The sequence below is a fragment of the Phoca vitulina genome, unplaced genomic scaffold, assembly GCF_004348235.1.
Source record: "Phoca vitulina isolate PV1807 unplaced genomic scaffold, GSC_HSeal_1.0 scaffold15, whole genome shotgun sequence".
NCBI lineage: Eukaryota > Metazoa > Chordata > Mammalia > Carnivora > Phocidae > Phoca > Phoca vitulina.
In genome coordinates this window covers 34,048,657-34,102,383 of record NW_022589718.1, presented here as the reverse complement: position 1 = coordinate 34,102,383, position 53,727 = coordinate 34,048,657, and the positions used below count along the sequence as shown (strand labels likewise).

At 50.6% G+C, this 53,727-nt stretch overlaps 1 protein-coding gene across 1 annotated transcript; it reads right to left on the bottom strand.

The window, feature by feature from the left end:
* Window positions 1–20,449: 20,449 nt before the first annotated feature.
* On the bottom strand, window positions 20,450–46,644 carry XKR5 (XK related 5). Its single transcript, XM_032413239.1, is given in 17 exon segments — window positions 20,450–20,608; window positions 27,183–27,247; window positions 27,250–27,367; window positions 27,369–27,436; window positions 27,439–27,638; window positions 27,640–27,934; window positions 27,937–28,059; window positions 30,115–30,226; window positions 35,931–35,998; window positions 36,001–36,099; window positions 37,602–37,675; window positions 37,677–37,731; window positions 37,734–37,808; window positions 38,794–38,978; window positions 44,711–44,742; window positions 44,744–44,898; window positions 46,587–46,644. Coding segments are annotated over 17 exon segments (1,941 nt in total).
* Between the last annotated feature and the right edge of the window lie 7,083 nt (window positions 46,645–53,727).

Genomic DNA, 53,727 nt, shown 5'->3' with positions numbered 1-53,727 from the left:
ACTTCTGGAAAAGTCTCAGAAACTTTAGATGCCTGTTGTTTTTTAAGAATTGTGATGGCAACATGTTTCCCCCAATAACCTGTTATGGATTGTACTGTGTGCATGGGGAGGAATGTAGAAAACGCCCCCCCCCCCACAGACCTAAAGAAGGGCAGTTGAGTTCCAGTGGACTTGGTGTGAGTTTCCATCTGATACTGGTCCACCATATTGGATGGTAGCAAACAACCCCATCGCATCCTCTTTCTGGAGTCATATAAAGTGAGGATGAAGCCTGAGGAGCAGGTGCACTTGAATGAGACTGTATTCTGTATTTTGGATTGTGGGGGAACTCTGCATTCCTTCTACCTGCCATCTGAAACCAAGAGACCTGCGTGTCCCACAGCTGACCTTCCAAGGGCCCATTCTGGATGGTGACATCTGCATGTCTGTTCCTTGCAGCCTTTAAGACTCAGATCGATACATTCTTGTTCTAACAACTTTAAGTCCCAGACAATACCAAACAGCTCTTATTTTAAAGCAATCAGATATCAGGGAGGCCAATTAAAAAATAGAAATTCAATATATTGCATAGGAAGGAGGTGGAGTTTTGAGGAATGAGAGAGCCGGATGGCAGGAAAGCCAGCATCTCACTTGTTAGAATGAGGCTGGTATAACCACCAGGACACTCCTGGGCCACCCTTTCGTTTGTCTTGTGTTCTACCTCGTGGCTGGGGAAGTCGCAAAGCAGAGTGGGATTCTGAGGAGTCTGACCTCTGTGAGCATCAAAGGCCATAGGACAACTGCTTATAAAGACTTTTGGTGAAAAACCCATAGAGGAGTCAGAAAAAGTCTCACTTTTGCAAGTTTGAGAGTGAGTTTGGAACTGTGTTCTGGTGGAGGCTGAAGGTGGAAGCCAGTCAGCAATGGTTGAGAGAAGATAGTAACTGGAGATTGTTAAGAAGGGTTTCTGATTGCACTGAAGAATTCATACCCACGCGGCGAGGGAGGAGGGCGCACGTGAACGGGGAGGACTGCAGATCGCATCCACAATCTAGGACTGCCAGACCTCTCCTGCCAACCACCAGGAGCTGGGAAGAGGCAAGAAAGGGCTGCCCAGGGGGTTTCACAGGGAGCACAGACCTGCTGACACCTTGAGCTTGGATTTCCGGTCTCCGGACCTGGGAGATGATGTTTCAGCCACACAGGCCATGGTACTTTGGTATGGCTGTCCTAGGAAGCCCATGTAGGCTCAGTAAGGAGGTTTAACTGATTTATTCAGGGATTCTAACTCCTTAGAGAATAAAATTAAGTGAAGAAGTTGAGGTTCTCTTAGGTCTGATGAATAATTCTTATGGGTAGCGAAATTGCTGGACCAAAGGAAAACCTACTGCTAAATGCAGTTAATCCCATTTTCAGGCAAAGTTTCTAAAAATAGATAAATACCAGCAAGTTGGCTGTGCAGAACAAAACCTATATAGGAACAGGATTCACACATCGTTTTCTAGATGATCGAAAACAGATAAATTAGAAAATCATCAACTCCTTTCAAAATACCAGCAGTTCACTTTAAAAATGTGTGGAATGCCTTTAAATAGTAAGTTCACTAAGGAATTCAAGATTACTTTGTCACAAATAGTATTTTGTTTATATAAATATTCTAGTTGCATATCTATTACATAAAGATGTATGAGTTACATGAACTATAGTATATGCATTACATGAATATCAGTAGTTTGGTTAGCATGGATTTGTCACAGACGTCAAATGTATCTGATGAGTGTTCTGCCTGCCCTCATAGGAAAAAACCAGTTCATTCAACACGTTCACTCTAAATTTTCCTGTGTCCATTAAGAACATCTCCCTAAGTGTTAATCTCAGGAAAAATTTAATTGCTCTGGGTCCAGTTATTATGGTAACAATCATCATAAAACTTCATTTTTAAGAGCATTCGGTACGGACCGAGAAGAAATTACGTAAGGACAGGCCCTACAACTCTGTAAACTTCCAGCTTGCATGTTGAATCCTTTCCTATAAAACGGAACACTCTATCACTCAGTTATGACTTTTCCTGTGAAAATAAAATCCTTGCCCTAGATCAGAATTTACCAACATGCAGCCGGACAATCCTCAGCGATGCTCCAGCACGAATCACAAATAGGCTCTGCACAGGCTCTGAAGTAGCCCCACACCTGGAAACCAAAGTGATGAGCTGCGCCAACTTCTATGTTACCCTCCAAAGCAAACTAAGAGATTCAACCTTGTGTGTTCTTTTCCTACCTGTGTCTGCACTGAGGGAAACGTTGAGATAGGAGATTATGAAGCCAGTCATCTGTTCTTTCTATCCCTGTCATGTGCTGGTAACAGCAATCACTTGGAGGGGTTACTGCGTGGACGCACATACTCTATCTGCTATGGGAAGTTGATGAGGATATGACTCTATTGATCTGTGCCCCTGACATTCATCCATTCATCCACTCACCTCTTCATTCATTCAACTGGCATTTCCTAAGCAACTTCTCTGTTGTGCCAGATACCACGTTACCATCAGATCATTTCTTTCTCTACCTCAGCACACCACCAAGCCTGAGGACATCCTTGCTGGGCACCTGCAGGCAAGAGTGGGCTGTGCTTTGGCCATTCAGTGGCCTAGGCTGGGCCAGCCAACTTCAGCAAGCATGACTTTCCCTCAACTTCTCAGCTCGCCACCTCGAAGAATCCTGCCTGGACAGAGAGAAATGGGACCCTTCTTGGGTCCCTCAAAGGTGCCTGACAAGGTCCTCTAACCTAAGTGTTGGACAGGACTTATCATGCTGCCTTCAGACTATTTGTTTCCCAGTGAGGGCAACAAAGACCACGACTTTGCTATAAAGCAGCTCAGGAGGAGGCATAGCTGTTACAGAAAAGATGGTCTAGACACGCATCAGAGACGTGATTCTGAGTGGGCAATGGGAATGCTGCTCCAGGGCATGGAACTTCCCAGAGAGAAGCTGATGGAAGCTGAGAAAAGCTAAAGGAAGGAGAAAGATGGACAAGTCCAGACCCTTGGCATCTTCCTAAGAGCTTGCTTCCTGCAGTCTTACAAGGCGGGGGGAATACTCTCCTGGAAGCTGGGGTCTCCTGCTGCCATGAGCATTTGACATGCCTGTTGATGCCACTGTTTTGACACAATGGAGGTAGTATTTTATGATGGTGTAACCCAGTGTGCACAGGATAGACTAGACCTTATGCAACAGAGACACTCTTAAGTGGCTAATTGATTTAGTGCTTCCAAAACAAGGGGCAGAGCTTATCTCGTTCAATTATCTTAATAATTGTTACTGCTTTCCCCATTGTTTTATTTTATTATTTTATTTTAACCACTTTATTGAGATATCTTTGACATATAAAAACTGTATGTATTAAGATGTACCATGTGATGTTTTGCATTGTGAAATGACCATCACAGTCAAACTAAGTAACTTCTGCATCACCTCTGCCCAGTTAGCACGGGGCATGTGTGTTGAGAACACTTAATTTAAGATCTATCCCCTTAGTGAATTTCAGGTACACAGTCCATATTGCTAACCATCACCAGCATGCTGTAGAATCTCCAGAACTTTTTCCTCCTGCATTACTGAAACTTTGTGCCCTTTGACCAACATCTCCCCGTCCCCCCACCCTATTTTTTTAAATAAATGATATCCGAGAAGCTACAAGATATCCAAGACCTGGCACAGTCACAGGGTTACTAAGTCTTGGAGCTGCCAAAGTCCTTCTTGTTTTAACACAGTGTAAGGGGAGGGAATAAGAAAATAATTTCCCAGTTTGTATCCCAACTTGCACCCTATCCAGCCATACATGTAAAAGCATTTGTGTGTAAAAAAAAAGCATTTGTAGTAGGAAGGACTAGGAAAAACCACACAGATCTCAGGCAGGGTTGGACTGGAGCTGGCTGGCATCCGCTGTGCAGAGCTGAAAGCTCCCCGTGCACGTTTCTTCCCAGCGCCTTGGTCGGTGACGCCATGTTGGAAGATGGCAGCCGGCCGAGGTGGGGGTATTAACACCACGCTAACGGCAGAAGCTACAAGTCAGGGCTCCCCACACCCGGGCCTGAGGGCCCCCAGCAGCACAGCCCGCGACCAAACCTGAATCATTGCCCGGCTACTTGGTAGCTCAGTGACCCTTAGTCAATCACTTAACCGTGTCCAACCTTGACGTCCTCTTCTGCATTCGTTGGCTGGGGCTGTCGTAACAAAGTACCAGACTGGGGTTTAAATGGCAGTTCTGGAGGCTGGAGGTGGGAAAGCAAGGTGTCGGTGCGGTTGGTCCCTCCTGAGGGCCGCGGGGAAGGACCTGTCGCAGGCCTCTGTCACTGGCTTGTCGAGGGTCATGTCCTCTCGGTAGCTCTTCCCTCTCTGTGTCAGTCTCTGTGCCCCAATTCCTGCTTTTCATCAGGACACCAGTGTTAGAGACTAAAGGTTTGGGGCCCTACAAAGTTCACGCCCAGGTCTACACTGTTGTGAAAATATGGATTTCATGTATTTACACAGTGTATGCAATGCCGCAGCTTTCTTATTCCAAAATGAAAATGAGGTTTTTGGAATGTGAGCAAACTCCATGAACGAAAACAAAGAAAGAAAATTTAATTCCATTCAACAAGTTTTAGCGGACTGCATATTGTAGGCAAAGCAGTCACCCCCAGTGTGACTGGGTGTGGAGATGGGTCCTCTAAGAAAGTAATTAAAGTGCAGTGGGGGCAGAGTGTGGGGCCCTGACCCGATAGGATTGGGGTCCCGCTGAGAAGGGACTGCAGGGAGCACACTTGCTCTCTGTGTCTCTCTGTGTCTCTCCGTGTCTCTCTGCACACACACGCACGCACGCACCCCGGGGGAAGGCCGTGTGAGCACACAGCAGGGAGGCAGCCTCTGCGAGCCAGGAAGACAGCCTGACGAGAAACCAAACCCACCAGAACCTTCGTCCTACGCTTGCAGCTTCCGGAACTGTGAGAAATGCACTTTTGCTCTTTAAGCCCCCAGCCTCGGTCATGGTATTTTGTTACAGCCGTCCTAGGAAACAATATAATAGGTCACATTGGATTCAGGGGTACTCCAATGACCCCATTTTAACTTGATCACCTCTGCAAAGACTCTTTCTCCAAATCAGGTCACATTCTGAGGGACTGGAGGTCAGGGGACTTCCACATATGAATTTTTGGGGAAACAGTTCCTCCTAGAACGTAACATGGGAGCTAAGCTTACCTCCCTCCAGGCTTGTTTTGAATATGAGACATGCACTAGAGCCCCTGACACACAGTAGGCCCTCAATGGCCCTGGCTTTTGTTACAGGAACTGCAGAGCAACATCTAGCTGATACTCTCCATAAAGCTTCTGGGGCCCTCGTCTTTGCTCCATTACCTGGGGGGGAGCGGAGGATCGGAGGGCTGCACCCCCCAGGGGAGGCCGGTACCGGGGCCACCAGAGAGTGGTGCGTGTGGCACCGAGTGGTGGGCACCATGTTGGGCCTGGTACAAGCTGCTGTGCCGGGAATGTTGGCCTCCCCAGAAGACCACTGAGAACAGCGTACCGCTCCTTCTTTTCTTATTTACTTTTTAAAATTATGGTAAAAAAAAATACATAACCTAAATTTACCATTTTCACTATTTTTAGTGTACAGTTCGGTGGCATTAAGCACATTCTCGTTGTTGGTCAGCCATCACCGCAGGCCACAGCCCGAACTTTTTCATCTTCCCGAACTGGAACTCTGTCCCCATTAACCACTAACGCCGCCCCGCCCCGTCCGCCAGCCCCTGCAAAGCTCCGCTCTGTTTTCTGTCCTTAAAATTTGGCTAGTCTAGGGACCTCATGTAAGTGCAATCACACAGCACTTATCCTGACCCGACTGGCTTCTTTCACCGAGCATCACGTCCTCGGGGTCCATCCACGCTGGGGCAGGGGCCGGCATCCCATTCCTTTCCAAGTGTCATTCATATTCCGTTGTATGGCGACCCCGCATCCTGTTTATCCTTCCATCCTGGACGCACACTTGGGTTTCTTGTTTCTACCTCTTGGCTGTTGTTACCTTTTTAAGACCTCACTCACCCCCAGGCCCGCGTGCCGTTGGGCATTTCCTCCTCATTAATCTTCATGTCTGGTCACTAGAGTTGTCCTTTGTAATCAATGTCTCTTCCCTAAAAATTGCTTCAGCTCACGGGACTGGAAAAAGACAAAAAACAAAAGGAGGAGAAGCATGCTGTTCGGAAGCAGAGGTATCTGGTGGGGGGCGGCAGGATGGGTGCAGGTGGGAGGTGGGGACCAGCTCTCGGGGGAGCAGCGCCTCCCTGGGATTCCTGTGATCTTTTTTTATATATCAAATACGAAAGCCACGATAGGGGAAAGTTTCCTCCAGCCTAGTAGTTTTCCATGTTGGCATTGAGGCAAACTGCAAGTGGTAGGAATTACTGACGGACTTGGCTGAGGTTTGCCTCGTTTTGTTTCAGGAAATGACCCTGGTTTTTTTTCAAGAGGCAAAGAGCCACCCATCCCAGGCTCGCTGGCAGGCGGGAGATGAGCCGGGCGGGCCATGGGGACTCCCCTTGCAGGCCGCTGTGATCCAGGCTCAGGGTGCGGCCCACAGGTGGGGACCCCAGGGTCATTGTCCGGTCCCCCAGCGCTGGCGAGGTGGCCCCGGGGCTCTTGAGTGACCTTCGCCCCGAGCACCTGCCGGGCCATGGCAGCCCTCGGTCCCGGCCCTCCCTTGGGTGGTCTTGGTCTCCCCGGGAGAAGTGCCACCTCCTGGCTCCTGGGCCACGCTGGCCGGCCCGAGGGGCTCCAGCCCTTCCCTCCTGGTGCTGACCTAGGTGGGCAGCTCTGGCGGCCAGAGACAGCACCCAAGTCCGTGGTGGGGTGCGACGGGGAAGTCTTCCGGACAGCGAGGCCGCATTTCCCCTTCCTTGATTACATCCCTTACTCCCACTTGCATCTCCGCGTGCCAGGCGAAATAACTCCCTTTCCTGCTGTTTAGACCTCTCGGATGTTTGTGGGCTGTGATCACATTCCCTTCCCTCTTGGTCCCGATTTAGTGAAATTCTGCTCATTTCGCTGGCCCTGTCTTTCCTCCTCAATCAGTCCTTCCCACTCCCTCACCACCGACAGTCCTTTGACCTGTCCCCATGCTGCACACTCACACGTGCACAGAGAACACACACTCAGACACACGCAACACACACACACACGAGCTCCATCTCACACTCACACTCCACAGGGGCCTGCCCATCCCTTCTCTCTCCGTCGATCACACACACTTCCCTCTGCGTTTCTGTCTGTTCGCCTGTCCCTGACTTCAGTGCAGGCCCGGAAGGCCAGGGAGACTGTGGGGCGGTCCACCCAGCTAGCGCTCATCCAGTCAGTTAAACAGATTGTTAAAACCAGCTTCATCCAGATGGCTTCACTCCTAGAGGCGAATAGAGGCTGTTGTCACCAGGATCAAATAACCGTTCTCACCACTGGTAACTGGGACGAGTGCTAGCCATGGGGACAGGATCACCAGGGGAAGCCAAGGCCTCCGCCCCATCTGGCTTTTAACTGAACTTCATTCATTCAGTCAACAACCACTTAGTCGACTCCTCTTGTGTCTCGGAAGCCATGCTAGTTTACTGCACGTCAGACAGGCAGGTCCCTGGAGCTAACACTCTCCTTAAAACCAAGTAGAGCCGTGCGTGCATGAATGCCTACATCGTTAGCCACTGTAATGAGTGCTCCTCGGGGAGAGCGGCTCCGGGCCGGCCCCTCACTTCTTCTCAATGGTGTCCGCCTTCCTACTCAGACATTCCTGCCGGTCACAACCTTGGCCTTATTACTGTAACTGGTGCCCACCTGCAGAATCCCAGGGTCCAATACTGCACATTTCCCTCCGGCTTGCTCCCTCCAGCGCCCCCACTCCAGCCATGCTCGTCCTCTGATCCTTTACTGCAGGGCCTTCCCACTGACCCTCAGCCCCTTGACTTCCTCCCTGCCACCCAGTGTAGATACCTCCAGGGCACCTCATTGCATGATGACCGTCCTCCTCAGGGTCTCGGTCATGCTCCTCAGGGCGCCGCAAAGGCTGCCCAGCACCGTTTTCTTCTGTGGTGTCCTCTGAAGGGGCTGTCAGTACATTCCAATGGCTGCCCTCCATCCCCACTCAGATGTGTACCAAACGCGTGACCATGAGACCAAAGGGAGATCTGATGCAGAGACAGGTGACATCAATGAATATGTAGGTGTTAGCCTTTCTTTAAATTTTAATCATGTGTTGTTCCTATCTGATTTATGTGAACTAGTGTGAAAGCACCACAGTTACCTTGATCAATTCTTTATTTTTATTTATCTATTTATTTATGTAACATCCTTTCCTTGTTGTTGCAAATGGCAGACTTTCTTCTTTTTTTTAATGACTGACTAATATTTGGACAAATACCCAGAGGTACGATTGCTGGAATATATAGTAGTTCTATTTATAATTTTTTGAGAAACCTCCACACTGTTTTCCAGAGTGGTTGCACCAATTTGCATTCCCACCAATGGGACACCAGGGTTCCTTTTCCTGCACATGCTCACCAACACTTGTTATTTCTTGTGTTTTTGATATGAGCCATTCTGACAGGTGTGAGGTGATAGCTCGTGTGGTTTTGATGTGTATTTCCCTGGTGATGAGTGACGTTGAGCATCTTTTCATGTACCTCTTGGCCAGCTATATGTCTTCTTTGGAAAAATGTCTATTCAGATCTTCTGCCCATTTTTTCTTTTTAAGATTTTATTTATTTATTTGAGAGAGAGAGAATGAGAGACAGAGAGCATGAGAGGGAGGAGGGTCAGAGGGAGAAGCAGACTCCCTGCTGAGCAGGGAGCCCGATGCGGGACTCGATCCTGGGACTCCAGGATCATGACCTGAGCTGAAGGCAGTCGCTTAACGAACTGAGCCACTCAGGCGCCCTTTCTGCCCATTTTTAAATCAGATTTTTTCTTTGCTGTTGAGTTGTAGGAGCTCCCTTTTAACCATGTTTAAGTGTAGTTCAGTGGCATTAAGTACTTTCACATTGTTCTGCATCAAAATCACTATCCATTTCCAGAACTTTTTCCCCTTTTAGAGCAGTTTTAGGTTCCCAGCAAAATTGAGCAGAGGGTAGTAAGAGTCCCATGTAACCCTTGCCCTCCTCCCACACGCACAGCCTCCCTCATTATCAGCAACCCCCCAGCAGAGTGGGACATTTGTTATGACTGAGAACCTACAGTGACACATCATCATCACCCAGAGTCCACAGGTTACATTAGGGTTCCCTCTTGCTATTGCACACTTCATGGGTTTGAACAAGTGTATAATGACATGGATCCTTCATTACAATATCGTACAGAGTGTTTTCCCTGGTCTAAAACTCCCCTGTGCTCTACCAGTTCATCCCTCCTCCTACCCCTGGCAACTTCTGATCTTTCTACTATCTCCAAAGTTTTGCTTTTTCCAGAAAGTTGAACAGTTGGAGTCATTCAGCATGTAGCCTTTCAGACCGGCTTCTTTCACCTGGTGATGTGCATTTAGGATACCTTGATAGCCCTCTCCAGAAGCTTTTCATCATCCTAAACTGAATTTCTGTACAGCTTATATTTCTCAATTGACATAACTTTGATCAAGAAATAGCCTCTGGAAAGCCTTGCCGGCTGGTGTTGCATTGAGATGTCATGAAGGACTAAATGGGCATGGATCCTTTATTTTAATACCTCAAGTAGCTGTCATGTTAACTGAATCATTTACAATAGAGAACGTGCCACTTGATGTCAGGAGCAACCTCCTCCCTCTCAAGGTGAACCTCTCCATCTCCTGTCACCCCTTCTTCCTTGTCCTCCCTGGCATCTCACCTCCGGGCTCGTTTACTTATTTATAGTCAAGTGTTGATATGATAGTACTAGGCAGGTCCGCTAGGTTACGTTAGGGTAATGGACGACAACAAAACACGAAAACTCTCAGGACTTATGACAAAGAGTGTTTTCCTTGCTCAGGCTACCTAAAACTCCCACCCAGAAGTGACACACATCCTCTGCTTTCACGTTTCACTGGCCAAAGCAAGCACACGGCCATGCCTTACCTCAGAAGGGGCGTAATTCCACGTGACTGGAAGGAGAGGAGAATCAGAACATTTGTACAAAGCCCTAATGACTATCACAATGAGGATGGATTCCATTAAAGCCACTTTGCATATAGACCTTTTATCCGGATGCAGATAATCAAATCTTTGTGTAAAATCTCAATTCTCCAATTTTCCAACTATTTCAACACCTAATACAGCCTTTGTTTGAAATGTCGCCTCGTCACATGCTGGGTCTATGGACACTCTTTCCGGGCGGGGCGGAGCCATGGTGGCGGCCACGGCTCGCAGGGGAGCTGGTGCATTTGTGGCCACCACATGGCCTCAACCCGGGCTGGGAGGATCCCTCAGAGGGTTTTTGAGAATCCGTACAGCATGGTAAATAAAGCCAAGAGGAGGTGCAGGTCACCTCGGGCAGAAGTGAACGTGCACACCCTCAGTGTTGTGGAGGACAGTGAGTGTGTCTGGAAAAAAATGGGGTGACAGTCGGGGGGCCATGAGGAGACGCTGGGGGTTGGTGAGGAAAGGGGAAAATGGTCAGGCAGAGCTAGGTTCTGTTTCTGATTCTGCCAACTGCCGGCTTGGGACATTGGATGAATCCCTTGGTTTCCTTAAACAGCAGTTTCATTATCTACAAAATGAGGATAGAATGACCAATTTGAGGATTAAATTGGGATGATGCATGTGTGTCCTGAGCACAGTGCCTGGGTCACTAAACTATAGCCACGATTACGAATGTGATAGACAGTCATGACCTGATTCTAGGTGGTTATAGTCACCTGTGTACGTTAACACAGCCCCCCCGGCCCCCACTGCTGTCGCCAAAAAACCCCCCATCACCGAGAGAAGTTTTGATTGTTCCAATCTCCTCTTCTCCTCCCCCAGGGAGCTTCATGGACGCTCCCTGTGAATTCAAGCCAAGAGCCACCCCCATCTTGACCATGTGAGTTTTTTCCTTGCACACCAGCCCCACGCACGAACAGGGGCCACATGGTGGGGTTTCACTACTCCAGTGATCCATTTCCCAGGCCAGGATGATTGGCCAGAACTCCCAAGACACTTAGCAGAAAGAGCAGCTGCACAGCGCTACACCTAAGAGCTTTGGTGGACAGAGGACGGGACGCCAGTGGTGGGGCTGAGAAGGGCTGGGAAAGTCTGCACTCCCACTAACACCTGCTCCAGACGCCCCCTGTGTTCACAAGGTTCAGAGGAAGTGTTTCCTGGCTGCTCCTGCCAGCTGTTTTGGGCAGGCACCGTGACAGCCCCTCGTCCAGGTCCCCCAGCTGATGTTCTTCCTAAGATCGGCCCTCGTCCCAGCGCCTGTGTTCCAGCCGACACCCGGACCTCTGCCAGGAGGAAGTTCTGGTTAGGTTTTGTGAGAAGAATTCTAAGCTCCGTTTGTGTGGATATCTGGCAAAGGGCCCAGGACCCATGGAGGCTTTGAAATTGGGGGCCTGGTGGAAAATGAAACCCTATGTGCACAGAGTGAGACCAACTGATTAGAGAACTGAATATACAAATCCATCAAGGGGATGGAAGAAGCATGTATGCAAATCTTCTTGTTTGTGACAAAGTGGGCCACTGGGCACAGCCCTGGGACTGGCATTTTGCAGCAGGAAGTCTTGCTGAGGGGATGGGGGAGCTGAACCCAACCCAGATGGGGCAGTGTTCTCTTGACCTGTATGGGGGGGTGGGCATGAGAGCTGGTGGTAGCTGGAACCGGAGGGGCCGTGCCGATGAGTAAAGCACTGATAATCCACAAAAGGGAAGAAACTAAATTCCAGCACGAGGTTTATCACTAGAGTATTTCCATCAAATTTTTTTCTTTAGTTTTTCGGTTTTTTTCGGCCATGAGTATTTATTATGAATCTAATATGCTAAACACCATGGTAGGCGCTTTACTGATGTGATCTCAAAATTGCTAACAACCTCGATGCAGGGCAGGTGGTAGAGGAGCCCCACTTTGTGGGTGAGGAGACTGAGGTCCGAGGTAGGTGCCTGGCCACGGCCATCAGTAAGCCTGCGTGACTCCAGAGCTGAGAACTTTCCTTTGCATTTGTCTGCTTTCCGCTGCCACCCCCACCACCCTCCGTGGAGGTCTCTGCTGCTCATTGATGTACTTTTTTTTTTTAAGATTTTATTTATTTATTTGTCAGAGAGAGAGAGAGAGAGCACAAGCAAGGGGAGTGCAAGACAGAGGGAGAAACAGTCTCCTTGCTGAGCAGGGAGCCTGATGCGGGGCTCGATCCCAGGACCCTGAGATCATGACCTGAGCTGAAGGCAGACGCCTAACTGACTGAGCCACCCAGGCGCCCCTCATTGATGTACTTTATTTTCTGCCCTGCATTTATAAATATTATGTAAATTTTCAAATAAAAATAGTATCTTTCTGTGAGATGGCAAAAGTAGAAGAAAGTATCTTGAAAATTTTGAGGTGTTAGAAGATGGTAGGTCGAAGGGCATCATTACACATTATTGCACAAAGGCTTATGGTTTCTGTGATTAGGATGCAGTAAACATGTCCTAGAATTGTTTGTTTTTTTTTTTTTTTTTCTTTTTCTGCATGAGGACTGGCTTGGGAATAGGAGGGAAAGGAAAGGAAGAAGGATTTCTCTGACCAGCGGTCCAGACAGAGGCTTTCCAAGGTGGAAGCAGCAGGTACATGCTCCAAGGTACGGAGCAGGTGTCTGCTCCATCCAGACAGAAATCAGCCTCCCTGAAAGAGAATTTGCTAAACAAATCAGTGAAAAATGAATGACTAAAAAGGTGCAGCTGACCAGAGTAACTGCTTCTGTAAAAATCTTGACCCTAATTGTCAATTAGACGCTATTGCATCTGTTATCTCTTCCACGGGACAAACCTAGAGGGCTCCCTTAACTCAAGACTAGAGGGATGCTAAAAGAATTTGATGAGGATTACTGAATCTGCTCTCCCAAAGGAGAACCATATGCTGTTTAAAGGAAATTATGAAAATATTCATGGGCAACAAACCCATAATTGGATACTAAATTATTTTAAAATATATTTTGCCTCAATCCTTTTCCCCACTGTTCGAGTAACTCCGGGGCCATCTGTTTATACCACTTTCATAATTCCTACAGAAGTGGAACAAGACGGGAAGGACTCCCCATTTCAAGGGCAAAGTCTACAGAAGTGAGAGCAGAAAGCCCGTGCCATGCATCGCATTGTGAGAGAGAAGGCGTAATGGCATCACGTACCGTGGACAAAGCATTGGGGCCAGAAGCACTGACCAAGGGCAGCTTTTGGGGAGTGAAGGATTGTCTGTGTGCAGAGGGCAGTGTCTCGGGCCAGTGGGCAAACTCAGCCCAAGTAGAAGCAGTGGGAGCTGCAGGAAGAGGACCAGCTGAATTGTGGGCAAGGGAGTGAGCATCTTGCCTTTGGGGGTCCTGGGATGTGGGGGGAAGCCGTGTGGGAGTGGGGAGCTCTGAATGGGAAAGGAGGTCAGGGCTCTGATCCCGAGCTCACCTTAACTTCTGTGACTTTGGGTAGGAGTGTCACCTCCATTCATCTTTCAGCCTAGAAAGGAGAGTGTTGGGTTGGGTGGCCTCCATGGTATCTTCTAGATCTAATATATTCTTGGTGTCAGCTGGAGGCCGCCCCTGTTTGGGAGAGTGCTGGGGATGGAGCCTGAGGCAGGGGCTGAGCTGGGGGTGGTGAGGCGCAGGAAAGGGGAGCAGGGGGCCGAGGGAAATGTGTCAGGCAAGATTTCTTAGTGGACGCTCAGATATGCTCGGGATCTTAGCGGAAGCATCCAGAGAGAGAGAAGCGGGGTCACTCATGGAGGGAGGGAAGGAGGAAGCAGGAAGGGGTGAAGTGCCAGGCTGGGAGATGGGTTTTTGTAAGGAGGAGGGACAGGAGAGAGAGGAGAGGATGAGTGGAAATTCAAACCCTTTATAGTAGGAAGACATGGGAAATTAAGTGGGTTCCACAGAGCTGCGTTCCATCTTCCCAGCAGAGGACAGTGTTGGAGTAAATGTCGTGGGCAATGTCTTAGGGGCTGAGGGGAGATGAATCAAGCATTTTCGAAGAAGCATGAAGATCCTCACTTGGAACCAAGAGGGTGAATTTATAGTGAACTTATAGTGAATTTCCCGCTGTGGTGGTTTTCTCCAGGAGCCCAGAGAGTGGTTACTGTGGTGCAAGTATACGGCTCATGTCGCCATCACATGTCCTGTGTGTGTGACTCAGTCTGGCCCTCAGTGGCCTGGATGAGGCGGGGGGAGAGGGGGGCCCAGGGCAGCACCTGATGCACCCCCAAGCCTTGAGCCCTGGGGCTGGGCCGCCAGCACATGGGGCCCTTCAGGGGCAGGCCTTTCTCCTTGGGCCCTGCAGGCCTTCCCCACTTCGGGCTCATAATCAAAGAGAGAAATAGCTTAGGTCTCTTTAGGACTTCATTGCAGAATCAAAGGCATTTAAAAAATCACTTATTCAGTAAACTTGTATCGAGTACCCAGGGTATTCCAGGCATGGTTGTAAGCCCTGGGGATGCAGGGGAGCAGGGCCAATGAGGTCCCTGGCTGCCAGAAGCTTCTGGGGAGAGGGCATCCCATGATGGTCATCTGTGGAGGAAAACAGCTCATGGAAAGCAGAACCGTTGTGGACGTTTCTTAAACCTGATGCTCTAAGCGCTGGAGCACTGGTTCCTTGTGGGGCAGGAACATATTGAAGGAGTTAGCTTAATTTTCAATGGCAGCACTTCATCCCCAGCTGGGCTCTGGCCAGTGTTTCTGTTCCAACTCGGTGAGGAAGCTGCTTTCTGTTTGATGGGAATCGGTGCGGTGCAAGGCTCTGACCCCTGTCCTGCTTTCAGCTCAATTTTCTGGATGAAAAGGGCAGAGATGGGTGGGGTCGTTGCTGTTTGGGAAAAACCGGCCATCCGAGGGTGAGTCAGCACCTTTTCTAGAAGACACTGCTAGACCACTGCTCAACCCCCATATCCTTTGGCCTCTTGCTGAGTCAGAGCCTTTTCAAATGTTCCAGAACTCTCTCGAGGCAGAAAGAATGCACCTGCAGCCCTTGCGATCAATGGGACACTGGGTTGAAAGCAGGAGACAGTAGAAAGTGGGTCACCTTCCTGGCCCAGGGTGCGACAGGGGCTTGGGGGATCGTCTGCAGTGAGGGTCCCCATGGGGAGCCTGTTCGGATCTCAGATGTGATGCGTGTGTCCTTTGCTCCCCCCCGGGCCGGGCAGGGGGATGCAGAGGAGGCTGGGGCGGCGGTCAGAGCCACGTGACTGACCACGTTGTCCTCTGACCCCGAAGCAGCGCCCTGTCCCTGGACGGCCTCTGATCTGGAGGGGGTGCACTCTGGAGCTCTTCCCGGGGGCCGGAGTTTCTCCTAGGGCTGCAGGACTTCCCTCAATATGTGACACTGGAAACGCCCCGTGTCCCAACGGAGGGGGAAGGAGGCCCTGCCTACACCCGGCCGTCCTTCCTGACAGCCCTGCAGAGGCCGCACCCATGGACTGTGTGGTCTGTCAATGTCTGTCACTCAGGGCCCTCAGACCTCTGCGCAAGGACCGGGAGACCTGATTCTGTGGCTGCTTGCTCAAGACAGATCGTTGCCTGCAGCACTTTCCTGGGCATGTTCTGGGAGACTGGTTTGTATTCCGTGGCGATTTTCCTTGGTCCATCACCAACACAGCTTGCCTGGAGTTAGAGCAAACCAACTGGTTACCAAATCTCCTAACTAGAGGCCAGAGGAGGGGAGAGGTAAGAATCTGGAGGCAAAATCCCAAGGGAAAGACCACAGGCCAAGTGAGAGGCTCTGGTCCAGGCCCTACCTTTGCCTCCTTGTGTGGCCATGAGTCAAACACACCCTCTGGCCCTTCTCCTCCATCAGGCAGTCTTCTTGATGTTCTCAGGACTTATTACCAGCACTCATTGATATGTCCTCCATATCAATGAGCCCGATTTGTCATTTTGATTTGTTTTTATGTTTCTTGATATGGTACAATCCTGTTTCAAAGTGCCCTGCTCCCGAGCCACTGGAGTGAACGTTTCCTAAAGTCAAGGACATTCTTGTTTCCTTGTTTTGTTTTTTTAAGAGAGTTGATTTTTTTAGAACAATTAGGGGTTCACAGCATAACTGAATGGAAGATGCAGAAATTTCCCACAGATCCTCGCCCCCTTTCATAGCCTCCCCCACGACCTGCATCCAGAACCACATGGTACATTTGTTAAAATTGATGAACCTCCGTGGACCCCTCATCATCACCCAGAGTCCATGGTTTACATTAGAGGTCACTCACAATGTTGCAGGTTCTATGGGTTTGCACAAATGTATAATGACACGTATCCACCCTGATGATATCATAACAGAGCATTTTCACTGCCCTAAAACCCCTCTGTGCTCTATGCATTCCTCCCTTTCCCCAACCCCGGGCCACCTCTGATCTCTTTACTGTCTCCATAGTTTTGCCTTTTCCGGAATGTCATGGAGTTGGAATCACACAGCATGGAGCCTTTTCAGACTGGCTTCTTTCACTTAGTGACATGCATTTAAGGTTTCTCCCTGTCTTCTCGTGGCCCAATAGCTCATCTCTTTTCAGCAGTAATACTCTTCCACTGGATGGAACACTATTTATGTATCCATCACCTCCTGAAGGACATCATGGTTGCATCCAAGTTTGGGCAATTAGGAATAAAGCTCCTATAAATATCCACGTGCAGATTTCTGGGTGGACATAACTTTTCAACTCCTTTGGGTAAACTCCAAGGAGTGCAATTGCTGGATCGTATGGTAAGATGATGTTTAATTTGTAAGAAATTGCCAAACTGTCTCCAAAGTGGCTGCACATTTTGCATTCCTCCAGCAATGGGTGAGAGTTCCTGTTACTCCACAGCCTCTCCAGGATTTGGCGGCGTCAGTGCTTCCAGATTTGGGCCATTCTCCTAGGTATGCCGTGGTATCTCATTGTTTCACTCTGCATTTCCCCGATGACATATGATGTGGAGCATCTTTTCATATGCTTATTTGCCATCCGCATATCTTCTCCCCCATATACAGACAGACACAATGACAGAGTCATCCTGGGCCATCGCCGGGATCAGAGTATTGGCTATGTTCTCAAGTTCTCTGGTCCTGAAATTAGAACGAGAGCTTCCTGAAGGCAGAGACTGTATCTCCGGTCTGCTCCCCCCAACGCCTAGGTAGCTGCTTGCACCCGAATATTCTGAGCCCCGCAGGATAAAAGCCACGTCTCTCTCTGATCACAGAGAGACTGCTTCACCAACCTGAGCCTCCAGCTCTTCATGTGGGAAATGGGAGAATAATAGGACCTCCTTTAGAGAGCTTCCAGTGGCAAATGTGCTAATTGATACAATGTAGCTCCGAGCCTGGCTCAGGGCAACACTCAGAAAAGATGAGCTAATGGCAACAATGATAATTTGCTTTTTGGAAGAACAACTGAATTCCATTGGTTCAAAGAAGAGCTGAGCCGGGACAGGGCAGCTGATATAATTCTGTGATACCAAGAAATGTAAGGCCAGCAAGCAGGGTGATTTCTTGCATTGTTTTCTTACAAATATTTTTTTTCTAAAATTAGGAGCTTTGGGGTCATGGGTGGGTAGAAAAGGTTAAAACAAAGTAACCATGCCACAGTGGCAGCCCTAAGAATTAAATTTAGAGGGACACCTGGGTGGCTGAGTCAGTTAAGCGTCTGCCTTCGGCTTAGGTCATGATCCCAGGGTCCTGGGATCGAGCCCCGCATCAGGCTCCCTGCTCAGCAGGGAGCCTGCTTCTCCCTCTGCCTGCCCCTCCCCCTGCTCGTGCTCTCTCTCTTTCTCTGAAAAATAAGTAAATAAAATCTTTGAAAAAAAGAATTAAGTTTAGAGATTCAGAGAAATTAGCCAATTTTGGGACTTCACCCCAGGAGTCAAGCTCAAATGTCGGCAAAGGGGTCAGCTGGTTAATGGAAGCCTGGCTCCCGTGTCACTCACTCACTTTCTCGACTCTGCTCAAGGCCAGTCCCAGCCTGGCCTCCTTCCTCACACCATTAACACGACAATTAATGCAGTACTGGAACAGACCCAGATGAAACACTTCCTCTCCACTTCACCAGCACAAACATCTATTCTGGGTTTGGGCTATTTTCCAAGTTGGGTTACATGATGATAAACAAGTTGTGTTTTTTTTTGTTTTGTTTTGTTTTGTTTTGTGGGTTTTTTGTTTTGTTTTTTGGTTAGTGAAATTTTAACTGGGTACTTCACAAAACACAATTAAAAAGTTATTTGAGGAAACCATTGAGCGGAAAAGTTAGAGACGTAAAGAATTGCAAGTGGTTATAAAAATGTTTTCCACTAAGCTCTGTTTATTCCTTGGCCTTTGAAAAGACCTGCTTGGACACGTTTCTGACCAGCAATATGCATTTCCCACAGATGTAGGGGCTTTCTTATACAGACCATCAATAATTATCTATCTTCTTTTAAGGATAAAAATGGAAAGTGAAAAGTTCAAGAAATCAACTAGCTTGCTTGAATCTGCTGAGAAATTCAGAACAACGTTCATGGCTGAAATTTACAAAGTAAATCAACATAATATGAAGAAGTAAATTAACCTGGAATGACAAATTGAAAGGAAAGTTCCCATGTAACCTCATAAATTTCCTGCTTGATGGATTTCAAGTCTCTGATTCCTAATAAAATTCTCATGAGAACATAGTATTGCTCCATAAAAACTCCTGAACTCTCCCCATGAGAAATGGCTAGTTTATAAGGGCACATGGGTTCATGGCTGTGGTTTATTTATTAAAAATTTCTCAGTAAATATATCATGGTCCAGCGCATAGCACCCTACGATTATGGGGAGGCTGTGTATCATTCCTGCTGTCCCTAAGTATGAAGAAAAGAAGAAGTACGTCAGGAACTCTCTAAACCAGAAAAAACAAACAAACAAACCTGTAACCTTTTTTTCTTTCCAGGAGAAAGTTCTATGAGAGCTGATCCTTGACTTTACCTTGGGACCAAAAAGACGCCATAGGATTTTCACATTGGTCTTAGGAAAGTCTGAACATGGCTGCCAGATGGTTGACACTGAGTCCCGCAAGACAGAGTGAAGGCTTGGTGTCATCTCTGTCCCTAGCGTGGGACATGACCTCCCGGGGAGGACAGGGCAGACAAAAGCTGCCACGTGGGTATTGCAAGTTTTGAGGGACTTCAAACATCTCAGAGGAAAGTTGTATAATTACATGTAGTCACAAAGATAGTGAGTTCGTGGCTTACTTACCTCTCTTCACAGGCCTGCCACCTGGGAAAATAATCTTCACTAAACGTTATGTTTTTCATCTGTGCCGAACACTTGACTAAAAGCATTTTGGGTCTTACCCTACTTGGTTCGACACACAATCCTAATATGCAGGCTGTTACTGTCACCCTTGCTTTAGAGAGAGGGACACTTTAGGCAGAAAGGTGGAGTCACTGACCTCACAAGGAAGGGAGCAGGGATTCAAACCCAGGGAGGCTGACTGAATGTGGATGCACTAACCACCAGACTAGCCTTCCATGGAGAGGCCCCCTGGCCCCCAAGGAGGGTGGTGTGACTCCTGAGGGCCTTTCAAGATTGTATTCTACTCACCTGGGATTCTCTTCAAACAATCCACAGGTTCCAACCTCACACTGGCAAAGCACCTGTAATGAGTGAACGGAACCTATTCGTGATGTGCAGCATCTGATCTGCGCAAGCCTACACGGGAGACGGACCCTCTGGCTCCCCTGTGCTTGTCTTCTGCTGGGCTCCAGTACCCAAGAGCTGGACCGCTGTTTCCAGCACCAGGCACTTACAGGTGCTTGAGTAAATGTTTTGATAAGAATTTAGTTTTGGTCCATCGTTGAGAAGAGAGCATAATTAAGAAGTTTTTTTTTTTGTTTTTTTTTTTAAATAGACTATTTTTTAGAGCAGTTTTAGATTCACAGCAAAATTGAGGGGACAGTACAGAGATTTCCCACGTCCCCCCACCCTGACACACGCACTGCTTCTCTCACTATCCACATCCCCCCAGATGGTGCAGCGTTACAAATGATGAACCTACACCCACCCATCATTATCAGCCAGAGCCCATAGTCGACATTAGGGTCACTCTTGGTGGTGTGCATTCTATGGGTTTAGACAAATGTATAATGACATGTATCCACCCTACAGTGGAATATTTTCACCGCCCTAAAAATTCCTCTCTGCTCTGCCCATTACTCCCTCCCCACCCAACTCCTGGCAAGCACTGATCTGAGTGTCTCCATACTTTTGCCTTTTCTACAATGTCATGTACTTGGAATCATACAGTGTGTAGGCTTTTAAGACTGTCTTCTTTCACTTAGTGATATGCTCTTAAGGTTCCTCCATGACTTCTCATGGCTTCCTAGGTCATTTCTCTTTAATACTAACTAATATTCCATCGTCTAAGAAGGGCATAATTCTCATCTTATAGAAATGAAAAGCACTCTCTAGATCCATGGAATTCGGACTGAACGGGGGATCCACAAACACCATTGCATTGCTGGCACATTCTAGAATTCGATGTCCCTGAAGAGACACAGAAAAGGACTTTTTCTTCCTTAATGGCAACAGTAATGATCCCCGTAATAAAAATCAGCCCGATGGGCCCTGTCATCCGAAATGCAGACTAGGTATTATGCATGCCGGGTCTCAAGAATGAGCTTCACGGGTAAGACGCTGGATATTTCACAAATGCCGACTTCAGATTTAAGGGCACTGGCTACTGAAATTGGAAATTCGTCATATTCCTTTAATGGGAAATGGATAACCGCATTTGAACACCTAACGATCTCAATAAACCTTAAGCACACGATTTCAGCCAGGATAGGGCATCAGCTTGCTGAGAAAAGACAGAAGGCACTGCGTGTGCCGAGCCCTCACATGCCCGCGGTGCAGGCCCCGCGGGGTGTTTGCGTGTGTGACTGAGGGTTACACAAGCTTACCCTTAGGAGGATGCTGGATGGAGAACTAGGCAGGAGACCGGGGGCTCCGGGCGCCGCTGAGGGGCAACAGCGCCACCTGCTGGGCCCGCGCGGCCCTGCGAGCGCGGGAGGGCGAGCGCGCCTGCGCAGGGGGCCCAGAGGCCGACTTCAGGCACGGGGAGGGATGCTCCGCTCTGCCCGGGGCTGGGAGTTAGGCCAGATTACAACGGCATTAGGCCTTAGAGTAAAACGTGAGTGTGAAGTGTGCTTCACTCATAATATCCGCCCGCTCAAATAGCCCCCGTGGAATGTCTCTGTCAGCAATGCCAGCCAGGCCCGTCACCACACAGTACATTAACCGCTCCGCGCTGGTGGTTCCTGCACAGAACTTGTCGTTCCGGCGAAATATGATCATGAATTAAGTGAGAGAAGAAGGCATTTGGCCGTTTATTTCAAACCCAAGTCGAAACTAAGCCAGACTGAGCTTTTAGCTGACAAGTATTTAAAACAAAGGACTCAAAGTCCTGCAAGTTTTTATAACTTTACAAAATTCCACTTGGACCCTTGTCCACCTGACTCCCTTACTCAGATTAATCACGTTACTTCCTGACCTCTGGGGAGAACTATGTATTGACCTCCAAATTCTTGAGACATTTGAGCATGGGAAGTGGGGTCCGAGTATGTAAGTAAAGCTTTATCGCTCACTTTATAGTGGTTGCCATTTAAAGCAAACAGCTAGACTCGATTCCCTTCCCGATTCCCAGATCTTCTGGAGATAAGAGGGAACACATGGATCTGACACTTTGGGGATTCCCATTGTGTGTGCTGGTCCTTTCATCAGGGCTACTTTATCATCCTGTGAGCACACAAGGCCTGAGAAGTCTCTGACCCACCCTTTAACCATGGATGAGTTTTTGGCTCTTATGCCAAACAAGGTCACAAGGCCAAAGCAAGATGCCCCCAAACATTTCTATGGCTTTGGAGCAATTACTGTGAAACTTTTTAGTGCAAACAAGCTTAACTCTTCATCAGGATCCAGTATGCATTTGCTTTGGGACAAGTCAATCTCCAGGACAGGGGGTGGAGGCCTCCCAGTTTCTGTGGCCTCAGGAAACAGTGGACCCCTAGACGCACAGGATGTCTGTGAGATGGCGACTCTTTAGAGGTCATCAGCATGAGGGATGGAAAGGAAGAGAAGGCTCCTGTCACTTGGGCAAGGCAGTTCACCAAGTGCCTTGGTGGGCATGAGTAAAAATCCTATAACCTAGCCACACCGATGTATAGTACTCCTTCCTTACAGGAGAGGAAACTGAGGCTCAGGAAGGTGGACTGGTTTATGGACAGTCAGGGAATCAGCTAGAGAAAGAGTCCAGAGAGAGCCCAGGTTGAATCTCCCACACGGTCTCCCCCTCACGCTGCTTCCCTCAAGGCACAGAAAGCCCAAAGCTCACATCTGTGGTTGACTAAACTTCAGGTATAAGAAAAAAGAAAGAAGAAGAAGAAGGGAAGAAGAAGAAGAAGAAGAAGGAGAAGGAGAAGGAGAAGGAGAAGGAGAAGGAGAAGGAGAAGGAGAAGAAGAAGAAGAAGAAGAAGAAGAAGAAGAAGAAGAAGAAGAAGAAGAAAGAAGAAGAAGAAGAAGAAAGAAGAAAGAAGAAGAAGGAGAAGGAGAGGAAGAAGAAAATCTCTGTTCTCTTATCAAACATTCCATCTTTTAAAGTAAGGTAAAGACAAAGTGTTGCCTTTAAATGCAGAATTATCAGGTCCAAATGACATCCTTAATTGACCTTGGTTGGTTGCTGTTTGTGTTTTCTTAGTTTCAGTTTAAAGAACTAAGAACAAAAGTCCATATTGTTTATTCCGTTCCCAGCCTCATCTTCTCCTCTTTTCTTCCTCCCCCACCCCCAGCCTTGCCAATTTGTAAACAAATCAGAAAATCCCCAATGGGCTGAAAACCTGTCCATAGTTTACTCCAGCTGGAAAGAATTGTGCTCCACCAAGATTCAGACCCCGTTTATAATGGAAACCCTGACGGGCAATGTTGTGATTATAGTCTTGCCATAATGAATGTATCTGTGTGGTCAAAGTCACGGATTTTTCCATGGTATTTTTCCATGGAAGATTTCCTCCCTGAGAGATGTTAACTTAAAATCTGGATTATAGCTTTGACTTTAGAGCAGGATCTCTCCTGGCATCGATATAGCTTGAAGTTAGTTATTATATTGACTTTGGTAGGCCTGATTGGCAAGGGGGATATTAGTCAAATTGATTTTTTGCAAGATTGACGAGGGTAGGGGATAAGGATCTGGTGGTATAGAAATTTATGTCAGGAAACTTGTACACTTTCCCAGATTTTTAATCAGGGAGTATGTTCTCTCCTCTCTGAGCTGGTGGCTACATAAAAGGACAAAAAGTGAATAGGGCTGACAGATATTAGGGTGACCAGTCATCCCAATTGGCCTGGGACTATTTGGTGTTAGCCCTAAAATCTTGCATCCCAGAAAACCCTCCAGCCTCAGGCAAACCAGGATAGTTGGTCACCCTAAATAGTATGGAAAATTGAATTAAATTGAGGAGAGCAGGAAAGTAATAGCCTTATTTCAAAGAATAACCAGACTGAGGTTTAAAGTAAAATCCTTCCTTGATGCTTAAAATACTTAAGTATAACAGCATTTAGCTTGAGAATGTATTCAGGAAACAGCTCAAAAAGAATGTACAAATCTTATGGTTGGTGCAGCAGAATATAATGTGAAAAACCGAACAAACCACTATTCTAGCTAACAATTTCAGAGGTTAACCTCTCTTCTGCTCTTTTGGAGGCATAAGCAGAACAAGGCATCGTGTGGGGGTTTGGGTCCCCCCCAGGAGGCTGCAACCAAGGGTCCCACCACCTCGAGTGTTTCCACGGCATCTTGGCTGTGCTCTAAACACTTCTTCTCTCTGCTAGAACAAGAAAAGGATGCAGGAGAGAAGGAAGTCAGAGGCCCATGAGGGGAGCCGGGCTCCCCTACCTGAGCCCCCACATAATGTCCCACCCAAGGGTCTCCCTTTCTGGTCTCAGGTTGTTCTGTTTGCCTTTCCGAGGGCTGCAAAAGCCACCCTTAGGACTGGTACACTGCCTGAGGTGAAGAGAAAGAAAGGAATACAGAATCCAAACTAAGGCAGACATGGCCAACACCAGAGCCAAAAACATTGGTCCAGGGAGCCCCGGACAAGCCTGTAGAGTGTTGAGAGGAAATGGATATCAGCCCCCCTTTTTGACGTCTAACAAGATATGTCAGGACATGAATATTGAACCTATCTCTGGAGTCATAAACGCCGAGGCTTTGGAGTATGTCTAATATCTCTTTCTGGATTTGTAAATTCAGAGCCTTGTTAGATGTGCGTTAACTTGGCCACGAAGTCCAGGACCCGGGGCTGGAGAAACGGGGCACGAGGGAAGCGGCCTGCGGGGCTGGACTCTTCCCCCACTCCACGGAAGGTGGGCTTGGCCACATGACTCGTTGAGGCCACAGAGCGTGGCAGGACGGGCAGTGTGGCCTGAATTTCCAGCCGCCGCATCCACTGCTCTTTTCCCCGGGATGGAGAGTGCATGGCGCTCTGACTGGCAGCCCGACGCCGAGCCCCGAGGAGGACCCGCAGACCCCCGAGGGGAATGTAAGTGCTCCTTGCTAGATGCCACTGTTGTGTTTGTTTCGCATCCAAAGCTCACACAGGCCCCTGCTTTTAACAAGGGAACTTCACCTCATCTCACCGATCTGATTCTGTTTCAGTCGTATGGCCCCACACCTGTCATAAAGCAGCTGTGACAAGGTGGTCACAAGGGCTCTTTGTTCTAGGCTCCCTGCTGATGTCATGGGAGCGCAGAAGACAGAGAACTTCCATTCTCATTTTTCTGCTTTTTTAAAATCAAGGTATAACTGATACACATTATGTTCGTTTCAGGTGTACATCCTAACGATTTGATGTTTGTATATATTGAAAAATGATCACATCTGTCACCACATAGTTACAATTGTTTTTGTGCTTCTTAATAGAAGTACCTGCCCCTTTATCAGAGTTCCGATTACCCCATGGGAGCCGAAGAGCAGCTGTCTTGTTCTTAAAAGATCAGAGTCTTCTCCAAAAAGGCAGGAGGTCTGTAACAGTTTTATAAACACCCGCTTCCAAAACGGCTTGTTCGGGGGGCTCCTGGCTGGCTCAGATGGTGGAGCGTGCCGCTCTTGATCTCGGGGTCTTGAGTTTGAGCCCCACGTTGGGTGTGCGATTACTTCAAAAAGTAAAATAATAAAAAACAAATACAAAATGGCTATTCAGAAGCATTGCTTATGGAAGTACAATCCTTGGTCATCCAGGGCAAACCTAGAAATTCAATTCCACTTACCGGGTATTGACTGAGCGCTTGCCATGAGCTGCCCATGGGCTTACTTACTTCCCAGGGCAAACAGCTGAAGCAGAGAGCCGGCTGCAAGCAGCATACATTCGCTGTAGAAACATAGGCATCGACCCTTATTTCCCACAGGTTCTGGAGAGCCCAGGGTTCCCTGCTTTTTAGAAACAGCAGTGAAGGTAGTATTTGTCTGGTCTGTAGTGTTTAAGGATACTGGTAGTCAGTCCCTTTCTTGCATCCTCTGTGGCTTCATGGGATAAGAAGGAAGTGAACCAGCCTTAGAGAAATCAAGAAAGCCACATGGGCAGGTGCAACAGCAGACGTAAGATAAATACCCTCGAAGCCAAGGCCACAGGAGCGACACACGTGTTTTGAAGCTCTGGCTGATGGGCACTTACGGAGGTGGTGATGACAATCCAGTAGATCCAGTATATAATGCTGAGCTTAGCAAGCAGCGGTTAAGCTACTCCTAATATTCTAGGGAGGAAAGGAGTAGCCTCTGACGTGTGGGAGCTGGTCTGGTGCCCACATTCCTCCGAGCCCTTTGTCCCACCTCTCACTGAGCTGCCCCCATGGGGTACACTCCCCCTGGCTGCAAAGGGTCACGAACCCAGCTGGTTCAAGTCCAGGTGGCCCCTGGTGCTCTTGACCTGAAGGGCTTTGGCCTTTCCCTCTAATAATGTCATACTTGTGCCCCACACATCCCGAGCACAGAGATGAAGACACGTAGTGTAGAGAAGTGGAACCCTCTGTCCAGTAACCGTTTCTTCAAGGGTGCGAGGGCATTCGGTCCCTGGTGAGCCTTCGGGAGGGTCCTGGCCCAGAGAAGCGCCTTCTACTGTCCTGGGCAGAGTCTCCAGTGCTAGAGCCCACACCTTCCTGACAGAGTATCCCCTTGCTCAGGCTCCCCTGAACTTTCCAACGAGGCCTACTTCCACACTTCTCTCTGCTTTGTCCAGTTTTAGCAAGAATCCTGCTGAGTCGTATTAGCAGAATCCTTCACGCTCAAGGTCTCATCCCCTTCTGTATCTGGTCAAATTCCCCAGGCCCCACCGGCCCCAGGTGAGGTCGGACCACCTGGCCTGCCTTCAGCGCGAACCCTGTTAGGTTGGTTTAGCCAGTCTTTCCCTTACCCCTCAGGCTTCCTCTCGGTACACTTCCGTCCACTGACCCCACTCTGCTCCTTGACCCTCAGTTCCCACTTGTCCATGCTGTATCCGGAATGGAGTCCAGGTGTAGACTTTTCTCTTAACCCCTATTGCGATGGTCCTCGATATCATCTGCTTTTACTGCTTTCGCTTCTGCCCGGCTCTGGTTTGTCTCTGACGCTCCTTCCCCAGGCAGCGGCTGGGGGCTCTTACATGTACCTGTCGTACCGACGTTCAGAGCCGCTGTCTGCCATCTGCCCTTGGCGTCTGTGGCCAGCAACAGGGACAATGACAGTCTGACAGCTCACTGCGAAGTCACACTACACTTCCTCTCTGACGCTTGACTCTTGTCCCTGAACCCAGAGGTGTTTGGGAAAGCTAGAGCGGACCGCCCGCGGACAGCGCCCAGCCCTCCACGTGGGCTCTGCCTTCTGCTCCTGTGGTTTCTGACCGCACTTCTTTAACCAGCTCTGAAGGAAGGCTTCCAGAGACGTTGGAAACGCTTGTCCACCAAGAACCCGTTTTAGGGGAAAGCTGAGATCACAAGTAGCGTCTCACATGGAACGGAGGAGGGAGAACAGTAATGAAGTGTGGGGTCAGCGGTGGAGAGGAGCCACCTGACTCCAAGTCGCTGGCCGGCTGACCTGCGGGAAGGAGGGCTGTGTATTCAGCAAAATACTAAGGCCTAGGATCGGGCTGATGTCGGCTTGGTGGCAGGGAAGGGCCGCATGGCCGGCTGAGGGGAGGACTCTGCCCTCCTCCCAGAGTGGGATGTCTGCGGAGTTGCCTGCCTGCCTTCCTGAGGTGAGGCTGGGGTCCCCTCGGCCGCCCGTGGCACTGAAGTACAGCATGGAGCTCTCCTGTCCTTCCCCTCCTCTCCGCCCACCCGCACCCCTCCTCCTTCCTTCGGGCTGTGCTCCCTCCATGCGGCTGACTGCTTCTGGGCAGGAGCTGGGTCATGGCTGTCACTGGCAAAAGGGACCAAACTGGAGGTTTCCAACAGGTCCGCTTCTGAGTTCAGGACACCTTGAAACTCAGAGCCTTTCTCTGAGGACAGGGGGTCCTGAGGTGACAGTGGGAGCTCTTGCTGGGGAAACAGCTCTCTGCTGGGTGTAGTGCTGGTTCAGCCCCCACGAAGGGGGACGAAAGCAGCCAGGACTGTCTTCTCCAAAGGCTGCACTGATCTTAGACCCATTTCCTGTTTCTAGGGCAAGTTTCACCCACAGCCAGTGATGATGACTGAGGAAACAATCCTCCAGAGCAGTCTGGCTTCCCAGCCCAGCCTCTGGGGGTCCCCACGGTGGGCCGGGGGCCTTCCCCAGACCAGCGAACTCATGACTTTTCTCCTGGCGTGTGCCTGGGCTCTCTGGCCTCTCCCCAGCTGGAGCCGGGGCCCGGGAGAAGTTTCTGTCTCTGCTTTATCAACCCCTGGATGCCACACGACTCCTGGACGGACGCAGCCCTGCCAGATGCCTGTGGGTCCAGGGTGTAGTGGTCTGTGACGAGTTAGCGAGACACTGCCTGAGAAAGAAGCAGAAAAAGAAGAGCACAAGGTTATGTTCCTTGAAGTCCTGCATCTTCCCCGTGGTCTGAGAACCCCAGACTCTGGAATTCCGAGTAGGGGAATATAATTGGGATCCCAAACAGGACTGTTGTTGGAGTATCAGAGCTGGATACTCTGGCGGAAGTTAAGGAGGCTTCAGCTTCCACAAGCTGCAAATGTTTCTAAACGGAAAAACGTAATAACAAAGTTTAATCCTATCGATACTATGACTTCTTTCTCTAGGGCAGCTCTAACTGAGCACTCCAGGTGTGTGTGTGCGTGCACGCAACTATGCATGTGTTTCTCTGTGTGTGTGATGTCCAGTAGAAAGGCTCATTTTACTTTCAAATAACTGGATCAAATGCTCAGAATGCAACCATCCACACACCAGCGGATGGACTCCAAAACTAGGGGAGGCGGAGGCACGGAATAACCTCAAACACAAGACCCAAGTAAAGGTTAAACATATCCATCAAAAACCCCATCTCAAGGAATTTCCATGCGAAGCAACAACACTTCCTTTGTGCATAAACATCTTAATCACGTTGTTGTCAGTTTAATTTATTTTGATCAGAAGTGTTGACTACGGCAATAATTTCTTTAACAGAGCATTCCAGTAACCTCCCACGTTATTTCCAGTTTCCTGTTGTACTAGATCAAGTGCCTGGTTTCAAGGCGCTCGTTATAAACAGCAAGAAACCTGAAGTAGAAGCCGGGGGGAAGCGCCTGAGGGGCTGGCAGACTGCGGTGCGGGGGAGCTGGGGGGCCAACCAATGACCCCTTGGATCCTCTCCGACTACTTCCGGGGGATGAGGCGTGGGGGGTCACAAAGTGGGCCTCCAGCGGGGGAGTGGAGACAGCATTCCTGTGGGATGAGTGGTGGCTCTGTGGTGAGCATCCCTCAAGCCGCTTCTACACATTATTCGGAATTCTCACAATGATGTCACCCATCTTTGATAATGAGCCACCCAAGGTCAAAAAGGGGAACTAGCCCCCCTCCTCAGGCAAGTCCAAAGTACATGCATTTAATGAGTGACCTTTCCATGGGGCCACAGCATTCATAAGGTTCTGGGTTGCAAACCCAATCTGGCATGCAGTAGGTACTCAATAAATGTTGGTCAGGGGAGCTCAAGACGTCAGCCAGAGCCGTGTGCTTCAGAGCTTGTATGCCTTTGCCGACAGCTCACCCACCATCTTCCTGCTGAGGACTCCCTCCAGGGCCACTGGGGAATCAGGGGTTTGGGCAGCTCCAGAAAGAGGGGGAGAAGGATCAGCAGCTGGGTCTGTCTGAGCCCCTCAGGCTGGGAGCTGACCCTTGCCCCCCGCTCCCCGCTCACCATGCGCTGGGTCACTGAGAATGAAAACATCTTTCCTCCCCCCTCCCTCCCACTTTTATTTTATTTCCCAAGTGTAGGGAGGAACGCCCTCTCAAGCTTACATTCATCTGTTAAGCCAAGTTAACACAGTGGGCATGGCGCACTCGGAGTCATTCATTCATAAAGCCAAGCTAATGAACTAAAACTGCCAGGCATTGTCCCAGATGCCAGATTGGAGCGGGGTGTGAATCCCAGCTCCACCACCTACAGAATGTCTGATCTTTTGGGACATTACCTGACTTGCTCTGTGCCACCTTCCTCGGCTCTGAATTGGGGGTAATTCAGCATCCACGTCCCGGGGTTCTTGTTGGTAAATAGCACATGGTGTCATGTCTGGGGGTCCTTGCTCTGCTCCCCCCGTGCTAGGATGCTGAGCGGGGAGGGACAGGGAAGACTCATGTTTAACCCCAGCCAGAACCCCAGGGAGGAGGCCCCGCCCATGAGTCCTTACGGATAGAAGTGGACAGTTTGGGTCCAGATTTGCTTGGGTTCTACTTCTGATGCCCTGGTGGGGACCATCGGCAGTCCAGTGAGCTCCACCCCTTGCTCTCCACCTACCTGCTCCTGAGCAGATTCCTGCTCTTAGAGTTAGGGCATCTTAAAGAAACAAGTTGGGGTTGGGGAGGGAGGGAACAATAAGGCAGCGTTGGGCCTTACCAATCAGAAATCCGGACAAGACTCCAGCTCCAGTCCACAGGGTGGTCTGGGAGGCCCCCTGGAGAAAGGCAGTAGACAACAGCAAAAGGAGGATGTTCTCTAGCAGCATAATCTACAGGACCAAAAGGAGAGTCCCCACCCCTAGTCAGGTGCACATGGCCTCAGGGACACTCCCAGCCTAAATTCTGCAGCAGTATCCTTCAGTGTTGGAGGCTTTGTCCTCAATGCCCAGCGGGGTGCCCACGGCTGACTGGGCCCCCCTAGAAGCAGGGTCAAGGTCTGAAAGAGCTTCTCTGGCAAAGGGGGATTCTCCTGGTTCTCAGTGCAGTTTATTAAAATATCTGCAGAATCATAAATGCACAGGGAATAGAAGGGCATAGTCCACGTGGCTATGGTGGTTCCCTTTGCTGAGTCAGGCAGGGCTGACAGAGGAGACTTTTATTTCCAACTTTATACATTTCATATTCTCATGTGAACTGTACACGTGTCTTAGTTTTATGATGCAATAATTCAAAGTATCTGCAGGGCTCACAGTGCCACTGAATTCCAGTAAACTAGTGTCCCAAACTTTTATAACAACTTTAGTATACTTTAGTATTGCTTTGTCGATTATATGCCTCTTTAAAGGTAAATTTGGCCTGTGGCCTGGTAACAGCACTCCTGATGGCTGAACATGGGGCCTTCCTCCATGGTCCAAAATGGCGGCAGCTTCTATAGAAGGCTCTTTGTACCCCTCACCCAGGCGGGCTTCTTAACTTTGGTTTCCAGTTTGTTTGTTTGTTTGTTTGTTTGTTTGTTTTTAAGATTTTATTTATTTATTTGAGAGAGAGAGAGCGGGGTGGAGAGGGAGAGAGAATCTGAAGCAGACTCCATGCTGAGTGCAGGGCCTGATGGGGGGCTCGATCCCACAACCGCAAGATCGTGACCCAAGCCGAAACCCAAGAGTCCGACACTAACGTGTGGAGCCACCCAGGTGCCCCTGGTTTCTAGTTTTTATATATAAAAATATATTTCTTAGGATAAGTAAACAAATTGGACATAATTAGAAGATGGTATATTTAAATACCGTGTATGAGGTAATACTGTTGGGCCAAAAGTCTTAGAAAGCTTTGCCATGGTCATTCATGGGCACCATTTTAACTCCAGAAAAGTAAAATAAGGAGGGAATTGAAAGCGTTATGAAGAGCTACTTAACAATCCTGAGAACGCCCACTCTCCCCAGGCCTTCGGGCTCTGGGCGGCACTGTTTGAAAGGTCCAGCAGGTATTATTTCGGGACTCAATGCCACAAAACTTGGAATTCCTCTCTCTCCTTAAATTAACTGCATCTCATCAGCTATCTGGTCCTGCTGAGTCAAATTCTTAAGTTTGTCTCAAATCCATCGCGTTTTTCCTGTCCTCACAGCCATTTTCATGGCAGTTCTGATCCTATTGCTTCCTGTCTGAGTCCTGTGGTTTCCTGTCTTCATTCCCTGTTCACGGTCTCTCCTCCACACCACTGCCCGGTGATCTGTTTCACCTGCAGATCAGACCTTGTCATCCCTCCCTCACACACCTGGAAGTAGCCCCATCTCACCTGAGGGGCATCAAAACCCCACCCCTTGACAATGCGGGCAATCCTGTTTACAGTGCATCCCCAGTCTTCCTTTGCAGAGTCACCTTCCAACCCACACTCCCACAGTGACTGTGCCGGCTACCGGGATGGGCCAACCTGCCTGGGCTAAGGGATGCCCGGGCGCTGGGAGAACGTTATTTTGGAGTGTGTCTGTGAGGGTTTCCAGAAGAGGTTAGCACTTGAATCAGTAGACTGAGTAAAGGACCTGACCCTTACCCCCTCACCAGGGCAGGCAGGCCTCGTCCAATCTGTGGAGGGTCTGAATAAAACAAAAAAGTGGAGAAAGGGCAATTCTCTCTTTTCTTGAGCTGAGACATCCATCTTCTCCTTTCCTTGGACATCCGAGCTCCTAGTTCTCAGTCTTTTGGACTCGGACTGAATTACACCACATTCTCCTGGTTCTCCCACTTGCAGAAGGCATACCGTGGCCTACCTCAGCCTCCAAAATTGTGTGCGCCAATTCCCATAAATCTCCTCTCACGCATGTCTCTACAGCCTATCGGTTCTGTTTCCCTGGGGAACCTTGACTGACACCACACCACCACCAACAAAGACTCTCTCCTTGACCAAACCTGACTCAGATCAGCCTCTCGAAGCCCTCTTCTTGCCTCGGCCTTAAGCCTGGCCTATACAAACTGCAGACATGTAGTACAAACGCCTTTGTAGACCACCCCTCCCCCCACACACATTAAGAGACTTGAACAAACACTCCCATAGCTCCTAACAACTCAAGGCTGCCTCCCTAGGGTGATGAGCTGGCCCCAGTTCAGTTTCGGCCTAAGAAAGCTAACACTGCCAGGAAGATTTATTCTCTGTTCCAGCCAAAATCTGCTGAAAGGCAGAGAGGCCGTGAACCCCCTCTTAGATGAGTTACTTTGGAAAGCTTGCATGTACAAATCCCCGTCTCTGCGTCTCTGAGGTGTAACTCCTCTGCCACCCAGAACTGCCTCCTCAAGGACAAGCGAGCTGTCTCTCTGAAGCACCAACGCTCAAGAACACCCTCCCAGCCCAGGGGTGGGAGGGCAGCCTGCTCTAACTTGCATGAACACTGCCCCCGGTCATGTGAGAAGTGAGCTCCTCCTCCCGATAAACGCAGATGGCAGAGTCACCTTAACCACCCCCTTTCCCGCTGTTGATAAGTTTCCATCTCCCTGACCCTGCTCAAACGTCCGAGGTCCCCCCCAGTCCATGCCCCCATCCTCCCTTAAAAATGCCCAGCCACCGCCCCACAAACTGAGATTGAGGTCAGTTCTTCGCTGTTGCGACGGACTTAATAAACTCTGTTTCATCACCTTTAACCAGTAGTCTGGCTCTGCTCGTCTGATGCCACCCACGCTCCTTTCCCGCAGGCTCCCTGACACTCCGTCTTGTTTCTGCAGCTTTGCCTGAAGTGGCCCCTCCCCCCCCCCCCTTTTTCTTCCGGCCGGGCTCATCCCCCAAGACCAGCTCGAATGCCCCCTTTTTAAAGCCTTCTCGGACGCTCTCTGTCGGCCTCTCGTATTCCTGCGGGGTGGTCTCCGTCACAGAGCTTGCGTTCGTGGGTCTGTGTCTTTGGGGCCCCTGAGGCTCCACCTGCCCACACGCCGGCCCCTGAGTCCACTTGCACACACGGAGGAAGCTGTATGTGCGCGCTTAAGTGAGTGAGCTGGCAACAGGTGGAAGACATCAAACCCGGCTTTGCAGGGCATTCACAAATCATCCAGAGGCCGGCCGCCTCCTCTGGAAGGGAAGGGAAGGCGAGGCGTTCTCAGTTAGGCTGGCCATCAGCACCACCTGACCCTGCTTCCAAAACACCGATTCCAGGGTCCCCCTCAGACCTGTTGGGCCTGAATCCCTGGCGAGGCCCCTGAGTGCCTCCGACAGCCAGCCAGGCTGAGAAGTGGGGGCACGGAGGCCCCGAGGCCCTCCCAGCTCAAACGCTCTCAGCTCCACCGCCCAGCCGTGTGGCTTGCTGGTTATAGCGGGGCTCGTAGCATCAGACCAGCTGGATCTGAATACCGCCTCTGTCTGCCCAGACGCCTGACTTTCCATGCCTCAGTTTCTGTACCTGTAAAATGGGTTTCGTCTCATTGAGTGCTGTGAGAAGTAAGACAGTTAATGAGCTTAGAACAGTGTCTGGTGCATGATGATCCTGCCCCAAATGTTAGCAATTACTAATGATTCTGTTGTTACTCCCAGGACCTGAAGACGAGAACAAGAGGTCATAGGAGAGTAGGAAAAAGTTCTAGCACAGAACCGACAAAACTACAAATGCTTCATACTTCTGTTGAGTGAATCAATGAAAGAGGAAGTCCAGAAGTTCCTGCTTTGACCTTGGGGGCACGGTTTCCATTATTTAAGCAGAGCCATTAACCATTAAAAAACAGAGCTACTCCAAGCCCCCAGGCCCATCCTCCTTAGAAAGTGATTTCTAAGTACTCTGTGGTCTTTTGGCTTTTGGAACAACAACAACAACTTTCTCTTTGCCAACAAAACACGATTTACCCCAAAGGAGTCACTTTCTCTCTGGGTCAGGGCTCATGTGTCTTCCAGGGAAGGTGCCCGCTGGGGAGGGGCGAGGTCCATGACAGGACAGCGTGGCAGGCCTGCCATTTATGGGGTGTTGGCAAGAGGCTTGGACCAGACACCCAGGGATCAGGGCCCGGCCTGGGCAACATCGCCGGCCGGCTGGTGACCCTGGACGTGGCAGGTCACCTCCGTGAGTGGAGTCCCCGGCTCCGATGAGCACGCTCAGCACCCCATTAGGCCGAGCGGAGCCTGAAGGAGTCTGTAAGTCACCCGGGCGAGGGCCGTACGGCACGCCTGCACTCCGGTGCGGTCCACTTTCTCTCCTTCCCACTTACCTGCTCTGACCTCTGGGTTCTCGTGACCGAGTGAGCGGCTGGGAAGGACAGAGTTTTGTTTCCCTTCCTCCCTTAACAGCCTCTCAGACTCCTGGGGATGGGACAGTGACAGACGGCAAATGGAAACCCTCTCCGCGTGTCCCTCCAGCTCCTCAGGCACGCTGGCAGGGGGACACCCTGCTCTGCAAACGCTAACTCCCTTTTATTTGCGTGCGCAGAGTGGGCTGGAAGCTGCTGCTCCCCCAAGCGGGGCCGGACCCTGCGTGTTCCTCGTCCTCCCGCACAGCAAGGTGGGCACGCTTACTCCTGGTTCTCAGACGTGGAAATCGAGGCTTGCGGAGGCTCCATAACGTGTCCAACACGAGCATCCTCACGGTCTGTGGGCCCCATGGCCTGTGGTTGATCAGCCATTTGGGGCTCTCCTAAAAGCAGGAGGTGACCACGCCCCCTTCTCTCCTGGACAGGAGCTGCCCCTCCTGCCCCTTCCATTTGCTCATGGCTCCGTCCTGCAGGGTCTGCTCCCCTGAAAGTCTCTTCCCCCACTCATCATCAATAATGGCCATGAGGCGCTGGTTCTTGTGCGCCAAGTTACTTATTTACTCTTCACAGGGGACCCCGGGAAGTAGGTGGATCTTATATAATCGTCACAGCAACACCAAGAGGCCTTGTTCTCAATGTGTGATGAAAAAACAGGTGTGGAGCGTTCCAGTCCCTAGTCGAGTGGGCTGGTAACAGTGAAGGGCGAGCCACAGTCCCAAAGCAAGCTGCCTGATCCCAAAATCTGTGCTCTGCAGTGCCGGCTACCTTTTCTCTCCCCCGCTCTTGGCAACGCAGCTTGGCTTCCACCTTCTGGTCCAAAGCATCTCTGGTCATCCTGGCAGGAAGTGATCCTCACCGTCCTTGTGAGTTCAGGCAATCTTATCTCCTAGGATTTACCCACATTCTGCCTTGTTGTTTGGTTATCTGGGTATGGAGTTTATCCCCCTACTGGACTAGAAGAAGCCTGAAGACAGGCCTCCTGTCACCTTCGTGCCTCCTGCACAGTCTAGGGCCATGCCTGGAACCCAGTAATGATGGAGTTGATGAACAAGGACACCGTGTATGTGACTAAACATAGCTGAGCTGTGATGCTAGCTATCAGACGTAAAGAGTGTCTACAAAACACAGTTCTTGCTACGGTGACCACCGTGCAAACAACTGGACGTCCCGGTACCATTTTCAGAGCTTGTCATCTCTGTTCAAGATAATAGCTCCTTTTAGAAGCTTTCCTAAGACTAAGCTGTTCCTTCTTACATAGCTGTGTGTGTACATAGAAAATGAGCACATTTAGGATTAAAGAAAGCCATCATCCCCACTTGCCATGTAAAACATGGCCATCCAATGTCAGGAAGGGCTGTCCCAGAAGTTGAGGTAGCAGAGGATGTACCCGGCCCCACGAGCAGGTCGAACAGCTTCCAGTGGCAGATGCTGTCCACGATGTCACTCCTCTGTGCCACCAGCCAGAAGGTCATCACCAGCCCGTGGGCACCTGGAGGGAGGCAGGCCGAGAACGTCAGCGTCCAGGAGGGGCGGGGGCAGGGCAGGGACACGGAACCCGGGGCCTCGGAGCTGTCCTCTCTGCACTGACCACACCTGACTCGGCATCCAGTGATTCGACAGGAAACCCACACCTTTTATCTTTGCCCGCATTGTCTCACTGGATCCTCACAATGGGTAGTGAACTGATCTGGGGATGAAAAGACAGAGACTAGCTTCAGTAACATCTTGCAAACATCACTTCCTGATGCCCTTTGAGTTCAGGAGGTGTTGAAGGAGGCAGTTAGGAACCCCCCGTCTCCCTATGTTTTTAGTCACTGCTTCAAGAGCCGCAAGCCTCCACGTCCAAAGAGAAGAGCTATATGTGATCCAGCTGTAATTTCTAGTCCCACATTTTAAGATGGATAATACCTAACTGAAGTTGGAGCAGAATTTTTTTAAATGAATAAAACAGTTAATCTTTCTTTAGGAGCACAATTTCTTTAAAAAAATTTCTCCTTTCTGCTAACACGTGTATTAAGGCTCAAGTCTAAATATTTCTCAATGCCTCCTATTCCCTAAAACGTGAGTACACTGTTCCTTGTTGCCGAGTGTATTTGCTGATGTCCAGAAGAGATACCTCTCCTTGGCAGGGACACCCAGGACCCCTGCAGGACTCCTGCAGGGTCACGCAGACCCTGTGGCCACCACTCTCATCTGCGTGCGTCTAGACCGAGGGCTGGGGGCGGGGCTTGGCTCAGTGCAGGTGCCCTATTGGAAACAGAGAAGAGGTCCAAAAGCCAGCATTCAGAAGAAATGGAGGGCTTTCAGAAGCTGTGCGCGACATCAAAGTATGTACTGTCTATTTTGTATCAGGTCGGGACAGGCAGGACCCTAGGCCTGTTTGTCTACAGAAGAGATTTCAGCCCGTGATACAGAACACGGTCTGTGTCGTGTATCGTGAGCACAATTGCAGCTGTGCTCTGGACTTGGCCGGTCGTCGGGGCTGGGCTCCCTAAGCTAAGGGAGTGTGTCTGCAAAGAGAAGCACCCTACGCTCCTCCCCTCCCTGGACGCTCACGGGGGATGGAGTCCGTTCCTCCACGCTCTGACTCCGGACTGGCCGTGACTACTTGGACATGGAGAATACAGCAGAATCCACGCTGGCCCAGGGCCAGGCCAGTTTTAAGAGGACTGACAGCTTCTGTTTGCTTTCTCTCAGAATTCCCAGCTGCCGTGTCCACAGCCCCAGCTGCTCTGTTGAGGAGAAAGTGGGCGCCCCGGGGTGCCAGGCATGTGAGCAAAGACGCCGTCTATACGGCCAGCCCAGTGAAGCCTCCTTATGGATCCAGACACCCGCCGTCCTACTGCACCCACCTGAGATCCCCCACCCCTGGCAAGAACCCCCCAGGTGCCCAGCGAGCCCCCCAGAACCAAGGCTGATGGTCGTAGATGGTGATTCTAAGGCATCAAGGTCTGGGGTGCTTTGTTACACAGCCACTGACAGTCTGCTTACCTCCAGAAACCAAAGCCCAGACGTGGTAAGCTCTGAAGAAGAGAACCAGGCTCAGGACACGGACCCCCTACATGCATCCTCCAGGGCTGCTGGTAGAAGAGGGTGGCCCATGGCGTGAGGAGCTGACCAGCTTCATGAAGCCCACGCAGTAGGCATGGCACACCAGGGCCCAGGCCAGCGTGGACCAGGAGCACAGCGTGCTCACACCTGGAGGGGAAGTGGACAACAGCGGTGTTTGTGGGGCACCTAACCTCTCCATAAAACCTGGCTTCCCCATGGGCATCCCTAACCAAGCACCTGAATGGGTGGATAACACAACTCTGTGTACAGACACGCACGCCTACGCATAGGAAGCAACAAGGATGCGTGGGAGATATTTTCTCTGCATGATGCAGTGGGCGCTCCTCCCCAGCAAGGGAGCGGGGCTCTTCCCTTGTCCGCCCTTTAGGAAAAGTGGCCGTGTCCCTGATCCTCTAAGCCCTCCCGTCGAAGCTCTGTCAATGATGAAGCAGTTAGATGGCCCTGACCATGGTATTCCCTCCCAAATGCACTTTGCTGTTCAAGCCCTAGGAAGGAGGTTTAGGCACAGCAATAAAACAAGAACACAAATTGTGCCGGGCCCCACCATAGGGATGACCAGAAGGATAGTGCTGTCATGACTTTCACGCATTTCATGTAAGCACACATAAATGTGGATGCTCAGAAAAAGAGAGGAGGAGGAGGAGGATGCTGGGAAAGAATCAAGATGTGACCAAGAGAAAACAAGACACAGAGAGCCTTCACTGGAGAAAATGCAGGTGGGACACACATTCACTGGACCAGAGTTGTTCTCAGTCTCCACAAGGCTCTCGGGCTCAGGCCTCTGTCTGCGTCCAGTCAGGCCAGTGACTGAGGACGCAGGAGAAACAGGCGCACAGATCCTACGAAGGAGCCGTGTGGGGTCCCTTCCCAAGGTGTTCCCAGGGTAATGTGACCATCTACAATTTCTACTGTGTGGACTGACCCCCACCAAAGCAGCCAGCCCCAAACAAAAGCCGATTCGAACCATCGTCTTGTGCTGGTGAGTGCGGGCTGCCCTCTTTCTCCCCAACAGGGGAAATCATCGATCGCCAGGATTTACTTACATCAGGCATTCCTTTGTGTTCCCCTTGTGAAGTCAGGCAGTCCGTGCTCGGGGGTGGGCTTTTCTCACCTGGCACAGTATCTGTGAAGTCCAAGGCGAGGAAAACATGCGTCTGGAGCCGCAGGTGGGGCCCCGGCTGCACCAGAGCTTCCAGGAAGGCGGAGGGCAGACAGGTCAGCGTCCTGCAGAGCACCTGGTCTCGGCAGGAGGCTTCCCGCTCTTTCGATAGAGCAGTGGACGCAGCATCCCAATGCCTGAGGAAGAGCAAGGGCCCGGGGTGCAGAGCCAGACTGTGACAGTTTCAACGGGATGCCCCACACCCCTTTTCCTGGCCGATCAGTGACAGACACCCAGCATTCTAGAACAGGCTGCCCTGTCCAGGCATCAGAGGCCCTGAGCTCAGGCCTCAGTCATCAGGTCCAACCCAGATGCGACAGTGGGTGATCCTGCTTTGCAAGGTCGGCCAGAGGCCCGCTCTGCCCACATGTGGGCGGGATCAGGGTGGCGGGATGGGAGCCTGGACCAGACAGGCTTGCTGGGGGCTGCTCTGGGCCCTGCAAGATCTGGCGCTAACCCTGACCTGTGTCTTCCACCCCAGGACTTCTTGGGATGGGAATTAATTGGCTCAACAAATGTGTGCTGCAAGGCATCATGCTGTCCTTGCTTTAGAGCATAAGGAAATGAGAAAACTCTCGTCCTCATTGTCACAGAACGTGGAACTTTGTGTGTCTCTGCAACTGGGGCAGGCACAGGGCAGAACAAGGAAAGAAACGGGGGCTTCCCCGGGGACAAGACAGGGGGCTGGAGCATGACGGGAAGGTGTCACAGTCTGGCTGGGTGACCTTCCTACAGTCGAGACAAAGGAATCAACACGAAAGAAAAGAAGTTCGGAAACATTCCCGTGTCATTGTGTTTCCCATCAACCCATCCTAGGAACTTCTGCCCATGCTCCCGGCTTACGAAAGCTGTCTGGAAGGTGACATGGGTCCCCATCCTTTACCACCTGAAGAGTCATGTAGCAAACGGGAAAACGAAACCACTCCCCAGGCACACACACTGGGGCACTTTGGACTTGGGGTTTTCACACGGCAGTTCTCCTTCGTGCACCCAGGTCCCCCCTCGGTGTCTTCACGAGCAGGAACAGGGGTGATTACTACACCTGCTCACAGCAGGGACAGCTGTGTCCACCAAGGCCGTCTGGGACTGTGAACGTCTGTCTTGTCCAAGTTAAGAAAAATGGGGGAGGGTATCTTAATTTATCTCACCCTGAATCCGAGCAAGATGCATCTTTAAAGTCACCTGAAAAGCTCCCTCCGTAAGGGCCTCCCTAGGACTCTGGCTATGCGGATTACGAGCCTTGCTCTGATCTCTGGCCAACACGTCTGTGGCCAGAGCGGACGGGGGTCCTCTTTGAAACGGGTTTATTCATGGTTCCGAGGGCCCAGGAAAGATGCTTAAGGAAACGTGTTCCTTTTTCATGATTTGGAATCCTGGAGTGAACTGATTTCTTACTGAGTCTTTGAAGCTGTGATCTCTGACACAAGCATGATGTTAAGAAAAAAACCCAACAACAACAACAACAGAAAAGGTCAGGACTGCAAACATCAGGGAGGGTAGCTTTCCTTTCAGTCCCAAATCATCTGTTCTCCCTCTTCCTACCCTCCCTGAAGCCTTCCCTAGGTCAATGTGCATTTTTGTTGGGTTTTGCCACCTGCTGGAGATAGAAGGCATGAAGGAAAGGAAGCAAAGGAAAGACTTTCTCCAGAAGCCCAGGGCTCAGCTGGGGAGAGAAACCATATGCTCATGAAAAGTTTAAGCAGGAAGAAAATCGTGTCAAATCGAGCTGTGGATCGTGGTGGAACGAGTCTGGGGCCCGAGGACAGTGTGGTCAGGGAGGGCTCCCAGCAAAGAAGGGGCGCACACACCTTGGACAGGCAGACGGGAGCAGGGCTGAAGAGAGCACATGTGGGGCCGATGGGGCAGGGAGCGGCCACTGAAATGGTGGGTCCATGCTGGGGACAGTGAGGTAGGGGCCGGACAGCAGGAGCCTCTTCTGGTCTAGCTGGGGTTTAGGTCTCGTTTCTAAGAAATAAAGAGCCGGGGGGAATATAGTCCACCTGGTTTTGTGAATGGGGTGTCTGCGTCCCGTGACAGAGGGAGGAACTCAGGTGATGACATCACTGGAAACTGTTGGGGACACCGGGGTCACAGCTGAGGCAAGGTGGGGGTGGCAGCAGGAAGGGAGAGGACTGGTCACTAGCTCCTGTCAAATTCTGTCCCAGGGGTTGATGCCTCATTCTGGGTCCCCATCGGCTCCCGCCCAGATTTCTGGCTGCTTGCCTGGGCCCTGGTGTCTCCCCACTGTGCCCCATGGTCTCTACCGTCCCCACCACCCTCACCCAGGGCCTCATTGGACTGTGTTATTCCTTGGTTTAAACCTTTCCATTGGGTCTCCAATGCCTGGAGGGTAAAACTCAAACTCCTCCCCCAGTTGCAAGTCCCTGTGTGACCCAGTCTAATCTGTCTCCAGCCACACTCCTCCCATCTAGAAAATTCTCACCCTGCGCTCACACTGCTCACCAAGCACACCGCCTCTGGGAGGTTTTCTGCCTCTGCAGCGGGGGCGGCTGTTTTCCGGCTGCGCCACGCCCCCGTGCCCAGGCTGGTGGCCCCCCCACCCCCCGCACCGCCTCAGCCCTGATGCTTGGGCTCCAGCACCAGGATGGGTTCCCAAACGTGAACTTTAATCACCTGGAGGCCTGTTTAAGTATATTTGCGGGACCCCAGGCCCAGAATTTCTGGTTAAATAGATGCATTTGGAGAATCAGGGAAAGTCTGCTGTGATGTGATGTGGGTCCAGGTGCATCTTGAGGTCTTGCATTTTTAAGGAGTTCCCGGTGGTGATCTGTGGCTGGTCCCCCAGCACGGCAAACACCTTCTCTCTGTTCTTCTGAGTTCCCTGCTTACAGCTGCGTCCCCGGTTAGACCTCAGAGCCCACATCTCCATCACGTGCGTCCAGGCCCTTCTGCCACACACATCTCCAAGCGTGGACAAACGCGCACCCAGCACATTGCACAGTGCAGATGATGGTATAACATTTCTAGTTGCATTAGGAACAAATGCTCCAAGCGGACCCTCGGAAACACAGTAATTAACGTAACTTCGGAATGAAGTTTCTCAGCAAGCTCTGATTTGTCCTAACAGCTTAAGTAAGAAGCCATACGTACCCACTTCATCTAGAACAGTCTATCACAGGCCCACAGCTTGAAGAAAATGCGTACTGCCCTCCATCTTCACGCTTTTTGGTGATGTTGAACCTGAGATAGTGAACAGCTTAAGGTTTTGGGCTATGGCCGATTCTTTTTTTAATCTTTTTTTTTTTTTTTATTGTGATAAAATACAGATAACCTAAAATTTGCCATCTTAACCATTTTAAGTGTACAGTTCAGTGGTATTGATAATTTATTAAATTAACATAATTTAAACCAATGCTACAACAGATTATTAATAATTTGTAGTAATTCATAATGGTGTGCAACCATCCCCACCATCCATCTCCAGAATTCTTTTTATCTTGTAAAACTGACATTCTGCACCCATTAAACATTAACTCCTGAACCCCCCGCATCACTGTTCTACTTTCTGTTGACTAAGAACCTCGTGGTAACTGGATTATACAATATTTGCCCTTGTGGGACTGGCTGATTTTACTTAGCCCAAAGTCCTCAAGATTCATCCATGTTGTAGAATTTCCTTCTTTTTAAAGACTAATTAATACTCCATTGTGTGTATAGGCCACATTTTTCTCATCCATTCATCTGTTGATTTGCTTTGCTTGCTTTGCTTCACATTTTTAGCTATTGTGAATGCTGCTGCTGTGGACATGGATGTATAAGTATCTTTTCCCAACCTTGTTTTCAATTCCTTTAGGTACATACCCAGAAGTGGAATTGCTGGATCACATGGTAATTCTGTTTAACTTTTTGAGGAACCTCCATACTGTTTTCCAGAGTGGCTGCACCCGCTTGCATTCCCACCAACAGTGTAGGAGGGTTCCCCTTTCTCCACATCCTCGCCAACATCTGTTGTTTCTTGTGCTGTTGATTTTAGCCATTCTGACTGGTGTGAAGTGGTATCTCATTGTGGTTTTGATTTGTATTTCCCTGATGCGGAGTGATGCTGAGCATTTTTTCATGTGTCCATTGGCCATTTGTATGTCTTCTTTGGAAAAATGTCTGTTCATGTCTTCTGTCCATTTCTTGATTGGATTCTTTGTTTTTTGGGTGTTGAGTTTGATAAGTTCTTTATAGATTTTGGATACTAGCCCTTTATCTGATAAGACATTTGCAAACACCTCCCATTCTGTAGGTTGTCTTTTGGTTTTGTCGACTGTTTCCTTTGCTGTGCTTTGGGGATGGGGTAACCAGGTGATGGGCATTAAGGAGAGCACTTGATGTGATGAGCAAAGGGTGTTATATGCAACTGAAGAATCACTAAACTCTACCTCTGAAACTAATAATATGAATTAAAAAGAAAACTTAGAGCCAAATTTGTGGCTCACCATGAACAACTGTATGTTTTCACTTTATCCTGTTTTCTCACCTATTGTTCCTCTTCCTGACTTTTCTCATATCTTTTTTTTCCTTTTAAATTATGTTTTTTTTAGTTCCCCTTATTTTTTAAAATAGAAAGAGACATAGCTGACTAGTTGTTCTTCTTGAGGCCTACTTTTCATGACTCTCTTCCCTATCCATCTTAGTGTTAATACATACCAGAAACCCATAGCACCACTTACGAAACTTTGAGGGAGCATGGAGAAGCAAAGAATGTGGGGCCACAGGTGGGCACCAGCAGCATGAATACAGATGCACTCTGGGCCTGACACAGCCCCATCCCTGCAGAAGGCACTGGACTGGATGGGCCTGAGGGTCCTCACACAGCCCCAGAAGGCAGACTTATCGGGCAGTTATTCTGGAAGCTTCTCTCAAGTGACTGGCATTCACTGAACTCTCCTTCTGAGTTATCACATGTTTGGTTATCTGTCCTCAAGGTCACGTACAGGGCACCCCAGCCCTTAATGGGTTTCCTCCTAGGCAGGGCTGAGGGAAGGGGCTGAACATCTCTACTATGGTAGATGGTGCCCAGGAGGGCCTTGAATCCTGAAGGCATAAACCACCAAGAACAGCGAGCAGCAAGCTCAAACTTGCACTGACTTCCTGAACACCCCTCCAGTCCTCGGCCTTTAGGACTTAACACACACGTGAGCTGCATGGCTTCACTGATATAATCACCAGACTTTTCTCCCCTTTTTTTTATTCCTGGCACCTAGGGGATTATGAGGTGGCTAAGAGCTGAAATTTGCCATTTACATAAGCTCACAGGCAGGCCTCTCCTGACACTCCAGGTATCCAAGTACTCCCAGTGAAACCAGTATCTCACCTGCAGAGGGCAACCACAGGTAAGGCTCCTGGGCACCAGGCCCATCGAGGCTGCTTTGTGTATGAAAAAAAAAAAAAAAAAAACCTGGGCCTGGCTCTCAAATGGCTTTGTCCTGAAATAAAGCCTTGAGCCCAATGTCACCAGGCCAGCTCCACGGCCTAGTCTGTGGCTAAATCTATGTCACCTTCTTCAACTAAGGTAGCAGGGGTTTAAATGCAACTGCCTTAAGTGAGGCCCTTTCTACGGCTCCAAAGCCTTGACCAACAAATTAAACAAGAGCAAGACGGAATTTGGCCAAAGACACACACACACACACACAGAGCTTTTGAAGGGTCACAGCTGCCTCTGGAAGGAGCTTCCTGATGTTAGAGACGCTCAAGGAAGTGCAGGCTGGAAGAGGGGATGCCTATCAGAGCAGGGGTTCAAAGTGGTGGCTTTGAGCATCCTTCCAACCTTGAACTTTTATGACCCTAGGATAGAATGCATAGGCTCCTACTGCACTTATGAATCCCTCTCCACGGGTGAAAGGAGGCTGCTTGTTCCTACCGCTTCCACAGGCCAAGCTGAAGGAGCGGGAACTAGTACGGCCAGCAAACAATGACCTTGGTGTCCATCTGCCCAGAACCACAGATCGCTCAGGCCCTGGACCAGGAAGCCAGGTAGTAGCACAGAAAGGGCCAGCCACCCCCAGAGGAGCTGTCCTGGGGTGAAGTCGTAGACCGTGGAGTAGAGGCCTGCGGGATGAAAGAGGAAAGGCGAGACGGTGAGCGCAAGGCTGGAGGGGAGAGTGAGGGCCCCTCCAACCCCGCATCCTCAGCACGGGCAGGGCTCCCTGCTGGACCCAGTCCTGGAGCAGGCACGGCCAGCTCGCATTCTAGACAGGCCTGTGGAGGGATGAAGGTGCCAGGCTCATGGTCACAGAGAGGGGCTTTTGGCTTGCATAGGACAGCACGCACAAAAACTACTTGGCACCTGGTATGTGCATTTAAAAAATGCTAATCCTCCTCTCTGGGGATTTATTTTTTAATTTTTGAGGATACTAGGGTAAAGTAACATAGAGGAAAGGGACAAATCTAGGTGAGGGTCTGTACTCCCAATCAGTGACAATGGGGGGAGGGGGGCTTGTGTCTGTCCAGCACCAGTAGGTGCACAAATTCACTCTAGTCGTTTTATGTGATCATTCCTTGGGTTTTGCAATATTTAAGTTTAAAATGGATTTATGGGCACATAAAGCTGCGAATTGTAGTGGAAACACAGCATTGCCCCGGGGCCAGACAGGAACCCTGCAGGGCTGGACCGAGGGGCCAGGGAATGGACAGGCTCTGTTGGGAATCCCAACCACCTGGGCTTTCTTCTCCCCACCCCCTCTACCCGCCAAGGTAAACCAGGGTTTCCAGCACAAAAAAGTCTTTGGAGGAGTCACCACCCCGCCTAGGCCCAGCAATGCTGAGGCCCCAGTTGGTTCTCCGGTGAGAGGGAGAGTGGGCACAACGTCTGCGGGAGCACCTGGGGTGAATACTGACACGGGGCTCCTGTGTTGCCCGAGGCCAGCCTGTCTGGGCGCTGGACCAGGGAGATTTGGAGCAGACCTCCCTCGCTCCCTCGGCCTCCTCCTGGGTGAAGATCTGGCCCAGGGCGCCACTGAAATCGCGCTGCGGGGAGGCCCCAGTGGGACCCACAGGGACAGTCTTGCAAACTGGACATTCCACCAACCCCGAGGCAGCAAGTTGCCCATAGGGGTAAAGTTGAGAGCCCCCGCCTGCCGGGGGTCCCCAAGTACGTGCGTGCTGGGAGGGGCGCGGGGCCCTGGAGGTCTTGAGGCTGGGGCCTCATTAAACCCCCACCCCTCCCCAGGGACCCCGCTGAGACAGACCCATCAGCAGGGAGCCCGGCGCAAGTGGGCGGAGGCCTCCTCCTCCCCACAGAAAGAGTTACAAGTTCAAAGCAGAAAGGCGCTGAACAGTGTTGCCATCTTGCTGGGCCAGGACGAGCTCCCCCAGCAAGCCGTCTGGCCCAGTCCTGAAGCCCGCAGCGGATTCACAGTCCTCCAGGGCCACGCGGCCGCCTCCCCCGCCGCCGAGACCCCCGGGCAGGCCGGGGCGTGGGGGTGGGGGTGGGGGTGGGGGTGCGCAGCTCGCACCGCGGCCATCGGCTGCGTCCAGGAGGCCTTTCCGGAGCGAAGGGCGGGAATACACGTGCCCAGGCTCCAGGAGAGGACCGTGCCCCCGCGGGGACCCACCGAGGACGGGGAGGGCGGGCGGGGTGCCACCGTGCACGCACGGGCGCGCAGAGCCTAGCGCCGTCCGGGGCAGGCTGCCCTCCGCGGCAGGAGTGGCCCGTGCGTCCCCGGGCGTCCGGATGGGCCGGGGGGCTGGAGGGGTGAGCGGGGCAGGCGCCCAGCCTGGGGCGGCCCGGCACTCACGCGCGCTCTGCTCGGCCGCCAGCAGCGGGGCGCACAGCCCCAGGGCCCCCGGGTGCATCCTCCGCGCCGCCGCCCCCTCCCCTGCCGCCGCCTGGTGGTGGGGAGGCTTCCGGCCCCAGAACCCGCTTCGGGAGCCCTGGGGGCGCCGACTCCCCGCTGGTTTATCCCACGCGGCTAGCCGGGGACAGAGGCAGGGCAGCCCTGAGTCTTCCGGTCCCTAGGTGGCTAAGTACAAATCAGATCAGGCCCCTTGATGTGGGCAGAAGTTTCCTCTGCCGTTCCCCAACCTTATAAGGGGCCCTGGAGAAGTACTGCGTGATGGTTGTGACTACAGGTGGGCTGGTCACGAGGTGGTTAAACTGGTCACTGCCTCTGGAGCCGCTGAAAGCCCAGTGAACCACTAGTCAGTGCACTGGGATGTAACTGGTCTCACTCTCAAATCCATCCGGATCTCTGTCCTTGCAAAAGCCTTTTCCCTATGGGCTTGAGGATTAACCAAGATTGCAGGGTGCGAGAGGTCAAGCTGCGCACTGGAAAGCTTTCAGGATGCATCTACCTACCTCACTCTATAGACTATATACAGTATAACTTGGTGATGGTGATGGTGAATTTGGGGTCTTTAACTCCTAAAGCAGGCAATTAGCCAAACCATTCCTTCTTTTTATTTGGGGGGAGTTTCCAGCCACCATCCTTGAGTCAAGGGCATTTGCCACACTGCTTTAATTAGATGGACTACTGCCCCCTTCCCTACAAAAGCCCTGTAGTAGAAAAAGCCAGAGTTGAAGAACTTACCATCTTGAAGGGGAAAAATAGTTAGACCACTCAGTGAACCTTTAAAGCAAAGGAACCCACAAAACTCTTGTGATTATTTTCCTTTTACCAAAATAGAGCCACAAATTCAGGTATCTTCGGTACTTCCCCTGTGATGTTTATAAAATGCTTTGTTTCATTGAAGATAATGCTTGTTTGTCCTAAGAGACTCCCCACCCTACCGTGCCCATTTTCCATTCACTTTTCAGGGCATTTCTGGTTTTCTCATCAGAAACAAGTTCTGCTCTTCTCGGTCTCTTCCCCCTTCAGAGATCAGCTGCAATACTGCGGATCAGAGCCTCCTGAACACCTCTCGACTCTCTGCCCTCTAAGCCGATACAAGGGTGCACTTGTAAGTTCTGGGTTTTCATTCCTTCAGCTTCATTTTTCCCAAAACCTCATTGACCAAAGTCCTGTTCCCTTTTCTCTACTACAGCCTCTCTTTTTATTAACTTTCAATCCCCAGATGCTCCTTTCTCTGATTTTCCTGAAAAAAGAGTGTGTCCCAATTTGTACACATTGGATGCAGGACTATCATCCCTAGAAAAGGAATATAAAGTTGAAATTGGGTATAGAAATTAGGGTTGGGGGTAGAGGAGGTTTATGGTTGGGGAGGGATCATTGTGGTATTCCATACTTTGCTCAACATTTCAAGTTTTAGGGGGGAAAAATGTTTCCCCTAATTCCCAGGTATTACTTGAAGCATATACATAGATCCCATATTTTGTATGTTACAAAAAGAATTCAATGATTTAGAAGTTTGAAGGAGGGTATTTCTCTTGGGACAGTAGCAGTTTGAATAAGAGCTATATAGTTAATGTCAGCTGCCTTGAGGCTTTGGGAGGGTTTTGAAAGGAAAAGTAGAAAACATCTTGGAGAAAGGGGCTTATTGTCCCTGGAGACTAGCTTTAAGTCAGAAAATAGTGGTTCCCACCCCAAACCACAGCTATGGGATGATGGATGGTGAGTGGGTTGTGCAGAAATCTTAGAAGCTAGAGAATCGTGTATTGCTATTGTGTAAACACCCGACCGCATCCAAACCTTTTGTGTTAGACTGGAGAAAAACACCACAGATTCTTTACCTCTCCCTGTGCCCATGTCTCTGCCATGTGACTTTGCTACTTCTCCCATGAGGAAGCGGAGCGTCTTCACTCACTTGAATTTGGCTGGGCTGTGATTTGCTTTGACCCAAAGAATGTGGGAGAAGTTAGGTTGTAGGGGTTCCAAGCCTAGGCCCCAGAGGTTCTGCAGCTCCTTCTCTTTTTTTTCTGTCTGTCCCTGTGTCTGTGTCTCTGTCTTGTTCTCTCTCTGTGCACCCTGAGCCCGTCCTGTGAAGAAGCTTGGGCCAGCCTGACCAAGATAGACTTGACGTCTATTACTTGAGAACATTTGTCATGTCAATTTTTTCTCTGCCCTTTTGAGAGGTATGTAAATCTTTTTATTTTTAAGATTTATTTATTTTAGAGGAAGAGAGAGCATGAGCGGGGCGGGGGGGGGCAGGGAGAGAAGGAGACAGGCAGACTCCCTGCTGAGTGGGGAGCCCCATGCAGGGCTCGATCCCAGGACCTTGAGCCAAAACCAAGAGTCCTATGCTTAACGGACTGAGCCACCCAGGTGCCTCAGATGTATGTAAATCTTTCTTAAAAAGCCTTTGTCAGTTTTACAATCCAGGACTTTCCCAAGGATGACCACTGAGGGAGATAGCACCCCCCGTCCCTGTCTCTGGGGGAGGGTAGGAGCCAACTTTGATCTCTTGGAGACCCAGCCCACGCTCAGACATGAGCAAAGCCATCTGAGACGGCCCAGTGCAGGCCCAGTGCCATCCAATGCCTATGACCTGTCCTAGCGGAGCTCAGCCCAAACCACTGGCCCACAGAATGAGGAGCAAATAAAATCGTTGCTGGGAGCCGCTGTTGGCACGGGTGGTGATGTGGCAGTGGATACAGACCCAGCTGCCTGGATGGGGGCCCGCCTTGACTCCGTTGGCCAAACCCCAGGGAAAAGGACCTGTTGTCTCTGAGCTCCAGATTCTTCAGACCCCGACTGTGAGGCCAGGACCGAGACTCTGCATAGCAGCCTTCTCCTTTGCCAGCCCCGTCCCTTAGGTTCTGCGGGCAGGAGCCGTGGGAAGCCCTAGGGCAAGGAGGAAAGGACCGCAGCTCTGCTCGCTTCTCACTCCTGCTCCACCCAGGGGCCTGCGGCTTCCAGCGCCCCCAGCACCAGCACGTGGCGTGGGAGGAGCTCCCGGGGCAGGCAGTCTCAGCCATGTGGGGCTCCTCGGAGGCTCTGAAAAGCCCAGAGTCCTCTCTCTGTTCTCCCAGGCGTTGGGGTGGGAGCTGCTTTCCTTCTTTGCTCTTACGTTTCTCCCACCTCATTTAACCAGTTCCCCACATTAAATTCTCTTTGTTGAAATACCTAGTGTGGATTCTATAGACTCCATGGTCAAACTCTAGGGGCACCAAGACTGCTCCTAGGTTGGATGTTGCATTGAACTTTGTAAATATTTATAGGAAAGTAACCCCATCTCCCTTGCTCCTGAGGGATCTCTTCCTACGATCCATGGACAGGACAGCCTGGATTGCAGATTCTTAGAAAATCTAATTGTAGATCACAGTGGGAGAGACCACGAAACACCTCAGACCTAACAGGAGGGAGTAAATCCTGAGAAATTTGCATCGTTTACGTCTTTCTCCACATCACACAGTTCTGCCTACAGTCTCTCCGCCTGGGGCAACCCACATCCCATAATGGGCAGCTCGTGATGGGTGGAACGGAGGTGAGCCTGGAGAAAAGCCACCTTTGTCCTAAAGGAAGGAGGAGGGGGTGGGGATGGGCTTTCTCCTCTGTGATCCTATTTGCTTCTTGTATTTGTGGCAATTCGTGACCTCAGAGGCCACCATGAGCAGAGAAAAAGGACCCAGATAGATCTTGGGGCACCTGTCATCTGGGTTGCCATGGAATTGCCATAAATTCAAACAAAAGCAAGGGGGGGTCGCAGCCCGGGGCAATTCTGCAGCGTCCACCAATTTCAGACCTCGGTCCTCTCCAGCTGTGTGTCTCCCTTTTGAAGACTCGCTCAGACTCCCCATCCTTTTTCTACCTGACCCTCGTGTGAAGTTGGCTGGAGCAGGAGATCACAAGTGGGGGACCACTGCCAACATGAAGGCCGTGTGTTGCCAAAGGGGCGTCTTAACTGCCACAAAGGAGCGAGAGGTCAGGGAGGCCAGGAGTGCTTTGCTGCGGATGAATTTGGAAACATCCCCCCCCCATGGAGCTGCAGCGCCAGTGGTGTGTTGGGGGCCACGGCCGTGCTCCCACCATCCCTCCTCATGGACTAGGCCATGGCCCCCGGGGGGAAGCAGGTGTGTTCTTCGATGCAAAGCAGCAAGGTTCATGAGACCTTGAGAGGAGTGCGGGAAGCGTGCAGGGCTCGCTCACTGCCCCCGAGGAGTCTGTAAACGGGCGATTCCATACTGGTTTCTGTTTCAGGGCCTGAACAAATCACTACTGTCTCCTATTTTGTAAGAGCCAATAAAGAAGGCGGTGGAATTCGTTGGTGCAGTTTCTATTGAACATGGTAGGAACAAATTCACGTTAGTTAACAATGGGGGAAAAAAAAGCCAGAGTTTTGCTTGGCTTCTCCAGGCCTTGTGTTTGCCAGGAATCCCTTCTGGAGGCACATGCTTCACCTTGCATTACCGAGGGGAGTTTAACACCATGTGCACCCACAGCGTGCGCCCGGACGCCACCCTGATTCAAAGGACATGGTGGTGATGTAGGTGACTGCTTGCTCCAAAATACAGTGAATTGATAGAATTTGAGATGCAATGAAGCCGGCAGATCAGGAGCCAATCGCCATTGAAAAGAGTTTGTTTCTCACCGATCCCAAGAGGAGGGGCGCGCCACTCGGTGGGGTGGGGGCATCTGGGGAGGTAGCAGGGCCAGTCAGGAGGCAGAGGGAGGAGGAGACTGTGGGCAAGGGCCTTAGTTGTGGTTTCCATGGGAAGGCATCGGCGAGGCGGGGAAGCGGGGTTAGGACTGGCTGGTCAGAGTAACTTCAGCGGTTGCCTGGCACCTGCCCCGGGGTGATTAGGGCAGGTGGAGAGTGGCCCGAGCGTGAGAGCCCCATAGAGGAAGTGGTGGGGGTGTGTGCTCTGGACTGGTGGGTTTGCACTTGAAAAGCTCCTGTGCAGTTGTTTGCTGTCCCTAAGAACAGAACAGCCCTGGGAGGGGGGAGTCCCTCCAGGGTGAGCGAGGCCTGAGCATCAAAGCATCTAAATACGGAAGGTGAAAATCATAGCTAACGCACTGCTCTAACGTGCCTTCTCTCAGCCATGCTTCGGGGTGCCTCTCCGCAGGTGAAGCTTACAGCCCCGCCAGCCGGCTCGGGCCTGACCGGTCTCCGGGACGCCGAAAGGGAGGACGTGGCTGTGTCCCGCCCCAGCTCGGCCCCTCAGCACTCAGCTTCCAGAGGCGGCCACGGCCCGTGACGCGTGCGATAACGTGGAACCAGCCCACAGCCGAGCAGACCAACCTCTGGGTGAGAAACCGATGCTTGCTGTTTTAAGACACTGAGATTTAGAGATGTTGTTGCAGCAAAAGGTGATCAGTACAGATACTCGGAATTGATGACGGACAGGAATCTCTGAGAGCTGATTGGTCCCCATCCCTCAGGAGGTTTTTAGGTCTGTTTTGGAGACATCCTACCTGGATTCATCTTTGTCTGTCTCCCTGAACACGGCTCTTCTTCCCAGTTGCTCAGTTTCACCTGTGAAACTTTTAGTCGTACCTTGTCTTCCCCATATTAGTTTTGTTACTACAGTTTCCCCCCAGTCTCTGCTTCATCTCTCATTCACGCGCTCTCCACTGCCCCGTGTTATCTGCCGGGATGTGAGGCTGCCCTTAGGGAAGGTCCTGCCCTCTGGTTTTGCAGGTCATACCTGTGTCTGCTCTGCACGGGCTCCCACTTCGGTTCTTGCGCTGGTGTCTGTCCTAACACCCTGTCCCCCCATCCTGGTGTCTGACCTGTCACCCCACCCCATCCTAGTGCCTGACCTCTCACCCCACCCCATCCTAGTGTCTGACCTCTCACCCCACCCCATCCTAGTGTCTGACCTCTCACCCCACCCCGATCCTAGTGTCTGACCTCTCATCCCCACCCCCATCCTAGTGTCTGACCTGTCACCCCATTCCCCATCCTAGTGCCTGACCTCTCACCCCACCCCATCCTAGTGCCTGACCTCTCACCCCACCCCATCCTAGTGTCTGACCTCTCACCCCACCCCATCCTAGTGTCTGACCTCTCACCCCACCCCATCCTAGTGCCTGACCTCTCACCCCACCCCATCCTAGTGTCTGACCTCTCACCCCACCCCCATCCTAGTGTCTGACCTCTCACCCCACCCCGATCCTAGTGTCTGACCTCTCACCCCTACTCCCCTAGTCCCACTCTTGTTCTCCTTTGCCTCTCATGGTGAAAGGGCTCTGTTGAATTGTTTTAGACAATTTAAAGTTGTGCAAGAGCACATAATTAGGAAAGGTATATTCAGCGAATTGGTTTTGGAAAATTAGATAATGGAGATGGGGTTATTCAGAGCGTTGGCTGTGAGGTCCTGAGAAAATCCTTGAGCCAAGACCCTGCTGTTGGCTGGTGGAGCCCGTGTTACCCTTGTTTGCCACTAGATGGTGCCCAAGAAGGTAAAGTTCGCCTCCAGGCTCTCCCATCCTTTGTAAAGGACCGGAACCTGCCGCTTTATGCCTGAACTAGGGAGATGCAGGTGCTCGCAATTTGCTCGCTCAGAATTGCACAATGAGTTAATAGGCGGAATTAAAGACCTAGGGCTTCCTCCTTTCACAATGTGATGTAAAAACGAATTGTAAATTCGGTTTACTATGGATAGTCACAGGGGAAGGCTCTGATGGGAGGGTGCTTTGGGGTGGGGGGCACTAAAGATAAGAGCCATGGGAGGCAGCTGCAGGGACAGCTGTGATGGCCAGCCTGGCTGAGTGTTTATCTTCGGCTTCTTACCTTGGTCAACTGGCAGGAGGGCTATTCATTGGCAAGTAGAGAGAAAAGGAAAAGATTTTAAGAGATTTGCATCAAAACAACACAGGAACAATTTACCTTTGTGCAACAGGTTTGAATACAGATATTTTAACTTTATAAGTTGTCATTCAGAATGAAAGCAGACAGGGTTAATGCTCCTGTGTGTAGACATGCGTTCCTGCTCACCTGACGTAAGTGATGTTGAGCATCTTTTCATGTGCCTGACCTATCACCCCACCCCCATCCTAGTGTCTGACCTGTCACCCCACCCCCATCCTAGTGTCT